The following is a 72,089-nucleotide window of genomic DNA, read 5'->3' as shown; positions in this document are numbered from 1 at the left end:
CAAAGAGAACCAGATTGAGGCTAAAGAAAATGGAAAGTTACCATAATAAAATTGTGGGTTTAATTATTTTAAGACAGAGCACTTAAACAAAATAAAAATTCAAAGTATTAAATTCAAAGGAAATGCAATGAAATTAACAACTTTATATTGACTGGAAATGGAGCCAGAGATTTGGATGGGGCTGTTGAATATTGTTCAGGCCAAAATATTGCCGTATCTTGATTAAATCGTTATGACTTTTCACTTTTTTGGGGTTTTTGTTTTTTGTATTTTGGGGACACTATCAGTGAATAAAAATATGTGTGATATGATACAAGCTCTATCTACTCCTATTCCCTTTTTTCATTTCCCTCATTATCCTGAGCTGTAAAAACCTCTCTTGCCTATTTCCTAAGGAGTGAATCAAATGCCTGTTCAAAAGACCTTCCAGTTATACACTTCAGTTTCTGTAATTTCTACCTCATGAGCCTCTACAGCTCAGCATAGAGAAATGCTTTTGTCAAACAAAGTGGAGTAGAGTCACCCTGCCATAGTCAAAGGAAAAATATAATGACCCTTTTCTTCCTCTTTTTTTCCTTTCTTTCTTTTTCTTTCTTTCTTTCTTTCTTTCTTTCTTTCTTTCTTTCTTTCTTTCTTTCTTTCTTTCTTTCTTCTTTCTTTCTTCTTTTCTTTGAGTGTCTCATAGGATTCAAATAATTACTAATAGTGAATATATTTCTAAGAAAATAAAGTTTGGTTACTCCAGTAAGTAAATACACAAGCAGACAATGGCATAAATGAGAGTTACATAATAAAGCACTTGCTATGTCAAGGCGATCAATAAATAGTAGCCTCCTCCCCCACCCAACTCCATCCACTATTTATAGAGGATTAGAAGTAGAAAAAAAATTGTCATAATTTAAAAATAAAGTCATTTGTGTTTTGCTGCCAATCTCAGTTCTCTCCCCAGGCAACAATTCATTTCTTTTGGGCCTGTTGGGATATGGAGTGTTTTCCAAAAGGGGTGCAGAGAGGTTAGAAAGTAGCTTTCAGGAGTATTCTTTGCTTATTGTGGGTGGAAAGAGAGAGTAGGCAAAGAACTCTGGGAACAAAATGGTCTCTCTCACTACTTCTAACAATTAAAGATTCATAGTAGTTAATGAGCTGTTCTTTTAAAGTGCAAAGTTCTCATGGGGTTAAGCCTCATTTGCACCTGAATGTCATTAAACAAATAATCGATTTTAGCTAAAATTCAAGGCAGAAATTTTGTGATAAGGGAAGGAGATATGAAGAACCTTTTTGAGGAGCAAGGGAAGTGGCAGACTCCTGATAACTAGAGGCTCTGAGGGCAGTGAGTATCTGAAATTAGGGGAAGAGATGGCAGGTGGCAGTGGGATTCCAAAAGAAAAAGCGGTAATAGCCAAGTTCAATGTTGAAATTTTGATTGGAAGTCAGAGAGCAATGGATGTGTGCTACCCATATTCCAGCATGACTTTCAGATGACTACATTCAGACATCTAGACTTGTAATAATAGCTTCTCTTATTTCCATGCAAAACTTGTAATCCCTACAACAATTTTGCAAGACAGATATTATATCATCATTTCTCAACTCAGGAAACTTGCACACAGAGAAGTTATATAGCTTTCTCGAGGTCACACCAAAGCTTGTACATATAAGGGCAGAATTTGACAATAAATTTTCTTGACTTCAAAGTATGCCTTGTTTTCAAGGAAGGCCTCTACACTTGGCAGGTTACAAATCTCATCTTCTTTCTACTGGGCTCAATCTTCTCAGGCTAGAGTTTAATGGACTTTTTAGTTCAGCTCAATGTCTTTCTGGTCAACCTCTGCCTTCTCACAGGAGTGGGTCAAAGCGTGGAAAGAACTCAAACTGTGGATTCAGGCACCAGAGAATCCACAGCTCACCACTTACATGCCATGTGGTTGTTAGTGTATCTCTTCATCTGTAGAATAGTTGATCATATCCAGCTTACAGTACTCTTAGTGTTCATTTGAGTTATCTATTGCTATATAACAATCACCTCATAATCTAGTGGCTTAAAATTTTTATATTTACTTGGCCCATAATTCTGTAAGCTGATCAAAGTCTGATAGGGATAACTCATCTCTGCTTCACTCAGTGTCAGCTAAGGCAGCTTGAAGGCTAGGAGCAGAATCATGTAAAGGCTCAGTTACTCACATGTCTGGCAATTGATTCTGGATGCTGTCTGATACCTTAGCTGGTGCTATCAGCCAGAACATCTACACACAGGCTCTCCCTGTGACTTGGCCTTCCTCATAGCATGGGATTCCAAAGGTCAGCATTCCAAGAGAAAGAAGTTAGATGGAAGCTCTATTTCTTCTCATGCTCTGGCCTGAGAAGCCACACAGCATCACTTTTGCAGCATTTTATTCTCTGCTGTAGTCACTAAGGTCTACTCAAGTTTCAGGGGATGGAATATGCATTCCATTAATGGGTGAATGGCAACATCCTGGAAGAGCATTTGGGACCAGAAATATTGTGGAGGCAGTTTTTGGAAACTAAAATCTGCCACAATCCACTTTTGGCCACACCGATAAGCTCACTTTCTTTGCCATGATCCCTCTCTCAAGTTCATCAGGCTTGGGCTTGAGATCCAGGATCTTGTATCTAAATCAGATGAAGTTCTTTGGGTGTGGTTCCTTGGGTTTAGCCTTGAGTGCCATTCCTCTTAATCTACAGATGTGTGAACTAAAAAGATAATTCGTCTACTCCACACACACTTGACATCCAATAATGATGGGATAGATGGAAGAAAACCATTAAATGTATGCACATCTAAAATAGGAAAAATAGCTGGAACACGGCTGTCACTAGTTCATTCCAAAATATAACCAGAAATGGTTACCAGTTCCTTGACCAGAGCTCAGTCTTATCACCTAAGAGATCTCCAGGGCTCTTTGCTTTGTCTTCGGGCTCTTTCAACCCACTACCTTATCTTTTCTATTCCATAAAATGTAAATCATCTTTGCAGTTGAGTGATTTTCTTAATCTGCCTCCTGCCCACATATTTTTGGGGCTACAAATGCCTCTTAAATTTGTACTGTTTCTATCATTTTTAGTATAAGAAGATAAAATTCCTTTAAACAATTTGTGGGTTTCTTATGAATCACTTTATAACCCACCCCGTTATACAAAAGTAATATGTCCAAATCTAATTGAGATAAGCCTTTTTTTTCTAACTTGGGCTCCCTTTAAAGATATCTACCTTAAGATTCTTAGAAGCCCTATTGTTTTATGGAAGGAGTCTATAAGGCACCCCTTAAGATCCTTAGAGGTACTTCTGTCTATTTGAAGTGGTCTATAAGGCACTATCTTAAAATTTTATGAGGCTTTAACAAATGGTTTTATATTTAGACCATGTTTTCCTGACAGCACCCTGGATTTGATCTCTGCTCAGAAGCCACATCTTAATTTTAGTATCATTTGCCATCTGGAGAGGCTGGGAATGAGAAACAGTTTTCTTTTCCAACCCAGCAAGTCCTGGAGACTTTATATATAACAGTTCTTTCTTTAGCTCCTCTCTCTTCCTTACATTTTACTACAGGCAGTTAGAAACAGACAGGTGGCAAAGCATTCTCAACCCTCTTTCTGCAAATCTTCTTAGTTAGAAAATAGGTATGTTTCTTATTTTCCACCTTACTGCAGGGGACATTGTTGCTAAACTTTCCATCACTATATAAAAAGAGTCCCCTTTTCTCCAGCTTCCAATGCCACTTTCCTCTCTTTCTTTTAAGTCCTTACCAACAGCCTTTCCAGGTCCATGAGGCTTCCTCTACTGGTCTCCTTGACCACTTTAGGATTTTACTAACACTTTTAAAGATGCTTCCCATTTCTGCCTGCCTCCTAGTCCTAAAGCTGCTACTACATATATTAAGTTTAATTTTGGTCGCACTTTACTGCCCGAAATTGAAATGTGTTCCAACTATCTACTGCTTCCTATAAAAGCACCATAAAACTTAGTGGCCTAAAAGACTGATATTTATTTTACTCAAAAATCTGCAATTTGAGGAAGACTCTATGGGTTGTTCATCTCTGCTCAACTCAGCCTTAGTAGGGGCATCTCAAAGACTGAGGACTGAATTAACATTTCACCTCTGCTCCATGATGGGTAGCTTATGGACGACTCTCAGACTGGATTCTAGAATCATCTGAGGGCTTCCTACTTCACATGTCTGGTGGTTGATACTGGCTGTTAGCTGCTTTACAGGGGCTGTTGGCCAGAACACCTACGCATGATCTTTCCATGTGTCCTAAGCTTCCACCATGTGGCTGAATTCCAAGAGTGAACATTTTGAGAAAAATAGTGAGTCAGAAAGAATACATGTTGCCTTTCATGACTTAGCCTCAAATGTCAGGTATGTCACTTCTGCTGCTGTCTTTTCATTGAGATAGTTACATAGGCCCTAAGTTCAAGTGGCAGAAAAATAGATTCCATAGATGGGACAATGACAAGTTTCTGGAAGGGCATGTGAAACCAAAAAATATCCCACTAGTTTTGGAAAATACCGTCTGCCTCAAAAGAGTCAAAATAATTTACATAAAAAAATAGATGTTCAACACATGTCAGTTCCCTGTCTCAAGCAAAATACACATTTCTCTTCTATCTTCACTCAAAATATGGCCTTAACATAGGATATATTCATGATTTTTAAAGATAACTTGGATTGAATGTAAAATCTGTTTAGTGTGCATCTGTGTACACATATCTTTTAATATGGAGAGAACCATTAGAGTCTTAAAATATCAATGACCAGGAAAAAAGTGAATAAAAACATTGCTAAGGTCTGCATCATAGAGTACCCTATTTTAATAAAATATTTTTGGAAAAGGAACCTATCTCCTGTAATGCTGAAGGCCAATTCTACAGATGTTTCCTATGGAGAAATTAGCAGAAGGAGAAAGGAGCATTGATAAAACAAAATTAAACTTTATGTCATTTTATAATCCAATCACTTTGCATTGTATATTCTTAAGAAAACACATACTGTCTCTTCGTTCCATCCTGCCCCTAAATAAGCTCTCACAACTGAGAACAAAATCAATTTGCAGTAATTCAGCATTCCTATTTCATTAGAGTGGCCACGAAAGAAGGTATATTATGATAGTTCCAAAAGTCACTGGAGACTGGGTCAACCTGCTCCTAGAGTTATTTTTTCTCAAATTTCAATAAACAAGCTCTGGTTTCAGGAATCTAGCCTCAAAAGACTTTATATTTATGTGGATCATGATTCAGAAGTGACCAAGCCCATGCAAAAGAAAAACTAACGAATCAAAACTCTTTTCCTCTTCTATACCAATTCTCACCACTGTAATTCCCAATATCTACTCCTTCTTGAGTAACAAAGAGTAGGAAATGAAAGAATACACACAATCAGAAAGAAGAAGAAAAAGTGGAAGTAATAAAGGGGAGCCTAAGTGTCACATTAAGAACCATGTCAGGCACATGCCACACCAACCCCCACCATTACAGTTACAAATGATAACTGCCAGAAATAAGGTAGAAATCTCAAAAGTGTATATAATTACCTGCATTCATTTAGGATAATAATCAATGGTTTTGTTCTAGAGTTTTGTAAAAATTGCAAATTTGTAGAGAACTAACACTACAGATCCAAGTAATATAGGTACCACACAAAATATTATGTTCAAGCTATGTCTATGATGAAATTGAACATTGCAGGTACAATTCGGGACAGGTTTGCACTGCATACAAGTATCCCATCCCGCTAAAGTTAATATCATTCACTATCTCCCATCATCTGTTTACACCAACACCTCAGTGTGAACAAATGATCATGAAGCTCTTGTGATCTTTCCCTCATTCCTTGTCCCCCAGTCACTCTTCATATTACAAACACATTTTAATGAGTTGAACATATCCAAAATCTTACATTACATTACATTGAACTTGACCTAATTTAGTTTTAATAAACCGAGTCTGTAGAGTAGATAAGCTTTTGGATAAATAATTGGAAAAACAAATATAATACATTAAAAACTTTAAAAATAGGGGCTCCTGGCTGGCTCGGTCATTAAGCATCTGCCTTCAGCTCGGGTCAGGATCCCAGGGTCCTGGGATCGAGCCCCGCATCAGGCTCCCTGCTCCGTGGGAAGCCTGCTTCTCCCTCTCCCACTCCCCTGCTTGTGTTCCCTCTCTCGCTGTACCTCTCCCTGTCAAATAAAAAAATAAAAATCTTAAAAAAAATCTTTAAAAATAAAGAGATGTCTGCTTCCATCCATAACAGACTAGTTTGTACTGTAATTGTCCTGCCATAAACAGTTAAAAATCTCAAATAGAGGGAGGAGTTAAGATGGCAGAGTAGTAGAGGGACCTTGGGCTGACCTCATCCTTTAAACACAGCTATATCAACATCAAATCATTTTGAACAATGAGGAAGTCGATCAGAGGATTAAGAAAACAATCTGCACAACTGGAGGGAGAGAATGTGACAGATTTGAGGTTCAGAGCTGTGAACTGGGGAGAGAAAAGCCACAGAGCCGTAAAGGGGGGGCGGGAGCCCTTTTTACAGACAGAAGCCAGAGAGAAAGGGAGAGAGCAGGAGCAAGAGCGGAGTGGTGAGGGGATCCCCTGGGTCCCACTGGGAGAGATCTCTCCCCCTCCTGGAGTCATTTGGAAGAGGGTATTTTGCCTCTCCAAGGACAAAGGACCCACTGGGAGCCACTGAGCAGCTGTTCAGAAGCAGGGGACAGAGGTGCCCACAGAGGGCAGGTGACCTGGTTGCAGCTTCTGGCTGTGAGTCGCAATAGACTCCAGCCACCACGCACCCAACCATGTGACTGCTTTTCTGGGATGGAACAGTGCCACACCATGAGGCTCTCCTCTGGGGGAGGGGAGGGGGCCCGTGCCTTACCCGGCCCTTGAAGATTTGGAGTTTTGAATCCTCGCCACCCGCCAGAGATAAAACACAGGAAACTTATGGTGCTGGCATGCCAACAACCTACGCACAGATATGTTGAGGGCAGGAATCTGACAAAAGCCTGGGACACAGGAGGGGAGATTGTTCACTTTTCTGTGAGGGCCTCCTGAGCAGCAGCAGCTGTGAGTTCTCCTCCCTGAGGATGAGAGGGCAGCGTGAGGCCATATTCCACACTCCCCCCAAGCAACATGGTTAGAATTCAGAGAGCCTCCAGTGGAGACTGGAGTCACTTATACCAAACCCTATGCCCCTCTGCTCTGCAGGAGAATCTTTACTAGGGCCAGTCCAGCCAGCTTCTCCCTCAGAAGACCTACACAGGCCCCCCCAACATGTGCCAGGTCTGCTAATGATACATTGCTCCATAGTGTCAGCTCCAGTTCTGGTGGAAATAGGACGAGGCTTGCTTGCTTACTCGCTTGCTTGCTTGCTTTTTTTAATTTTTATTTTCTTTTCATTTCTTCTTTTTTTTCTTTCTTTCTTTCTTTCCCTTGGTATCAGATTTATATATAGTTTCATAGGTTTTTTGTTCATTTGTTGTCTTGTTTCCTTTTCTCCTCTTTTGGATCATACTTCTTTTTTCCTTCTTTTTCTTTTCTTTTTTTCTTCTTTCTTTCTTAGTCTGGAATCAGGCTTAGATTTTTGTTTGTCTGCTTGTTTGCTTTTTGTTCCTTTTCCTTTTCTCTTTTCTTGGATCAGGCCATGTTTGTTTGTTTTTTTAATCAGGCTTACCAAACAAATCAAAGCACAACTAGTTAAGGTCCAAACACTCCCCACTGCAAGCAAGGAGGAACTCTGCAGGGACTGACCTATGGGAAAAAGCAGACAACGCACAACAGCAGAGGGCACACAGCATACAGCAGAAACACTTCCTGAAGCACCAGGCCCTGGACAGTGTAGGACCCCTTGTTAATATAGCATTACTCTCAGAAACAGGAAACATAACATGTTTTCTTGATATGCAAAAGACAAAAACCTAGAGAAAATGACAAGATAGAGGAATTCTCCCCAAAAGAAAAATCAAGAAGAAATCACAGCCAGGGATTTGCTCAAAACAGATATAAGCAACATATCTGAACAAGAATTTAAAACGACAGATATAAGAATACTAGCTGGGCTTGAAAGAACCATAGAAGACACCAGAGAAACCCCGGCTGCAGAGATAAAAGACCTAAAAACTAATCCGACAAAATAAAAAATGTTATGACTGAGATGCAAAACTGACTGGATGTAATCACGACGAGGATGGAGGAAGCAGAGGATTGAATAGGTGATATAGAAGATAAAATTATGGAAAACAATGAAACTGAAAAGAAGAATGGGGAAAAGCTATTAAATCAGGAATATAGACTTAGGGAACTCAGTGATTCCACAAAGTGCAATAATATCTGTATCATAGGAGTCCCAGAAGAAGAACAGTGGGAAAAGGGGGCAGAAGGTTTATTTGAACAAATTATAACTGAGAAGTTACCTAATCTGGGGAAGGAAACAGGCATTTAAGTCCAAGAGGCACAGAGAACTCCCCTCAAAATCAACAAAACAGGTCAACACCAAGACATATCATAGTGACACTTGCAAAATACAAAGATAAAGAGAGAATTCTGACAGCGGCTAAGGACAAAAGGTCCTTAACCTACAGGGCAGACACATAAGGTTAGAAGCAGACCTGTCCATAAAAACTTGGCAGACCAGAAAGCAGTGACATGATATACTCAACATGCTAAATGAGAAAAATATGCAGCCAAGAATACTTTATCCAACAAGGCTGTCATTCAGAATAGAAGGAAAGATAAAGAGTTTCCAAGACAAGGAAACACTAAAGGAGTTCATGAACACTAAACCCTAGCCCTGCAAGAAATACTAAAGGAGACCCTTTGAGTGGGAAAGAGAGACCAAAAGCAACAAAGACTAGAAAGGAACAGAAACAATCTACAAGACTAGTTCAGTGACTTTCCAGGTAACACACTGGCACTAAGTTCATATCTATCAATAATTACTCTGAATGTAAATGGACTCAATACTCCAATCAAAAGATATAGGGTATCAGAATGGATTAAAAAAAAAAACAAGACTCAATATGCTGCTTACAAGAGACTCATTTTAGACCCAAAGACATCTCTAGGTTGGAAGTGAGGAGGTAGAAAACCATCTATCATGCTAATGGACAACAAAAGAAGGCTGGAGTAACCATATTTATATCAGACAAACTAGATTTTAAACCAAAGACTGTAATAAGAATGGAGAAGAGCACTATATCATAATAAAGGGGTTTGTCCAACAAGAAGATGTAACAATTGTAAATATTTATGCCCCTAACTTGGGAGGACCCAAAAATATAAATCATTTGATAACAAACTTAAAGAAACTCATTGGTAATAATACAATAATAGTAGGGGACCTTAACACCCCACTCACAGCAATGGATAGATCATCTAAGCAGAAGGTCAACAAGGAAACAATGGCTTTGAATGACAAGCAGGTCCAGATGAACTTAACAGATATATTCAAAGCAATTCATCCTAAAACAGCAGAATACACATTCTTTTCAGGTGCACATGGAACGTTCTCCAGGATAGATCACATATTGGGTAACAAATCAGACCTCAACCAGTACAAAAAGATGGAGATCCCACCATGCATATTTTCAGATAACAGTGTTATGAAACTTGAAGTCAAGCACAAGAAAAAATTTGAAAAGACCACAAATACATGGAGGCTAAAGAACATCTTACTAAAAAATGAATGGGTGAACCAGGAAATTAAAGAAGAAATTAAGGGCACCTGGGTGGCTCAGTTGGTTAAGCAACTTCCTTTGGCTCAGGTCATGATCCTGGAGTCCTGGGATGGAGTCCCACTTTGGGCTTCCAGCTCAGCGGGGAGCCTGCTTCTCCCTCTGACCCTATCCCCTCTCATTCTGTTTCTCTCTCTCTCTCTCTCTCAAATAAACAAATAAAAATAAATAAAAAGAAAGAAATTAAAAAACACATAGAAGCAAATGAAAATGAAAACACGATGGTCCATAACTTTTGGGATGCAGCAAAGGTGGTCCTAATAGGGAAGTACATAACAATACAGGGCCTTCCTCAAGAAACAAGAGAAGTGTCAAATATACAACCTAACCTTACACCTAAAGGAGCTGGAAAAAGAACAGTAAATAAAGCTTAAAACCAGCAGAAAAAGAGAAATAATAAAGATTAGAGCAGAAATCAATGATATAGAAATAATAATAATAAAAAAAAAAACAGTAGAACAGAGCAATGAAACTAGGATCTGGTTCTTTGAAAGAATTAACAAAATTGATAAACCCCCAGCCAGACTTATCAAAAGGAAAAGAGAAAGATCCCAAATAAGTAAAATCACGAATGAAAGAGGAGAGAGCAGGACCAACACCACAGAAATACAATTATAAGAGACTATTATGAACAATTATGTGCCAAAAACCTGGGCAATCTGGAAGAAAGAGAGAAGTTCCTAGAAACATATCAACTACCAAAACTGAAACAAGAAGAAATAGAAAACCCGAAAAGACCCATCACCAGCAAAGAAATTGAATCAGTATTCAAAAATCGCCCAACAAACAAAAGTCCAGGGCTGGATGGCTTCCCAGGGGAATTCTACCAAACACTTAAAGAAGAATTAATATCTACTTTTCTGAAACTTCTCCAAAAAATAGAAATGGAAGAAAAACTTCCAAACTCATTCTATGATGACTGCATTACCTTGATCGCCAAACCAGACAAAAATCCCACTAAAAAGGAGGATTACAGACCAATATCCCTGATGAACATGGATGCAAAAATTCTGAACAAGATACTAGCTAATCAAATTTAACAGTACATTGAAAGGATTATTCACTATGATCAAGTGGGATTTTTTTTAAAGATTTTATTTATTTATTTGAGAGAGAGAGAATGAGAGATAAAGAGCACGAGAGGGAAGAGGGTCAGAGGGAGAAGCAGACTCCCTGCTGAGCAGGAAGCCCGATGCGGGACTCGATCCCGGGATTCCAGGATCATGACCTGAGCCGAAGGCAGTCACCCAAACCAACTGAGCCACCCAGGCGCCCGATCGAGTGGGATTTATTCCTGGGCTTCAGGGGTGGTTCAATATCCACAATCAATCAACGTGATACACCACATAAATAAAAGAAAGGATAAGAACTATATGATCCTCTCAATAGATGAAGAAAAAGCATTTGACAAAATACAGCATCCTTTCTTGATAAAAGCCCTCAAGAAAGTAGGGATAGAAGGAAAAAGCCATATACAAAAGACCCACAGCTAATATCATCCTCAATGGGGAAAAATTGAGAGCTTTTCCCCTAAGGTCAAGAACACAACAGGGATGTCCACTCTCACCACTGTTGTTTAACATATTACTGGAAATCCTAGTCTCAACAATCAGAAAACAAAAAGAAATAAAAGGCATCCAAATCTGCAAGGAAGAAGTCAAACTTTCATTATTTGTAGATGACATGATACTCTATGTAGAAAACTTGAAAGGCCACCAAAAATTGCTAGAACTGATACATGAATTCAGCAAAGTCACGGGATATGAAATCAACATACAGAATTCTGTTCCATTTCTATACACCAATAATTAAGCAGCAGAAAGAAAAATCAAGGAATTGATCCCATTTACAACTGCTCCAAAAACCATAAGATACCTAGGAATAAACCTAACCAAAGCGATAAAAGATCTATATGCTTAAAACTATAGAACACTTATAAATGAAAAAGACACAAAGAAATGAAAAATCATTCCATGCTCATGGATTGGAAGAACAAACATTGTTAAAAAGTCTATACTACCCAGAGCAACCTATACATCCAGTGTAATCCTGATCAAAATGACAGAGCATTTTTTGCAGAACTAGAACAAACAATCCTCACTAGCCCTAGGATTAGGCTACTCTAGACCTAACCTTAACAAATGTTAAAACAACAAGACTAGAAAGAATAAAACTATTCTAAATCACACTTCAAATATCCAGGGGAAAAATGACAATAAAATCCAGACACTCAATAATGCAGCTATATGATGTCCAGCATCTAATAAAAAAATACTAGACATGCAAGTAAGGAAAATATGATCCAAAACAAGAGAAAAGGCAATTCATAAAAACAGGCCTAGAGGAAGACAAAGACTTTATAACAGTATTATAGGACTTAAGGACTAAAAGTACACATGAAAATAATGAGAAAAGATAGGATATAAAAAAGATCTAAATGATACTTCTAGAGGTGAAAAATATAATATTTGAAATGAAAATTTCACCAGGAGGGTGTACCAGGAGATTGAAAAATGCAAAGGAAAGGAGTAATGAACTTGAAGTCACAAGCAATCAAAATAAATGAAGTTGAAGCACAGAGAGAAAGAAAACAGCAGGAAAAAAACAAATAGAAACTGTTAACAGGGCAATGCCAAGATACCTAGTATACATGTATTTGAAATTCTCTGTAAAAGAAAAGACAGTTCGTGGGGTAGAAAACTTCTGAAGAAATTGTGGGAATCAGAAATTTCCCAGATTCAATGAAAATTGTACACATGTAGATTCAAGAAATTCACTGAAACAAAAGCGGAATAAAAATAAAGAACTACACCAAGACCCATCATAATCTGATTGCCAAAGACCTGTGAAAAGAGAAAATCTTAGGACAGCAGAAAAAGGCCACAACACAGGAAAACAAGAATTAATGGTGACCTTCTTATCAGAAACAACGCAAACAGGGAGATAACAAAACAATGACTTTAAAGCATTGACAAAAAAGACTCACAAACAAAAAAAGAAACAATTTAGAATTCTATGTCCAATGAAAATATTCTTCGACAAGAAAATGTATTCACAGATTAACAAAAGCTGAGGAAATTTGGTGCTGTATAAGAAATGTTAAAAGAAAATCTTCTGCCTGAAGAACATAATATCAGATTAAAACTCAAATCTGGGGGCACCTGGGTGGCTCAGTTGGTTAAGCAGCTGACTCTTGGTTTCCACTCAGGTCATGACCCCAGGGTGGTGAGATCAAGCCCTGTGTCCAGCTCTGTGTTCAGTGGGGAGTCTGCTTGTCCCTCTGCCTCCCTCTGGGCCCCTTCACCCCCTCAAAATAAATACATAAAATCTTAAAAAACAAAAGTTAAACTTTTAAATGTAACTTATTTAAAATATAACTCAAGTTAATAGAAGAAATTAATTCAATATATAGTGAAATTATAACATATAAAAGTAAATTGCACAACAAAAACTCAAAGGACAAGAGGGAGAAAATGAGAAAGTGTTTTGTAAAATTCTTACATTATACATAACATGATATGACAACATTAAAGGTAGATTATGATAAATTAATGACGCCCTAAGCTATAGAATGTCATTTGTGAGCACAGAGAAGGCAGATAGAAAAGTAATGAGAGCAAAAGTTTCACTGCAGTGGATGGAGGGAGTGAACGGGCAGAAAGGAGATGGGGACAGAAAATGGTTCCCTGTGTCTACAAAAGTTTGTTTCAGGAAAGAAAGAAGAAATAAAGAAATAGCCAGGTCTGTGTCTCTGAATGTCATCTTCCTACCTGACTGTAAATTGGGGGTATTTACTAAGTACTTTGTAGCAAATGGATTCTCAGTAAGAAGTTTATGATATCACCCATGTATTTCTGAGAAAGGAAAAGCTGACTTAGAGAAAAGTACATTTCATGAACTAGTTTCCGTATTATATAAAAGCAAAGATCTTGATTGCGGTATAGAATTGAAATGTGTTTTGCAGTCTTGCTTTCGCTCTGTGCAGAAAACTCAGCTCAATTTCCCTGTTCTGGTTCACTTATATCTCTGTGTCACCTTGTGTTTTACTATTTAAGAAAAAAAAAAAAAAGGCAAACTCAGCAGTTCCTTTTTCTTAAACTGCTTCAGTAACCAGCAGTTGCCACGTTAAAAGCTATAGCTGGAAGATTATAAAAATAGCCTAATGCTTCCTAGCAGGTAACTACTTTTGAACCAATTCTCCTTTCAGGGATGTAGTGAGGTCAAATCAAACGGCCAAGGAAGGACAGGCTATGAGAGAGAAGAAAGCTGGTTGACATTCAAAGGGCAAAAGTGCATTGTGTTTGGAATGTTTCACGTAAATGTTAAACAGTGCCCACATTTAACCACTTGCCTCTTGTTTAGAAGAGTTCAAACGAACAATTTCAAGCACAATTGAGTAACACTCAAAAGAAAATCAAGCGTAATTTCCTAAGTTGCTGAAGCAAGGTTTCTTCTATGAAATCACCATTAGTATTTCTAAACCCAATTTGATTATATTTGAAATGGACTGCACACAGTTCAGTGGCACCCAGAAATTTTTCATGCGGAGACGGAATTACGAGGAAGACCTTTTTAAATGATTTGTGTCTGTGTGTGTGTTAAAAAATTCATATTTGCAATAAAACTAAATTCGTAAGGATGAGATCTTTCATAATCTTTCATTTCTTTTTTATCTTCCTTGTGAATATAGTCTACTTTTAAGACACACGAAAGAGTAGGGAAAAAGCACCATATAAAGACACCTACATCACACCAACTGTGCAGCTCATCTTAAAATTCTTCACCTGTCTGCTATCTCTAAATATCCTCCAATTGAGGAGGAAGGATAATGGAGGAATCTTCAAGTCTCTTTGCTATATCTCCTAAGAAGGTAACATTTTAAGTCCCTTTATTAAATACAGGCACACCTTTGTTTTATTGTGCTTCACTTTATTGCACTTCACAGATATTGTGCTTTTTACAAATTGAAGGTTTGGTGGCAACTCTGTGTTAAGCGAGTCTATCGGTGCCAGTTTCCCGACAGCATTTGCTCATTTTGTGCTTCTGTGATGCATTTTGATAATTCTTGCAATATTTGAGAGTTCTTCATTATTATTATATGTGTTATGGTGATTTGCAGTCATAAGCTAGGACTTGTTGAAAGCTCAGATGATGGTTAGCATTTTTAGCAACAAAGTATTTTTCAATTAAGATATTTACATTGTTTTTTTTAGACATAATACTATTGCACACTCAAGAGACTCCAGTATAGTGTAAACATAACTTTTATATGTACTAGGAGACCAAAAAATTCCTTTGACTCATTTTATTATGGTATCTGCTTTATTGCAGTGGTCTGAAATCGAACCCACAGTATCTTCAAGGTATGCCTGTCCCAACGTCCCATTATCATTGCTGCTTTAAAACCTTCAGTCTCCCTCAAAGGCAGGATCAAGTTGAAATGCTGTAATCTAAACCTTATAAAAACCCTCCGTTCTACTCCTGTAGGTTATTCAGTGCCTTGAGCATTCCTGCCTTTGTTTCAGACATTTTTTTCCTACCAGGGACTTCTCTGTCTGTTTCACTTAACAAAAATCTTTCCCATCCTACAGCATCAACTCCTTACTTTTCTTGAATATTCCAACCTAACTCATACCTCATTTCTGTGTCTTTGCTATCATTTAATGTCTGTACCCACACTCAGCCTTAGTAACTTTCTTCCTTATGACATCTCTTCTGTTACTAGCTTCTAAGGTTAGATAGGCTATTTGTGTGCATGCCTTGTGTTCCTTAGATTATCTTCTGAAATGCAGGAGCATGTTGTTTTCTTAGTAGCACCTACAATAACTGCAATGATACCATGCACTTTGCAGCAACGTTTGATAAAGATTTGTCGACTAACGCTTGCGAGGGAAAGAATTTGAAGCTATTTTAACTATAGGAGTGATTGATGGTAATTACAATTTTGTTACACACAGCATTAACAAAAAAAAACTTCTCTATAGAAAAGTTTTTCTCATTAAATAGATTTTAAAGAAACTAGTCAAAGTTCAAATACTCTCTTTAACCACAACATATGATCAAAGTTATAGAGCATTTCCTTAAAATTGCACCTGCAGAACACCCCATAAAATAGACTGGATTTCGTTATCCCCCAATCTCAAGGAATCTATCCTACGGGAATAAAAGTTGACCATCCACTTTTAAGTTCACTCATTAAGTAAATTATTTCATCATTGTGAATGTTCATCAACTTTTGTACACATTAGTGTTAAAAAATAAAAATACTGAGAGGTTATTACAAAGTTACAACTGAAAAAACCCACTACTACCAGGCCTGCTGAATCGGAAGTATTTGTCTTATTTCAGGCATGGGTTTCACAATCCAGATTGACAGAAGATAAATATTTTGCTTTTCTCTACAACTCCAAGAAGAAGGTAATCATGAAGCCAAATGAGAACCTGACTCAATGATTGTTGGGGAAGAATATTTGAGTGTGAGTCTGGTTCGTATCTATGTAATGCAACGAGGACACATGAATAAAATTGCCCTCGACGTGAAAAAAAAATGAAGAATCCATACCAAAAATAAAACCAATGCAGTATTTTGCCTCTCTACACTAAGGCCCAGAAAACACCCAACTTTGTAGGGTTGAAAGTATAATCCACACAACCTAATTTTCTCATCATGTCATGCTACAACAGCCACTATGAATTTGGATAAACTATTCTTGATTGGGTTTATTACAGACATGGGGGAAAAATGGGTGGGTAATGAGTGCCACAGAGTACTTCTCACAGTGCATAATATAGAATTCTTCGTGTTTTAAAATTACATCTTCAAACTTCAGTGCAAAGATCTCTAATATTAGTGCTCAAGGTATATGGTATAATATAATGCCAGTTAATGTAAAGTACTATAAAGAAAAATAAAACAGGCTAAGTGGACAGTGAATGATAAAGGGTGCTACTCTAGAAAGCATGGCAAAAAAAGGCTCATTTTGTGTGATGGTATTCTGACAGAGACCTACACCATACAACTATCTGCAGGAAGGACAGTCCAGGCAGAGGGAATAGAAAAATCCCCTGGGACAAGCAGCTGGATTGCAAGTTCAAGGAATAGCAAGGAGCAAAAAACTAGAGAGCAGGTGGGGCTGGAGGTGGGGGGGAGACCAGAAATCAAGGCAAAGAAGTTGTCAGGTCCCATATCCTGAAGGTGCTTAGACACCACATGAGTGGTGAGGATTTTATCTGAATAGGAAGGAAGCTATGTTTGGCTTGAGAGCAGGCCTACCCAAAAGTCTTTTAATAAACGTTTAAATAATACAAGGCATGGTTACTCTACAGGAAAAATAGGACAAAGACTATTGCGCTAAGTTGCACATAGAGAAATGGCTATTGAAGAAGCAAGTGCTTCTTCCAGAAAGAAAGGAAGAAAAAGTCCAGTGCCCATTGGAGGCAACATTTGAATTTCCATAACCCCTCCATTTACTACATGCAAATATAAAGACAATTTTATTTATTTGTTTAAAAGATTTTATTTATTTATTTGACAGAGAGAGGGGGACAGCGAGAGAGAGCACAAGCAGGGGGAGTGGGAGAGGGAGAGGCAGGCTTCCCGCAGAGCAGGGAGCCCCATGCGGGGCTCGATCCCAGGACCCCTGGATCATGACCTGGGCCGAAGGCAGACCTGAGCCACCCAGGTGCCCCTCTAAAGACAATTTTAAAGTAATAGAACAAAGAAACCAAAATATGACACATTTTCTTTTTATTTAAAATAGAGCTCTATATGCTTCACAAAAACAAGTGCAAGGAGTGATTGATTTATTAACTTTGCCAATTTACAAAACAATACATATTCAGAAATGCATACATAAAAATATAACATTTAGGCAGATAAGTATTTACATTGGAGGCAGCTGAAAGTTATGCAATGATATTTAAAAAGCTTTAAAATCAATACTCTTATGACTTGCTGTTGGTAGTTAAACATTTTGGTATGAAGGCTATCACTGAGTTCTTACTAAATTCTAAAACACTATTATTTCTAAAGAAAATAAGTATATGTATTACTACAAAATGTGTATTTCCATAGACTAGAAGTTAATGAAGCATCTGAATATCATTCTTTTCTCTTTGGAATTTGGAATTCTCTTCAGCTTCAATAATTAAAATTGTAACTACTGAAATTGCCATCTGCATTTTTTATACAATTTATTGCCCAATTCTCATTTTAAAACCTAATTTATTTCTTCATATTCCTTATATACATTCATTTGGGCCTGTCGGTTGAAGGGTAATATCTTTTTACATACCTATGAGTATCAGCCAGCTTACAATAAGTCTTTACAACAGTGATTCTTTTTACAGTAGTTCAAGAGTTCAAGGCATGTTTTGCAATGTCAAAATGCAATGGTTTTGACATTTGTAATATGTTCTTAGGTATAAGAAAAGTCACACTACCAAAAGAAAAGTATAATTAGTATTAGTACTTTGAAAGTCAATCCAAAATTCCTTTTTTTTTGAGATATGAATCTAATTTTCTGTATTTAGGACATTTTAAAAGCTGAAATACAGACTAAGTTAGAATAATTTTCTCCAGTCTATGTTCAGAAGTGTACAAGATCTTGACACTGGTCACTGTGGAAACAAACTAGAATTTAATATTTTGGGCCAAACATACCTCATATAAATAGGAAAAAAGAGTTGGATTATTGGAAAATATTTAATTACTTACATTAACCTATTGAAGGAAATGGAGATACTGATAAATCTCATTTTATACCTGCATTAGTTAGACAGAATTTAAGCATGTAGTTAGCTCTTTATAGGCAAAGTCAATGAACAGGTTTGCACAAGGAAAGAAAACTCAACAGAGATACTAAATGAGGGCCCATGTGTCTTGCTGCAGATTATCTGGGTTGAAAAATTAAATCGACAGAATAAACACACAATCTCTTTTGCTCTCCTGGAAATGCTAGGATGAAAATCTACAGAATTTTTTCCCTAGGTTCTCTAGTCAATTTGCAGATGTCAACAAGCATTTTGAAAATTTAATTCTCATTTTCTGAGGTTGTATAAGCAGGATGCTTTTCCTGTAGATAAACATCATGTAAGATGCTTTTCTGAAAAATATAAAAATATTGAGTTGAGGAGCCAATGGCAGGTTAGATTTCAGCTCCTATCTGCCCCTCAGGGGAAAGTACTATTGCAGAGTGCCACACACCAAGCTGGATCTGGTAACACTCAGTAGAAGGCCAGTTTCCTAATACATTCAAATTCTTAGTGGTTCTGTTAACATTCAGGCTCATGTAGCCCATGATACAAATCTTGCAGTTAAAACTGTTAGATCTGCAGAGAAAATTTTCTTGTATAGTAACGGGGACCAGTGGTAAGAAAATATAATCCTATCTGAATATATTAAAAACTAGGATGAGACAGTGTGCATGTTCTCCCAAATGTTGTGTTAATCTACAACTGAATTAATAAGTACCCTGGAAGTTCTTAACTGAGGGAGTTTAAAATGGGGATGATTACTTAATTTCGATACAATCTTATGTTACAAACCATGTGCCATAACAGCTTAGTTTTAAAAGACGACCAAAGCAAAACAAAGCAATTGTATGAAACAGCAGAAATAAATTTAGCAATCACATTAGGAGACAAAAATTTTACATTCTCTGTCCAAGTCATCATCTCTGAAGTGGAATTTAGCATTAAGGCAAAAGTAGACATTTCTTATATGTTAGCTAAAAGCGAGAATGTAACTAGACTAGTTGTCTTTTTAAAATGTAAAAGAAAATCTCTGCCATTAACAAATCCTCTCTTCATTGTGCCAAATGAAAAATCACTGGAAAAGGCACAAGACGAAACCTCTCACACGTGGGTATGGCAAATTAAAATCTTGCCAGGAAGTTCACTGTGGAGCAATCTGAACATGGGCTAGAAGACTAGAAGAACGGGATTAGAGTGATTGGAACTGATGATGATATCCGGCAAAGATGTCTTTTTTTTTTTTTAATGTGTGGAAAGAAAATGAATGCAGAAGATAAACTAATGAGAAACTGAAAAGAGAGAAGACAATATGCTACTAACCATGGTCTGAGATTCAGTGACCAATCGTCTCTCGCTTCCATTCCCAGGCATAAAAAGAACAATCCTTACTGAAAGGGGACAAGAAGAGGCATGAAGTGTCTCATCGTTACTTGTGACTTGCGCAAAGAAATTCTACATTCTCACAATTCCTAAATTTTATTCAGCACTTCAGTGGTTGCCTACCTAGCTTGACAACTGTTTTACAACTTTTTCCTGGCTTGTTTTAATTCTCACGGACCTCACCATGAGTGAGCAAATTATTTCAGCAGAAAAAAAAAAGAGAAGTGAGATTTGATCAACACCATCAAATGATGCATTCTATCAGTGTACATTCAATAGGTTTAGATGCATGCTAATTATTTTTTAATTAGCAAATGTTGACTATGGTAGGGCCCTGTGGTGGATGTCACCATTGGGTTTCCCTATCAGTTCTGCTAATAAGGAGCAGTCACCTAATCTTTGATCCTTGGTTTCACCATCTATAAAATATGGGAATTAAATTATAAAACCTCTTACATTCTTTACAATTTCCAAAATTCTGGTTTTTGTTTTTGTCTGTGACACATCTAAAATAACTTAGACCACCAAGGGATTCTCCTTCATTAGAAGGCTAAATATTAGAACGATTTAGCCAAATGATATCTAGTTGCTTTTTAAAATTACGGACTAAATATAATTTTGGAAGACAGGGAATATTTTAAAAGGAGGTGAGAAAGACAATGAAACCTAAAAGCAAAGCTAGAGAGAAAAAAGGGTGTCAAATATTGGAAAAAATGCATTGACACACTTTGAAAAACTGCCTATGGAAATTCTATTTAATATTAACATTATTAACAAAACTTTTGTATTCCAACCAACGTATTTTCTTCTGTATAAAAGAAGCCATCAGAAGCAAAGGGATGACTGTCTTCACTAAATAGTGCATCAAGTCCCATTAGGTATTACCTCATGGAGGGAGCTAATACAGAGAGGTGTCAAACACAGTAGGAGCAGGTTTCACAAAAGAAAAGAATTTAGAATATCTTCGAAAACCATCCTGACATCATTTTAAGATGTGAATTCTTAAATATTTCCAAGTAACCTAAAATGCTGTATTTGTACATTTACTTAAAGGGATGCTTATTGAAGAAATCAACCGCCATCAACTTGACTCACTTGTTACTGTTACTTTCTCAATTTCCTGATGGGAAATAAAATCCCATATCCATACTTTAAATAAACTTATTGAAACAAAAAACGTCTCCAGGGTGCCTGGGTGGCTCAGATGGTTAAGCATCTGCCTTCTGCCCAGGTCATGATCTCAAGGTCCTGGGATCCAGCCCTGCATTTAGCTCCCTGCTCAGCAGGGAGTCTGTTTCTCCTTCTCCCTCTGCCTCTCCCCTCCACTCGTGCTCTCTCTCTCTCATAAATAAAATCTTAAAAAAAAAACTCCATATATATTTTAAATAAATAATCAGAAAGTATTCCCTGCTAAGCAATTTTAAGTTGAACTTCATAAAACAGCAAATGTGGGCTCCCTGCTTTCAGATGATTTGCTCAGTAGGTTCCCTGGTATTGTTGTGTAAACTCTAAGACAGCCCTGAGTTTTCTCTGCCCCAGTAAGTCACATGGTGGCAAAATTCCAGCACAGTAGTAGTTTTGTTTAATAATGCTACTAAAGTAGAAGTATTAAGAATGATAAATTCTTATGGAACTTGTAACCTAATGAATCTATTGTAGATCTTCATTTTAAAATAAAAGCTGATTTTGAAGTCTTCAGACACTGCAACCAGGTTACTATTTTCATACAATCATGAAAATTTAAAATGCAAAGTTAATTGAAAGTATAAAGATGAAAAGCAAGTGCTATGCTTAAAATAGTGCACGACACAGTCATGTTTCACTTAACTTTCAAGTCAGAACATAAATTAAGAATTCTAGATGTGACATGCCAAATATTTTAGACAGAGAAGAAAGCACACAACAGAATTCGTACCAATTACACACTTGAACGTGTAGCTTAAAGGCAACAAGTTCGTGCTGTAATATTGACAACAAATAATGTTTCTCTTATTTTAAAAAGTGATGTTGCATAGAAACCCCATCACCACTTTATACAGTACTGACATTTCATAAATAGCAATTTCCCAAGCTTTGTATTATACCCAAAGTCAAAATATTTGAAAGGAGCAAAGAACACTGACACATTGAGCATAAGAATATTTTTTGCTTACAACACAATTCAAAAGAAATAAATATTACACAATGATACTCCATCAAAAACAAATAATATGAAGTTTAACAGTATAGGTATATACAATAAATTTGTTTTATGCTCTAAACTTTACCCTGTTCTTGTGAGCATTTTCTATTTATAATCATGTTTGGAGTTAAGAAAAATTAGAACTTTTAACTTTTTTATCATTTTTGTTAACCTACCTCTTTTTTTAAGACGTGTGTTTGGTAAGTAAGATGTAAGACTAGTCAGTTAGAAGTTACAGTAAACTAAGACGAAAACAAGAAAAACATCTCAAAATGTACAGATTTCTCTAGAGTAAAAGTTGAACCAATAAAAATATGGAGTTCTATTTGGACACACCCAAGTAAATTACAAAACATAGTGTCGAGGAAAATGGAGATGTTAAAACATTCTTTCAAAACTTAAATAAGTATATTCACCCAACATTAGTGAATAAAACAGGAAATATTATCCTTATTTATTTGAACAGCCATTTAACTATAGTACAACCAGAGTAAATAAATAATTTCATTCTCATATATTCAAAAACAATCCACGAGAAGTCACGATAACAAGCATAAGCAAGATCACCCCTTCACGTAAGCTTTTTAAAATTCTTTCACATATGCATTTTAAAAAACTGCTTATATAATTTAGATTGTCTGCAATAGCCTAATAAAGATACCTTCTAAATGTTTTGCAAATTGAAAGTAACTTCCAGAACCCACTGTCATACGGAATTCAAGATTCCCTACTTTGTCAATTTATTTCCTTCCCCCTAACCGACACCTACATCCCGGTCCCCATTTCCAAATTAATCTTTAAAATCTCTGAGGGCAGAACCTATCCATCTTTTCTCTATTGGCCCTAATATTGTGGCAATGAAGATATGGGGTCCCCTATCTTATTTAATGAATGGATGACTGCATTAGTAAGAGCACCCCAGCTGTCAGATATTTGCCTTCCATATCTCATCCCAGTCAAATGAAGATGGGTTCAGTAACGTATTTCCATAGCGAAATGAACTATAGTCACTACATTGTGATCTGCATGAAAATACATTGATATATCCTTTCAAACACTGTTGCCCAAGTTATGCTTTGTAGAACACTGAAATGTGGGATAGTAAAAAGGTTTCCCCTCCTCTTAATAAAAGGGTTCCTTGGTCAAATAACTTGGGAAATCTAATTCAAAGAAACTCAACATTTCTTTACTGCTAGATTCCTCAAAGCACATGATATGCTAATGTGCACTATCACTTTCTAAGAATCTATCAAAGAATGCTTTCGGTCTTGGAACATCTCACCAGAAGAATGTTCTAAGGAATAGAGCTTAGGAAACAGTGTTTTAGAACAACAAAAGATACCATGTTAAATCCTCTTCACCCAAACAAAATTACAGATTTGAAAGAAAGATTCAGTGTTCCATGTATTATTCAGAATCTATCACTTCTGTCTCCACAGGAAGTAGAATAAAGGCAAAAGTATCATGAGCCTTCTTTTGCATCTACTGGCTCATTTTGAAAGGATAGGGGAAATAGCTATTTACAGTTACTGAAGAGTTCTCTTATTTTTTCTCAAAATATCTTCTACTTCCTCCTCCCTCTAAGTGTGTATGTACAAAAGTAGTGGGGACCTCTGAAATAAATCTTAAAGACCCCTTCCAACAATGGATCTTTATGCCTGATTAATCTCTGGAAGTATTCAGAAAACATTAATATTTCTCTAACAAATAGGCAGACTATGAAATTTCTATGAGGAAAATGTCAAGGGATATTGTCCTCAGAATTCAGGCAGGTCCATTATGATTGTACAAAATGACCCAATTGGTCTTCTGTCTGACTAAACCACGAATACCATCATGAAAGCTGTTGTTTCTGCATAGGAAGAAAAGTGCTATATGGGAATTAACGGGAAAGTAGGAAACTAGCTAAGTTTACACTGTGTGGGTTATCACAAGATTTGGACCTAGAGCCAGCTCCACCACTAGGTATGTGACTTGCGGGATTTCTCAATGTTTCAAGCTGTTGGATGTTTCCTTTGTAAATGAGAGGAAGTAACAACGGTAGTGGCTTTCATACTGCTTCAGGGGTTGCTGTGGTGGTGGTTCTTCTATGAAGAACAAGACAGCAGGAAGAGGGGAGGCCAAGTCAGTGGCTACTCGGACCTCACTTCCATCTTCCAGCTGAGAGGTTCCCCTTTTAAGTGTTTCAGACACTAAAGTTCAGGGCAATATGTATCTTCTTCAAAGATCCTTCTTAATTAAAAAAAAACAAACAAACAAAAAGAAAACAGCAAATTATATAATCTAAAATTCTGTTGAGATATAACGTGCTCTAGTTCACATTTTTTAATGAAGGTGTTTTCATCTCAGAAAAAAAATGCTTTTACATTTCTTTTTCTTCATTCATGTGCTCTTGATTCAAGTAAAATAAAACCTTAATGACTTGTATTAGTTTTATGTAGCTTATTTTACATTTTTGTAATATCTTTCTTATTAAATAAAAAGATGAATTGATGTGGTGCTTTTCAAAATAAAATTAAAGACAACACAGAGATGGGATGAAGTCAGTTCCTGCCTATGCTTGACTTCAGAGTTATTTTTTCCATGCTGCATTTGAGCTCTTAAATACTGTACTGCATTATCTTTGAGGTAGAACGACAACCAAAAAAAGGTAAAAACATTCACATAAAGAGGGAAAATGAGAAAAAAAAAAGCTGTGAGAGATTTCTTTTTAACACAATTATCATCATTAGGCTTTGCAGTCTTCTTTGACACAAAGTTGAGAGATAGTCTTCTTAATACGAAGGGCCGTTAAGCGGGCTGCCCCATTGGCATACCAACACTCCCGCATTATTCTCCCCATGACTCGGAGTGCCTTTAAGAGAGAAAAATATTAAACGCTTTAGCTAGTCACACAAACATAGTCCGAGAGAAGCCTAACCACAAACCCAGGAATTGATGCTAAGTTCTAGTGAAGAAACAGTAAACTTAAAATGGTATCGGATGATCAGGACCAAACCTCTTTAAAAATCCAGTCAACACACACAGACATACACACACACACACACACACACACACACACTAACCTTATGGAGACTAACTTTTAATTGAAAATTCAATCCACTGATTTCTGGGAATATGGTAGAGTAGCTATCTTTTAAAATCTTCTGAGAAGGGACATGAAAGAAAAAAGGGATATGGGATGAGTTGTGAATTGCTTGATCTGGATGGTAAGTACATATGCGCATACTTTTTTTGTTATTCATCAAGCTGTATATTGAGATTTGTGCATTTTAACATTTAAATTATGCCATAATAAAATAATGATCTAGGTGCAAATATCAAAACTTCTGAATTAAAAAAAAAAACAGTATAAATGAACTGCTCAATAAATAAGATAAATACTCAGAGGGGAAAACAATGAGAATGCATGAATCCAGAGAGATATAAGAAATCACTGAAGCAAGTGGCCACTCTGGTGACATCAGCTGATCTCATAGTCTAGAACTTCAGAATTGATGAACCACATGTAAAAGATAGAAAATGCAGCCAAAGTACCCAGAAGGTATCAAGTCAAGATGTTTCCAAAGTCCTGACTATAGGGATGAATCAGTCTTACAAGGAATTTTGTAAAGAAAATTATCTAAATCTTGACTCTTGGTAAGGAAAAAATCAAGCCCAGGCCTTAAAATGTCATAGTAAACCTAAGCTCAAAACAAAAATTCACAAGACAGGAGAAAATAAAGTATCATAAGCAAGAATCAATTGAAACAACAAATGGTAAAATCAAACCCATCAAAACATTAGATGTTAGAATTAATGACCTAGAAGTGTTAATGACCTAGAATGACACATGAAAAGATGCTCAACATCACTACTCATCACTTCTAGGTCCTTCTAAAAAACAATTTAAATAAAATACATTTAAGAAATGCACAACAGGAAATCAGAAAATGACCTTAGAAGGAAGCTTTGAGAAGCAAAAAAGAATGTTGAACAAAGAAAATGATAAACATGTTCTTAAGTTTAAACAAATAATAATGGTATAACATTGCACCAGTATCTAATACATGGGGTTAATACAAAACAAAATAGAATTAAATACTGGACAAAAATGAACAAAAATTGTTTATATCAGCAATGTAAAAAATTGATCACATAAAAAATGACTACTTAGGTCTATTCTAGGAATGTATGATTGGTTTAACAGTGGAAAATTTATAAATGCAATTTATCACATTATGAGACGAGAAAGTAGAGAGGCTGTATCTTCACCTCATAGGTAGGAAGAAAGCTTTTATCAAAACAAATTCAGTTTTTCTGTAACCTGATTAAAGTTTTGACAACAAAACCTACAGCAAGTATCATACTGAAAGGAGAAATATACAAAATTTTATGAAGTAAAACACAGATGTCCACTATCAACTTTCAAGCAACACTATACTAGAAGTCCTGGAAACTAAAGTAAGAAGTAAAGAAAAGGCTTGAGGATTGGTCCCAGAACTCTCATTATTTGGAGATATAATCATCTATGCAGACATCCCAAAAGATTCTACAGTTTTATACTCGAAGACATTTCCCCCCCTACATGCATATATATAGCAGCATTGTTTAAAAATGTTAAAATCACACCGGACAATCAACAATAGAAGAAAAATTGTACTCTAGCCATATAATGGATTACTGCACTGATATGAGAATGAACAGATTATAGCTACATCTATAAATTAAAGTGAAAAGAAATTAAGAAGAATATCTACAGTAAGTTTCAATAATATGTTTCATAATTACAGAAAAGTAAGCAATATATTTTTAGTGTGAGTATACATATACATATAATTATACCTAAATATATATATATTTTCTCCTAAATAAAAGTGAAGTAATAATAAATAATCATCATAGTAATCTCTCAGAGGAGGAAGGGATCTTTGTTCTATTTTTTAAAATTAGTAGCGAATTCACTGATTTTCACTTCATTATTATACTTTAAACTTTACATATATGTTACATATTCTTTCATATACACAAAATTATTAACATTAGGAAGAATTTAATTTCAATTTGCTTGTAAATGGCTCAAATTCTGCTTCTAAAATAACTATGTAGGTAAGATATCTATACAAAATAGAAATATCGAGACCTAATTCCTTCCTTAAATAGAAAAAGAAATGAGTGAAACATGCAGGAGGAGGGAAATTAGGAGAAAAGACTGCTGTATAAAATAACCCTTCTGGCAAAGCCAAACTAAAAAAAGTCACTTTAAAAAGACCTCAAGTATTACAATTAAATATGGTAGACTATAATAGGAATAATGGGGTTGGTGGATATTCTTTATTCATTATTCCTATAATAGGAATAATGGGGTTCGTGGATATTAAAGCAGTAAAATAGTTGTGGAATTAGAGGGTTTGTAGTCTTTCCCTCCTATTCCCTTCCTTCTCCCTGTGGGAACTAGAAAAGGCTCTACTAGTTTTGTGCAAGGCAGAACAAGCACTGCGATAACCACACTGAATGCCTTTGACATGATGCTTAGCATATGCATTATCGGAGATGAGGAGAGAACAGTGGTCTCTGCCATGAGGAAGCTTTTCTGATATGAGAACATAAGCTCAAACTTCAGCAAATTTACTGACTATAAAGATGACTGAATTGTAATACTCTGTCTGGCATGGACATTGACGATCAAACATGTCTGCGCTCCTACAGTTACCAGCCCCCCTTCAGGCAGATGAGACTGCGTGACTGACTCTGCTCTATGAATCATGAGTAGACGCGATGTGAGTCACCTGAAGCCAAAGCATTGAAGAGCCATGTGTGACCCTCCAGCTCCTCTCTATTCCTGACCTAGACACTTGGAAACTATGTGTTGAGATAACAGCATCCTGAAATCAAAGTTACCTGGATCACAGAATCACCACAGAGAGCACAGCTGCCTCGCCTGTAGGGGACTTTACATAGCAAGAAATAGTCTTGTTGCGTAAAGTCACTGGGGGTACCAGGGCTTGTTACTGCCACTTATCTTGGCATTCTGTATACATATGGCTAAAGGGAATAAAATCTTTCTGAAGACTGATACAAGGACATATACTTACATATGTGGCATGAACTGGATGCCTAGATTAAGAGAGAACTATATGGTCTCTGAAAATCTTCCTGATACTTACCTCAAAATTATAATAGATAAAACATATATAAGAACATAGCCTGGGCGCCTGGGTGGCTCAGTCTGTTAAGTGTCTGACTCTTGATTTTGGCTCAGGTCGTGATCTCAGGGTCAAGAGATCGAGCCCCACATTGGGCTCCATGCTGGGCATGGAGCCTGCTTGAGATTCTCTCTGTCACTCTCCCTCTGCCCCTTTACCCAGCCCCTGCTCCCTGCCCCCCACCCCCATCCCCGGCCAAAAAGGAACATACTTACTTCACAGCTCTGCCACTGGTTTGGGATACTTGGTCGAAACTTCTGGTCACAAACAACCTTCCTCATTTCCTCTATTGAGGGATCTGAAGGCACCATGTCATAATAAGGCAACTGGTACTCCTCAACAATTCCTATAAGAAATTTGCATAATAAATTTCCCAGTGTGAATAATAAACAAAGATGCTTATATCAAAAGAATACCAATTAAGTCCTCTAGGCACAAGTGGCACCCTGGGAAACTGGAAAGTCAGGTTTATGAAAATGTATCACTAAAAATGAATTATATAAGTATAAAGCACTCAGCTGAATAATTGCATAATTTTATAAAATGCACATTATGAAACTTTACATAATTCTGATAATTACATAAATCTTATATAAAACATAAATTATTTCTATTTTGTAAAATATACAATTTTATACAATTATATATTATACACAATATATAAATAAATTACTTTTACATAATATAAAATAATTTTATATTATAAAAATTATACGAGTTCTGATTTATATAAAATACCATTGTACAATTCAAAAGTAATGCCTAATTGCAAAATTTATATCATGGCCTCGTTTGGGAATGAAGTATTTTTCTCCATTAAATAACCTTTTCTTTTTTTTTTAATTTTATTATGTTATGTTAGTCACCATACAATACGTCATTAGTTTTTGATGTAGTGATCCACGATTCATTGTTTTCTTATAACACCCAGTGTTCCATGCAGTACATGCCCTCCTTAATACCCATCACCGGGCTAACCCATCCCCTCACCCCCCGCCCCTCTAGAACCCTCAGATTGTTTCTCAGAGTCCATAGTCTCGCATGGTTCATCTCTCCCTCTGATTTCCCCCCTCATTTTTCCCTTCCTCCTCCTAATGTCCTCCATGCTATTCCTTATGTGCCACAAATAAGTGACACCATATGATAATTGACTTTCTCGGCTTGACTTATTTCACTTAGCATAATCTCCTCCAGTCCCATCCATGTTGATGTAAAAGTTGGGTATTCATCCTTTCTGATGGCTGAGTAATATTCCATTGTATATATGGACCACATCTTCTTTATCCAGTCATCTGTTGAAGGGCATCTCAGCTCTTTCCACAGCTTGGCTATTGCAGACATTGCTGCTATGAACATTGGGGTGCATATGGCCCTTCTTTTCACTACATCTGTGTCTTTGGAGTAAATACCCAGTAGTGCAAATGCTGGGTCATAGGGTAGCTCTATTTTTTAATTTTTTGGAGGCACCTCCACACTGTTTTCCGAAGTGGCTGTACCAACTCGCATTCCCACCAACAGTGTAAGAAGGTTCCCCTTTCTCCACAACCTCTCCAACATTTGGTGTTTCTTGCCTTGTCAATTTTTGCCATTCTAACTGGTGTAAGGTGGTATCTTGATGTGGTTTTGATTTGAATTTTCCTGATGGCTAATGATAAAAAGCTTCTGTACAGCAAAGGAAACAGTCAACAAAATAAAGAAGCAACCCACAGAGTGGGAGAAGATATTTGCAAATGACACTACAGATAAAGGGCTGGCATCCAAGATCTATAAAGAACTTCTCAAACTCAACACCCAAAAAACAAATAATCAAGTCAAAAAATGGGCAGAAGACATGAACAGACACTTCTCCGAAGAAGACATACAAATGGCTAACAGACACATTAAATAACCTTTTCAAAACAGAATAGCTTTCTCTTTTGAAAATTGATAGGCAATCTTTTAAAAGTTGAATTTCTTACATTTGGATTTTAGAAGTACTGTACCTGAGAATGTGCCAAAGAAGCAGCAAAGGTACTGAAGATGGACAAGTCAATGTGAAGTTTCATATTTAAAGAGTCTCAAATACAAAGACCTGAGCTTAATTATCAGAATATTACCTGAACTTGAGAATTTCCTCATAAAATTGTTTCAACAATCCTTTCAATTTACAATATTTAAGATATGCCCTGCTATTATGTTAACTAACTTACTATTTCAAAGGTTGAAGAAAATTTAAGGACAATAACCTAAAAGCAGATCTAGAAAAATATTAATATGAAATTTTAAAATTATTATTACTATTTACCACACATTGTCTTAAACCCTTTACATGTTTTAATTGTTCCTCAAAACCTCTGACTAGAAGAGTTACCATATTATCCCTCCTTTACAGAATAAGGAAACTGAGGCACAAAGAGCCACCAATTTCCTCAAGATCAAAGAGCTCGTAAGTGGCAGATCTAGAACACAATCCCAGGCTCGAGAATTCCACTATAATTCTACTGTTGCTATAAATAGTTTCATCTGGGGCGCCTGGGTGGCTCTGTTGGTTGGGTGTCTGCCTTCGGCTCAATCATGGTCCCGGGGTCCTGGGATCGAGCCCCACATCGGGCTCCCTGATTGGCGGGGGGCTTGCTTCTCCCTCTCCCTCTGCCTGCCACTCCCCCTGCTTATACTCTCTCTCTTCCTCTGTTAAAAAAATAAATAAAATCTTTAAAGATAAATAAATAAATAATAAATAGCTTCATCTTCCTGAATGTTTTACTATCTTATCTGTTAATAAAAAGGGGAAAAGTATGTTTTCTCATTCAAAAGATTTTTACCCTTGTAAGTTTAAAAAAATTTTTTACTCATTTTTTAAAAAATGAAATTGGTGTAAGGCACAATGATATCAATACAAAATACAAAAATTGACAGTGGTCTGATAATGATAGCTCTTTTAGTGAATGTTTGCTCTGTACTATGCTCTGTACTAATTAACTTACCAAATGAATCTGTTAACTCCTCAAAGCCCAAGGGGCTAGTTTTATTATTCATTTTACAGATGAGGAAAGTGAGACCAAGTAACTTGCCTGAAGTCAGACATTCAGGAATCTGCTAAACCACGGCTTAGTTTGAAGTCTGTCTCACTGGAAAGTGAAAACTCTAATCCATTTCCTACCAGTAGTTAACTTTTCTCCACGGATGCCACAACTTCATAGGCTGCATTTGTAGGGTTTCATCCTTCAAACTCTTCCTCCTCTCATTTACTAATCTCTAAACAGCTAGGAGCAGTAGAGTCAGGAAGTTAGTCTCTGCTCACCTCTGGCCTCCACTTTCTCACTTCTACATTCATTAACACAGAGAAAAAGCAACAACAGCAACAAAACAAATAAACAGGAAAAGCCTGAAAACTAGAAGACTTCAAGTCCTGTGGCTTTTGGCAAAGCATTTAACATCTTTGGGTTCAATTTCTGGTAGAATATAGGGATACAGCTAACTGCATACAAACTCAAGAAAATTTTCAATTGCTTTGCAAAGTATCCTTAAGAAAATCAGATTTATCAAGAGAACTGTCACCCCCGCCTGAGCAGGAATCATAATACAAAATCATCATTATATGTAGGATGCTCCACTCTTGAAACTGGAAAGATATCACCAAAAGGTATACTCTTAAATATTATAAAAAATGACTCAATACAGTGCTTAGAAAAAAATACATAGAAAAAATATCTTGTATTCAGAGCATCAAGGAAAGACAGATACGAAGAGTATCTCCAACATCTTACCTCCAACTGAACACCTTCGGGCTATTTCCCAATAAACCAGACCAACAGAATAGATGTCAGCTCGTTTGAAGGACTCAAAGATATTCACATTCATTGTATCATCAAGCATTTCAGGAGCCATATACCTTCAAAAACATGCACATTTCAGATCTTCTGTATGACTTTACAGCAACCCAGTAAAATACAATCCTAAAAACTCCTCACACAAAATATAAGTTAATAGCTTACATCAATTTTAAAAGTAGATCTAAGCCACTATAATAAATGAAATTTAAGTAATACAGGTATTGACAGAAATATAAGTTTAAAAGTGTTTGAAATAAAACTAGAAGTCATCCTACTCAGTGTGTCAAAGCACAGGTGCCAGGGGCCAAATACTTGCAAAGGACAAGCTGGAGGGAAATTCAGTAAGTAAAGCATTCAATAGGAGAGACGGAACTCAACCTCTACCAACAAACGTCGCCATGGAAAGTTCCCTGAGGGCAAAGAGCATCTCTTATTCATCATGGTGGGCCCAGGACTCTAACACAGTGCTCAGCAGGATTCCATAAACACCTTCTCTGAATGAACAATTTTATTATACAGTGGCTTCCAGGCATATATACACATTATATATTGGCTACAAGAAAATGACAGCCTTGTTTGAATAAGACTAAACCAAAGAAATCTACAGTCCATGGGACCTGAGGGAGCCTAGCTGTCTTAAGGGGATTTTGACAATTTCCCAGAATATTAAGAGGAGGATGCAATACCTCCCAAACTCTTAAAAGTTTTAGATCCTCTGAAGGAGTCCAGCATCCAAGGCTTCCCTGAGGGATCCCTGATGTGGAGACAGTCTGATAGGCAAGCCAAGGCTTACTTTTTATAGGGAAAAGAAGTTCCGTAGGGCCGCCCAGTTTGAATAAACTGCCCTGAAATGTCCCTGGGGCCTCATTAAATTCTCTTAGGGAACCATGGGAAGGACTCAGATGGATAGGCTTAGAATCTCAAACATGGTTTGGAGGTCAACTGTACCAGAAATCTCCTACTCTGAAGAGCCTTTGACAACTCCAGGAAAATGTTTTGGTTGTTTTATGACTTCAAGATCAAGAACCCAGGAATTATGTCAAAGTAGCATGACCCTGATATTCAAATAAAAGGAAATGGAAGTATGTGGGCCATATGGCCACAGGCTGGCCAGAACAAGAAACCACCAGAAATCCGATTACCTAATGGGTCTGTCGTAATATATATGTAGTGTGTTCTGCTTCTCTCATGCTTGTTTTGATGACATTTTTCCCCTCCTATCCATAGGAAAATGTATTCTCAGAAACTGACCCACTCAAAATAATGTATCACCATCTCATCCACCATCCCTCTCTACTGCATTCCCCACCCAAATGGCTACTATCTATATGACTAAATGGCCAAGTGTCCTTGCTTTATAACCATTGTGTCACTGACTTCTCAATGACCCAGAGAAGACTCCTTGCTTTCTTGGGCCTAATGATTTTTCATTTGGACCCCCACCCCAACCCTCACCCCCAAAAAACCCACACACTCATCCCAGGATTTCATGTTTACGGGGCAGCCATATGTCTGAGTGCACCACCAAAGTTAGTGATCTTACCTTTTGGTTCCCACTTTAGGATTCTGAGGTATGTCAATCGTGTTCAGTACTGAATCATGCTTCACAGCCAGCCCCAAATCTGCTATGGCACAAGTTTCACATTTTTTCACTAAGATATTCTTTGATTTTATATCTCGATGAGCAATAGCAGGTTTACCTATGGAGCATAAGAGAAGAATACTCATTTTTTTTGTTGTTGTTACTGAAAACTGACTCTCTCTAAAAGGAATTACTTTGAAGACCTGGCTCAAAAGTCACCTCTGAAGACAGGTCTTCTCTGACCACACATTCCACATCCCCTGTCAGTCTCCACAGAGTATGGCATTTTACCTTCTTCATAACCTTTATTACTATCTAAATTATATTGTTCATTTACCTGTGTGTTTAATTATCTGTCTCTCCCAACTGGACTGTAAGCTGCCTCAGGGCAATGCCTGGGTGTTACTCATCACCCACTGGCATGACTTTGATGCTTAGAACACTAGGTAGCACTTAGTCGCCACTAATAAATTTCCTTGGCATGAACAGGGAAAGAATTAGCATTGCTACAACTACATAAGAACATAGCCAATAAACTCTTACAAAACAAGTTTCAAACTTTTACTACCCTAGACCAGCAGTTCTCAAATGTGACCCCAAAAATCCTTGGGAGTCTTTGAGACTCTTTTCCAAATACCTATCTGTGGGATATTACATTTTCTTCACATACTTCAACCAAAACATAAAGGAACAACTGAATGAAGAACATGCTTGAAAATCCAGACATTAAGTCAGACATTCAAGAGATTTCAAAAATGTAAAACAAAACCATATTTTCACTAGATTGTTTTCTGTATTATAAAAAAGATGCAAATTTTTGAAACTTATTTAATAATTAGTTATTATTAAGTAAATTAATAAATACTTTTTTAATTTTTCAATGTTAGTTTCTAATAGAGTAAATATTAATAGATAGAACCCAGATACAGAAAAACCTGTGGGGTCCTCAATAATTTTTAAGAGTTTAAGCTATCATAAATCCAAATGTGAGGACCACTGCCCTGACTGGACTAATGACTTTCTAGAGCAAATTCTTTATTAATTCAATAAATAGAAAAGACAGTGGGTATTATTTGATCTTTGAGTCCATTATATGTAAATATTTTTTAAGATCACATTACCATCTCCAATTATTCTAGCTATCAAAGGGAAATATTTAAATTATTTATATTCTCCGAATATAGAGCATTTGCCACCAAAGCAAGATCTCCCAGGGATGTGTGCTAAATGGCAAAGTTGGAGCCACCAGGTGTAAAAATATTATTATGGCTAATATACAAAATGATGAGTACGTAGATGAGAGTTGGCTGTATCATGATAATATCCTCAGCTTTTTAAAGTAACTTAGTATTTCTTTACATTTGATAGTCGTTTGTAATAAACTAAAATACAACTAAACACTAAAACACAGCTTGGTGTCTCTATTCTCATATTTAAGCAGAAAAAACTTAGAAAGAAAACACGTACCTTGTGTACCAACAATCTCCATATGTAGGTGGGCCAGACCACTAGCTATCGAAAGGGCCAATTTGATCATGCCAGCCACGGTCACTATATTTCTATTCAAATAGTCATATAAGGAACCCAGTTCATGATATTCAGAGACAAGCCAAAGTTGAGTCCAAGTTCCATTATCTAAATGGGAAAAAGTCACTTTATTGCCATAAATATATGTTGAGAATGAAACCAAAAGCTTTTAGCAAATGTCAGTATTTAAAGTAAATCTGTATTGTTCACAAAGCAAAGCTAATTCCTTTAGTGAGGATGCTGACAGTCCAAATTAGCAAAGTAAAATATCTCACTGAATCCCTGAAGATACTGATATACTAGAACCTTTTGTATGTATCCACTAGAGCTACAGGAAGCTATGAGAGCAATTCTGATTAAGTGAACAATGCCTTTCTTATTCTCTTTATATACTGATGGTACCATATTACAGAAGAAACTACTGACAGATGAATTTAGGCTCAGTGTTGTGCTGTAAATTACTCTGAGCTTTTAAGAACGATTGTTCCAGTCCACACCAGAAATGCAACAAATTTACACAAAGTGTTATTACTGTAATAAAAGCTCTAAAATTCTAAGAATGTTCACATTGTTCACCTTTCAAAATAAGAAGTTGATGATTTTCCCCAAAAGTTTACCTTAAGAGCCAAATACAGTTACTAGACATTTTCAAGTAATTTACTTCACTCAGCCAAACGCTAATCCAGCTTATAAAATATTTTTAGCAGAACAGAAATTAGCTTAAAACTTCTCCAGGTATTAGAGTCCCTGGAGTTAGCTTCAGCTTTTGCACAAGTGTCTACAACAGCCCGGGGCAGTCCTGACCAGTTCTGATGCTCAGAGAAAGGAAGCCATAATGAACATTTGCTAGGGACTTTTTCTATTAAATGCTTTATGTACAAGAGCTACTCTTAATCCAAATATTTAATTTCCAAATCCGGGTAGTGATAAAATTTCCTATGAATACAAAAATCAACATAACGTGATAAAGTTCAGTAATAAACTGACCATGTACAAAACTAATCCTTATTCTACCTCTCTCCCTGCTCAGTGCCAGTGACTATCTTGCCCTCTCATATCAACGTCTCTGTCAGACCGTTGACTAACCAGTGGAACTATAAATACCACAAAAGATTTAGAAATGAGGATGAAAGCAATGTTGGAGGTCATTGGAAGTCATGCACAAAGCCACTGATAAGTAAGCCAGTGACAAAGGTAGACCAGTTAAACTGAAGAAGAGACAATCCAGGATGATCTCCCTTGGGCCTATTGTTTTATAATCAAATAAACATAATGATTAAATTAGTCCCATATAACTAAAGTCATTACTGCTTTGACAACAATGTTAATCAATCTAATCAGTAGATACACTTCAGCTCAATCTTAGGAAGGAAAAGAAAAAGGTCTTAGCTTACTAAGAAATGTCTCATTTTCAATAGTCTGGATATATTTGCAAAGTATATAGAGGTAAGAATTTGGAAAGAACCTTTCTTGTTTAAAGCTCATGTTGGCTTTACTCAGTTTATACCTGGCAAATCAGAAAACACATACTGTCTGCAAACATAATTAAGGCCAAAATGTACAGTAATTCTAAGCCTCTCTTTTGTCATCTAATTAGTAATATCAAGCTTATAATAGATAAAAATAATCATAGATTTTAATTTCCATAGGTAATGGTGGGTCCTGATATCCACAGATAACTTGTTTTTTAGATAGAGGTTACAATCTCTACCTCACCGAAGTTTTTCATGAGTATTACTGATTTGAGTTCAAAAAAAAATTGACTGGGTCATGTTTTGCTCATCTTTGTGCCCTGTTGCCCTTTGTTATGGGAACTAATGCACAGTTAAATAAAAGCTATGCAAAAAGAAGAAGGAAAGCATAGGCAATCCACAAATTATATCCAGTCCCTGATTACTTGGGGATTTATACCGTATTTTATGAATATTGATTTCAATACATAAATTGATGCTCTATCTTCCTCCACAAATCTCAAAAAGTCATATACTGTTTGAGGTTGTTGATGTTAAACCTCAATATAATTCATACTCAAAGTACATTGATAGAAAATTTCACTAAAATTGATTTGCTTGCTGCCATTCTGACAATGTTCATAGAGAATCTGAGTCCTGGAGTTGAAGACTATTTATACAGAGGAGAAGTACAGTCCTGGCAAAGGTGAATATTCAACTAGCATTCACTGTTACATCTGTACCGGTTATTAAAATACTGAAATATTTCTGTCCCCATTGGCCAACAGTTGCTACTCAAAATTCCAATGTCATCCCTTTGCCCTAGACACCCAAAGCAACCTCCCCCACCTCCCACCACCCTCTGACAAGATGCCTCCCAATCTCTTCAGGAACCAGCAAGTAAGGGATAAAAGCTAGACTGGCAGGGCTCTCCAGGACTCTGTTCCAACTGAAGCTTCTGTTCTGATTGGTTGATTCCTATGCCATACCAGTCACCAAATACTTTAAATATCAACCTGGCTATGGTGTCATGATTTCATATCACTCGTTTGCCCTGCCTTTACTGTACAGTTCTGTACATTTATCTGTGGAGAAGAGGAAAAGCATTTTCTATCCTCAATAAAGAAATTAGACTTTTATGTATTTTATTAAAACAAAGAAATTATTGATGGTGATCTGATGATGGACATAACATGTTTACTTGCTGAACCCAATTAGAAAATACCTTTGTTGTCAGCAGCAATGAAACCAAGTATGTTTTCATGTCTCAGCATGACCGTCTGATAAATTTCTGCCTCCCGAAACCAAGATCTTTCATCTCTGGAGGAGAAGATTTTTACAGCCACATCTTCCCCACACCATCTTCCATGCCAGACCTCACCAAATCTACCTTTTCCCACTATCTCCTGAAGTACGATCGTCCTTGCAATTGTTCTTTGAACCAACAGAGGTAGACCTAACCAAAGAAAAGACGGAATTGATGATTACAAACAAGGAAGTGTCAGAAAAAAAACTGTCATGATGACCATTATTTTCACATAAAAACTGCAAACATTGAAGTGCTTTCATAGTTTTACCGATTTTGAAGAAATAAGCACCATTGTACCAAACATGTCAAACCATGCTCAAAAAACACCACTCAGAATTCTTAATATGAATTTCTCTTCTCACATTCCCAAATAAAAATTTCTTGAACATAACCTGCTGCTACAGATATCTGATTTTCCAGAATTGCTGCAAATCTCCCTGATTTGCCCATGAAAACCAGTCAGGTTACTAAACACACAAAGGTTAAAAAAAAAAAAAAGGTGCCATCAGTCTCAAATAAAATGCATTGTTTCTAGTACAACTGGGGAAACAGAAGGATTCCTTGTGAATTTTTTCAAAAAGCAAATTAAAATTGCAAAGTGAAGAATCAGATTCAATAATTAAGTGAGGTAATCATGTTACACTAAAAATTAAAGCAAAGCATCATCATAGAAAATATCAAATGGAAATTCTTTATGAAATAAAAAAAATCAAAGAAAATATATTCTGAGTGTATGTAAAAAGTTTAGATTCTTTGAACCAATAACCCCACTTCTAGAATTCTATCCTAAAGATTTAATGCAAAACGCAGAAACATTTATGCCAAAATATTTAAGACATTATTACTTACAGGAAATAGAAGGGAAAGTATCAGATAATAGAAAAATTGTTAAACATAGTGCAGCGATTAAGAGAACAGATAAGAAAGACCTCAGTTCAAATTCCAGCTGTGCCACCTGGTAACCATGGGCAAGTAATGGAACTTCTCTGGGCTTCAGCTTATCTAAAAAATAGGGGCTATTAACAGTACCTATCTCATAGGGGTAATACAAGAATGAATAAGCATGTTAAGCACCTGGCACAGTATCTGGTATATTTCATGCTCAATAATGGTTAGCCCTTAATATTCTATCTTAGAACAGATTACTTAGAGCAAATGATAATGATGCTGCTTATGAGGAGGTAGTTCTTAATGACATGGGAAAGTACTTTCGCTATAATGTTAAATGAAAATAGCACAGTAAATTCTACCCACCTAAATAAGTGTACCTAGCTATCCAAAATATGCACAGGAAAAAGACAGAAAAGGAAATTTGCCAAATGCTATGACGGTTCTTCCTAATTAGAGGAAAATAGGTAAAGAGGTTACAGTCTAAGTTCACTCTGGAAAGTCGTGTTTAGTTCTTATCCTTGTACTCAGATGGCCCGGAAACTCTCACTGCTACAGCCCCGTAAGCTCTGCAGGCTTCAGCCTCTGCTCCTGAAATGAGCCATGGTTTATTCAGATGTGCTCATCTTCATGAGAACCACCCACTGTGGCTAAATAAGCACAGACTATAAGGTTGCTATTATGGATCTCAACAATTAGTCATAGAGCCCCACAGCCAGAAAGTTCTGAGATGGTCTAGTTCAACTTTATCATTTTAGAGATGAGAAAATCGGGGCCCTGCAGTAATCGAAGACTTGCCCAGAAATAGGCTGTAGTGGGAGGCCAACCTACAACTAAAATGTTGGTGTTCAGTCCAAACTCATGCTCTCACCATTCAGTGGATATGTCTGCAGTCCTCTCCTGTTGGGAAGACTTCCAGCAGCAAACTCTAAGGGCTGTTTCTTGTAGGCTATTGCCAAGTTTACTACTTGACCACACAATAAAAGTTGTCCTAACAATCATCAGGCCAAAATGCAATCTCAATCTCTCTCTTCCCTTCCCCCCTCTTGCACACACACACACCCACCAAAACATCACCATCAACAACTGCTACCAACAACAACTGATTAGAGAACTCCGATTAGCCTCTGTTTTCAAACTGCTAATTGATCAAGCTCATGACCAATGCCACAGACCATGGACAGAGTAAGACAACATCATCAAAGGTACTCAGCATAGCAATTCAAGCTGAGACACTAAAACTCCGGGAAAGGTCCTTTGGTATCTTTCAAGGCAACCACTCCAAATAATCTAGCTCTTGTTTATACACTTAAGAGATTTCATTTGAAGATACATAGACTTTGCTTCTCCCTGTAGGCTTATTTTACTTTTTTCTTTCTTTCTTTTTCTTTCTTTCTTTTTCTTTCTTTCTTTCTTTCTTTCTTTCTTTCTTTCTTTCTTTCTTTCTTTCTTTCTTTCTTTCTTTTTTCTTTCTTTCTTTCTTTCTCTTTCTTTTTCTTTCTTTCTTTCTTTCTTTCTTTTCTTTCTTTCTTTCTTTCTTTTTTCTTTCTTTCTTTCTTTCTCTTTCTTTTTCTTTCTTTCTTTCTTTCTTTCTTTTCTTTCTTTCTTTCTTCTTTCTCTCTCTCTCTCTCTCTCTTTTCTTTCTTTCTTCTTTTTTTTTTTAAACCAGGGGTTGTAGAAGCTGATGTCTGATGGGAAGGCATCTTTCAGTAATGTCACCACCCATCAGAAGTGTTATACTGGGACAGGAAAGTAGCAATTCACCCAGTCTCTCAGAAGCCACCTGAGACACAATCCATTCTCAGAAATAGTCCAGCAGCACATCAGTCCACTTTCCTTTCTTGCAGGTATTCTATCTCTTTGAAATGACCCGGTCAGGGATAAGCTTCACAAGTTTTGGTTTCTCAACATCTAACAAAACTGCCTTTGCCTAAAGTTTGCTGGCCCAATTAAGAGAAGGAAAGAGGAACCACCTGATTTCCTCCCAATGAATGAGCTTTCATGATGGAAACTTTGCAGCAGCTAGATCCATTCTCTCTGATTACCAAAGACAATGCTGCCATCAGGTACTTCCAGCCAGTGCTCACTGCCAAATGGATGTAGCTGGCTTTGAGAAAAAAGTGCCTAAAACTCTTTCAAATTGGTCATTAAAAAAAATCATCTGTGCTTGGGTACATGGACAGCTTTCTTTTTAAGAAAGATCTTAGAATAAAGGTAAGAGTCCAACAGTCAATAAACCCCGATTTAGGTTTAAAGAGGCACAAAAACACCAAAAAATCTTAATTTTATTTTTTTTATTTCATGTCCTGGCTGATGACTACTTTCTTAAACTAAATATCCAGTCTCCAGTTATAAAATCTCTATTACTTTTATTTGAAAGGGAAATTCTTAGTCACCTTAAATATATTCAAGGAGTAGCTCTAAAATACACATTTCTACTTAACATCTTCAGATGAACTGAAATGTTTGGGGGGAGTATTAAATAGATGGTTATTTAACCACTTGAACTTTATCAAGAAATTATATAAGGTTTCAAGGAACTGGGCACAAATCAGAGCTCTCTGTGCTCATATTTTGTGCCTAGAATGTCACCCGGGCTCAAGAAATCAATACACAGTGGGCCCCAGGATGTAATAGTCAAAGAAGAATGAGTACTGAATCTGAACAGCTTTACTTTGAAAGGAAGAACGTCAGCTTTCTATGCAATAATTTAATTTGGATTTTAGTTCTATAAACTTTACAGTTTGGAGACGTTTTTCCAGGTATGCCTCCTTTGAAAACATGTCACCTAATTTGTGCCGTGATGGCATAAACATTGAGACCTTGGCCCAAGACAGAGCAGGTGACCTTGCCCCCAGAAGCAACACATTCTCTGGGCTCTGTGGATGACCTAATTGGGTCTCTCTTTTCTGGACCCTTTGGTGAGTCTAAAGCTGCTTCACGTTAAATACAAATGCTCATATAAATGCTGCTGCCTCTCTGTCATTTGCCCTGTTAATTGTGCCTGTCTGGATGCTCCTAGAGGCCACGGGCTGCGGAGTTTCTCAAAGTCTGTTCAGGGTAATAATCCTTAATGATCCAAAGCCAGAGGGGACCCGGGGGCTCCTGAAGTGACCCACCTAGGCTTACCTTAGTTCACATTTCTGCAGTACCACATGCCGACAGGATTTCTGGACATATACGTGAGGTCATTTTAGAAAAAGTTTGTTATTACGGAGAAATCTGCTTTGTCTCCAGAAACCCAAAATGCCCTCATATGACTTGTACGATGAGAAAGGCTCATTCAGGCCATAAAACAGCCTGGTCTTTTGAATTGCTTCACCAGGGGTTCTGGAGTTCCATTAAAGAGGAACAGACTTATCATACTACCTTAGCAAAAGCCCACACAGGAGTGCTGCGCTGCTCCCTATCATCTCTGTTTCTGTGCTTTGGAATACAAATGTCGGGATCCGAAGGGGTACGTACCCCGATGTTTATAGCAGCAGTGTCCACAATAGCCAATCTGTCCATCGACAGATGAACGGATAAAGAAGATGTGGTCTATATATACAATGGAATAGTATGCAGCCATCAAAAGGAATGAGATCTTGCCATTTGCAACAATGTGGATGGAACTGGAGGTATTATGCTGAGCGAAATAAGTCAATCAGAGAAAGACATGTATCATATGACCTCACTGATATGAGGAATTCTTAATCTCAGGAAACAAACTGAGGGTTGCTGGAGTGGTGTGGGGTGGGAGGGAGGGGGTGGCTGGGTGATAGACATTGGGGAGGGTATGTGCTATGGTGAGCACGTGAATTGTGCAAGACTGTTGAATCACAGACCTGTACCTCTGAAACAAATAATACATTATATGTAAAAAAAAAAAAAGAAGAAGAAGAAGAAGGTAGTAGGAAGGTAAAAATGAAGGGGGGGAATCGGAGGGGGAGACAAACCATGAGAGACTATGGACTCTGAGAAACAAACTGAGTGTTCTAGAGGGGAGGCGGGTGAGAGATAGTTTAGCCTGGTGACGGGTATTAAAGAGGGCACGTACTGCATGGAGCACTGGGTGTTACAGGCAAACAATGAATCATGGAACGCTACATCAAAAACTAATGATGTGGGGCGCCTGGGTGACTCAGTCATTAAGCGTCTGCCTTCGGCTCAGGTCATGATCCCGGGGTCCTGGGATCAAGCCCCGCATCAGGCTCCCTGCTCGATGGGAAGCCTGCTTCTCCCTCTCCCACTCCCCCTGCTTGTGTTCCCTCTCTCACTGTATCTCTCTCTGTCAAATAAATAAATAAAATCTTAAAAAAAAAAAAAAACTAATGATGTAATGTATGGTGATTAACAAAACATAATAAAATAAAATTTTTTAAAAAGAATACGTTCTTGGTTTTAATTGCAGGTCAGCTCCCTGTTGACTTCACACACACACATCTCAGGGGGTACTTCAGATTCTGAAGACTTCCATTACCACAAGCAAAGACACTCTAAGAATACCACTTTGCATAACTAACATTTCTCCCCCAGAACTCAGCTCCTTAAATACAGTAACTTTTGTGCCCGTGAAACATTACTAAGAGAGCAACAATGATTATTACTAACCATAATGGGGGGGGAAGGGAGAGAAAAGAAACTCTTTCTCGCTTCAGAAATAAATTCTAAAGGAATGTAAAAATGAGAATCTGAATACCTAAAGGCAGAAAAGGCAACTGAGAAGACTTAATTCATTCAACCATGATAGTTGGTTCTCCTCATCAAATCCAAAAACAAGTTTCTATACCAGAACTTACCACATACCACATCAAGCATTCTAAATGATGCAATTCATAATATTTGGGCCCTTTTTGTTAGATTTTATTTTTATTTATTTTTAAATAAGAGTTTTCTTACTGCGAAATGGACAACAGGCACATACCAGAGCCAGATCCAGAGGCAGTCACATCGTAAATCAGATCTTTTAGAGTTTTTCCAGCATTTACCAGATTGCACTCAGAGAGGGGTTCCTCCACATTCTGTCTCTTTTTCTTCCTGTTTGTGCATGGTCGACCTTGGCATGCCCAGATTGTCAGCACCGCTGCCATGGACAGGAGGCAAACTGGCACAGTAATGACAACGGTCAGCTCCATGGGTCCGAGTTTGGGGGCATTTGGAGATGCTTCAGTTAAAAAAGAAAGAACATGACCATAAATCAACCCATTTGAGACACTCTGGAAATTGGAAATGTGATCACCAAAATCTCACATCTTTGATGAGGAGCCACACACTATGCACTTACGTGAGTAGGTAAAGATTCTCTGGGGGATAAGAGAAGATGGGGAAAGGGAGTCGAGATCAGGATGCACCCGGAATAATTATGCCAGGTAACCATGGGAGCCAGAATGAGGATCATGGAAAGCACCAGTGCGTGGGATCCTTTTTACATCCTCCAAGGCATTTGACATTTTTCTCCTATCTTCTCCCCATTTTTCAGCAGTCCATCCTTAGAGCACATTCATTCATTCACGACACAAATAATTACTGAGCTCCTGCAATATGTTGCCACTATTCCAGGTGCTGAGATACACCAGTGGTGGTGAGAGCCAAATCCTTGCTCTCATAGTGCTTATGTTCTCACACGCCCACTAAACACATGGATATGCGATACCCAAGCAAGAGGCCCTAAGCACGATGATGAAGCAGAGGCGAAAGCGCGTGATGCCGGGATGCCCCTTTAGAAAGACTGCTCCCGAAGGCTGCTCTGGGAGGAGGTAGGGAACAACACCAGGAGGATCCCAAAGAGGTGCGCTCTGGGCAACGCGAAAGCAAGTGTATGGCCCCGAGATGAGGCCCACTTGGGCTGCTCAGGAACAACCCTTGCCTAGAGCGCAGTAAGCGAGGAGAAAGGCAGAGGACAGTAGGAGGCAACCAAGGGAAAGAGCATGTGGGGTCTAGTAGGCTGAGCGAAGGACTGTGTCTTCTATTCCAAGTAGACGCTGTCTCAGGACTTGGAGCAGGCGAACTAACGATGTGATCTCACTTTCATTCCACCGGGCCGCAGAGGGGCCCAGGAGTAAAAGCGAAGAGACCCATGCAGTCATCTAGGCAGGAGGGGACGGGATGGTCTTGGCTGAACCTTATCTGAACGAGTAGCACTTTCTTCTCAGTCCCCGTTCATTCTCTATACCCCTTTACTGTCTTGTTTTGTTTTATTTTTATTTTATTTTATTTACTGTTTTGTTTTAATTCCTGGGTTGTATCACTGCCTGGCACGTGGTATATTCATGTTTTTATTTATCTATTATCTGATTCCCTCCAAAGAACGTAGGTTTCGTGAAAGAAAGATTTTTGCCTGCTTTGTTCTCAACTATATCCCTAGTATTTACAACTGGAGATGATTAATAGATAGCTCTTGAATGGCAGAACCACTAAAAGTTCTACTAGTTTTGCTCTTAATAAGTAAGGGATAAGATGTTTAGTTTTAGAAAAATAAGCATGATAATTGAAACCAAGTAACATAAGGATATAATTTGTGACTCTAATAAGAAAATGCAGATAGCCAATTTTTCCAGAGCTCTTCTTGCACTTAAGAAATCTTTTTAATTTAGGGAAAATAGTAAACCATGAAAAATCTATTATGACAGATATTTTCTGTGTTTTGCAAAGAAATTATTTTGACACTTGAAATGAGCACATAGTTCATTTTCTCTTCATTCACTAAAGACAACCTTAGGATCACCTTAATTTTATCTCCACGTCCTATCATTAGGGATGGTGATTTCTGTTTTTAATAAACCTTAGGAGGTATTTGATAAGAAGAGAATTCTGGAGTCTTATCTTCTCAGACACCAAGGAGAAGTAGAAGAATGCAGGCTTTGGAGAAAGAGAAGCCAAAGTGAGCAGACACTTTCTCCATTTGTGGCTATAATGCCTTAAGCAAACTCACCCTGCCGGAGCTGACAAGGCATACCGAGAGAGAGGGCTGCAGACACACATGGAAAGCAACAGCACAACCCCTGCACCTTAGAATCTAAACAAATGACAGGGATAATGGACTTTGTGAATTAAGCCGTTCCTCAGACTTCCTTCTTTGCAATGACAATCCTGTAGAGCCTATTATATTAAATGCATTTACATTTTACTTACAATATGTCAACCGGAATATGTAAATATACATGCAAAACAGATATTTAATTCTCAAGGAAAAGGAATGGAATTCCTCAAAAATGTGTTCATATGAGTATCATTATAATCCTAAAAATAGGTTTTTTTAGGATTAATAACTAAGAGTTAAAACCGTTAAGTGAACTCTGGAAACAAACATAATCCATGCTCTTCTACTTTGCCAGGGAATTCTGCCAGATCACCAACTTTCCTTCTCCAGAGTGTTTCAGTATTCCTCTGACGTCATCCGAAGTTGTATGAGAACTTGGCCTTGAATGTTCTCATGACAAGATGCTAAGAGTTCTTTGACTTGACTTTGCTTTAGAAATCATTAACTGTGGTACTTGCAACTTCTACCGTTTGCTGTTATAGAAGGGTTTTATTATCCACTACACAGTGATCTTTCAAATCTACATTTCAAGTTGTACTTATATCTTTAGGTCCTCACGATGGTATTCTAGGAATTCTATGAAAGCCACAGAAAGCACTTAATTTCTTGCAACCTACATAAACATCTGCTTAAATATGTTTTTAAAATCAAAATAAAATTTAAAAAATAAAATTCCACTATTAGATTCATTTATATGGCTGTATCTTATTTCAATATATGTTATCAGGAACTATCCATATAAACATTACAGTTAAAAAGCTTGTTGATTGTCTTCATTTTAGTAAAGCACTATTAAGCGGAGCTCAAATCATCACTATGGCAACCAATAAAGAGGCAAAAGGTCAGCAACCCTGAAAATAGAATACTCTCTATAAAAGTGTACTGCTCTAGTGAAGGTTACTGCTCTCAGAGATGTTTATTACAGATGGGCAATGTTTCTACTTTTGTGAACAAATTTACTGATAGGAGTTAGTAATAAAAAAAGATTACTCAGCTAGAAAAAGGCTAGCAACAACATCCAGAAAGAGCTCCTTAAACACTGAGCAATTTTTAAAGCAAACATTTGTAAAACTATCTTCTAAACCAAATGTTGATTGTAATCTCTACAGGAGATAAATGAAGAAAAACTGTAGTCTACACCCAATGAGTCATGGCAAAAGAGATAGTAGTGCAGTTAAGAATACATTTTAATAAGTTACCTTTGATGAGCACTTTATTTTTTCTAGCAGGTTTTACATTCTCGATCATAGGAGAACTCTTATTATTCCATAATTTCCAATCTGAGATTGCCTGTGCCAAATGAAATGCATGCTCCATATTATAAGCAGTTCCATGGGGGGATATGTTAATCCCAAAAGTGAGGTCTGGGGAACGCTGCATTGTCCATTCATGTTATTTCATTCCCGAGCAAATTAAATGGAATAGAATGGGGGGGGGGGGGGACAGGAAGCACCAGCCCAGATGGGTGAGAGCCTAGGTCACAAATATCTCCCCTGTATAAGCTCTATGATACATTGAATCAAGACAACCTAGGGAAAGGAAGTATTAACAAGGCAGGGAGAAGGGCACATTGACCCGAATGGGGCAAAAGATGGACAGCTGGAGAGAGTCAGGTGAAAGGCAGACGAATGTAAGAAAGTAAGATAAGACAAAACAACAACCGAAAAGGAAGAAAGGAAGGGAGGGAGAGAGGGAGGGAGGAAGGAGGAAAAATTTTTTTAAAACATTTTTTGTGTGTGTGAACTTTGCAACTTCCCCTAGAGATCTGAATGGAACTATTGATGGTGAAAGTTAATGGCCATTGCCACTGCTCAAATAAATTTCAGAACTAGTTTCGATGCCTCAACTCCTCCAGGACAGTGCCTGCTTGCCACTCCCCACTTCCAGCTTTAGGGAAGCAGTCCTCAAGATGAAAAAGATAATATGGGCATGATCCGCATGTTTCCTCTCCTGCTGACCTCTTCTCTTTCCTTATTAAAAGTCATTTTTGTAATTGCTGATGCTTATGGGATTTATATGACCTTTAAATTAAATTATCTCTTTAGTATATGCTATTAGGAGATGACTGAGAACTTAGTGGAGCTATGGACTAGGCCAATTGCTTCAAATGGCCCATATTGACCATTGACACGGAAATCTTGGAAATGTCTACATTCCACGTAAAGACACATTTCTTCATTATATTTGAATGACCTTCAACTGACTAGAAACTACGACATTACAAGGGAGTGAGGAATAGAAACTCTTTGAGAAGGGACATGTGGGTGGTTCAGTCGGTTAGACAACCAAGTCTTGATTTCAGCTCAGCTCATGATTGTGTTGTGAGATTGTGAGATCAAGCCCCATGTTGGGCTCTGTGCTGGGCATGGAGCCTACTTAAGATTCTCTCTCTCCCCTTTCCTCTGCCCCTCTTCCCCCTCTCTCTCTAAAAAAAAAAAAAAGAAAAAGAAACTCTTTGAGAAGAGAGTGCCTGAAGACATATGTACTGGCTGAACAGCTGTTGAAAAACAAATTTAGACAAAGAAAACAGAGGTCTCCATCCAAAATGAATTTTTGTAAAACTTTATAGTTTAGTGCTTCCTTCCCAGAAGCTGCTATAGCAAATAGCCCAGAGAAGTTGAAGAGGATCCAAAACACCCCTAAAGAAACCACAGACTAATTTAATATTAAAACCACTCTTAGTCCTTTTATTAAAAGTTATGCCCCAAGTGAAAAGATATTGTCTTGCAAGATTCTATTCATGAATGTATAAATATCAAGTCTTCAACTGCCTCCCCACCCTGCCCGCCGACAAGGGGAAGCATTTATTTTTCCAGTCTGGAGCATGTTCTCAGGTAGTAAGCCAACCAAAACAGATAATGCTGCTTGAGATGCTTTCTGATGGGTCTGCTTCTGTCCTGGCACATGGAAGAAATGCCACCAGGATCAACTGAATGCTGTGGTCCATCCACCTACCCTACAAACCCTCTATGACATAGGCCTGTGCATCAATGAAAGGGTCTTTGTTTAGTTTAGTTCACAGGTTTCTGGGGGAAATTGTGGAAGTAATATCTGCAGTTGAAACAAAGGAATACATTGCCTCTAAGACATTCAAAGCTACCTTGTTAATTAGCTCAACAGGAATAATGTCATTTGCCAAAACCGGAATGACATGCTAAGCACTGAGAAGTCTCCCAAATCTTCATGATGAACCTCCTTTAACCTGCCATTTCAAATCATCCTTGAATGTGGATACTATCATTTCAAACATGTGCTTGATGGTAATGAAAATACATTTTGTAATTGGTTTCTTACTCCTCTACTAAAAGACTGGATCCAAATGGATTGCTTTGTATGATGCTGCACCGAGAACAACCCTCTAGGACAGATGCCAGAAAGTGGGGCACAGTTCACATCCTTATGGAATTTAAATTCTACTAAGGAGTACACGATCCATCTAGGGAGAAATTCCAAAGCAATTTTGAAAGTAAAAATATGAAGACAACTTTACATAAGAGCAAGGCAAGTGGGAGATAAGAGAAAGATCATGATGAAGAATTCCATTCATGATCAATCAGTCTAATATAAAACCATACGGAACTGTCCTTACACGTGGGAAGTGGACGGGTCTCAGTTGCTACGTCAAAGATACCGGTTTTATTTGTCTGACGCTCCTACGTAATTCCACACTCACAAATTCCTACTTCTTCACAGTGACCCTTATAAATGTCATCAGGAATAACCCAGTGAGAAGTGAATTCGGTTAGATCCCTCCAACATACTCTACTATAGGGAACAGCAAACGGTCACCCTTCTCCACGGAGCAAGAATAATCACATGATTATTTCTGATCAACATGAACCTCAAGCAAGCACTGAACGAGGGCAGAATGTCATCTAATCTAGAGATTCAACGGAGCAATGAAGGTGACAGAAATAACATGAGAAGAATATTCTGCCTTTTAACTGAATCAGAGGAACTACTGATGGGGCCATTCCACTGTTCAGTGTTCAGTCTGCGTATGGCTGTTTCCATCCACCGTCTTCTCCTGGAATGATTTCATGACTTTATAGCACGCAGGTCGCACAACACAGCAAAGTATTTCCTGGCAGTTCTCCTTGTGTTGCTGGGCTTCGGGGAGTATGCGAGGAACACTGGGTATCTTCAAATCTTCTCTTGTCTACTTTTGTCTGAATTTAAGAATAATAATGCTTTTATATGTTAAGGAATTAGGAATGTGAGATTGAAGAATATCATCTTTGGCCTAGGGTCTGTAGAATGTTGACTTCAGCCGAGATGAGATTAATAAAATGTAGGAAGGAGAATTTAAATCAGCCCCATAGTTGTTCTTAACTTCAGTGCATGCACTGAGATCAGTTTATTATCTGTCATCAAAACATATTCTCAAATGCTACACATTTGTAAAAAAATTAGATAGTTAACTACTCAAGGAATATTTCAAGATTTTTTTTTTCCTTAAGCCAAACTTTTACATGGAAAACATGAAAGATCCTTGGAAGTAGCACCTGTATCTCCTAGCACTGTTTTCCCAGCTCACAGCAAAGACTTGTTCGGGGGAGACATTTAAAAACATTGACCAAAAGGGAGAATTTAGGCTTCTCTGTCCTGAAGTTCATGCTACTATAAATTCTCCCACAGCAAACACACTCACACAAAGCAGCTTGTTCACTTGGAAAAAAGACTGATGTGAAATAATCCTATTTTGACCCAGCCCAGTGTCCCATACGTGATAAATACCCAAAAAGTATTTCCGCAAACAGGTAATAGTATTTACATAACTGAGAGAGTAGGGGCTCACATCGTGTGAAATCCTCAATTTAGAACTGATTATAAATTTTACTTCCAATTTCCCATTACATCCCTATGAATAAAATTTCATAATTGAAATCAGTGTACTTATTTCCCGAGATAGGAAATGCTTCCTATATTAGACTTTAAAAGCACATGTTTGACTTCTTTGTATGCTTATATTTCATAGCACTTTCCCAAATATAAAAATCATAGCACCTTGCAGTTTACAGAGGGGAAAAAAAAAACAAAAAAAAAACCCTGTCTGGCACACCTGTCAGGTGCGCACTGCATCCTCACAGGATAAGCTATAAATGGATTTGTTCATGTGATGGCAGAACAATTCCACAAGGGGTCCCGTGAGTATTTCTCAGCAGGTAGATGTCACCTTAACACTGACTAGAGCAATGAATTGATTTAAAATAGAAAACCATAAGAAAGTTCGAAAACAACAATGAATTTTTTAAAAGATTGTAGATCACAAGACGTTTAAAGTCCCAAAAGAATAATACGATCAGAATCTGCAATTTTTATAATTATAGCATCCTTTGAAATCATTAATTTTTGATAAATCTAATTGTAATGTTTTGGCAGTTTATCTTCCTTCAGATGTAATCCTTCAGTTTGGTTTAAATGAAAGTCTAATTTAGACATGTACCTAATCAATATGCATTGTTTACCTACCCTGACTGATATAAATAATCAATTTCCTTTATTCCTCTTTACACAACTGAGAACAGAACAGGAAGGTGGAAATTGTGCTGAGGTTAATAAAGCACCCAATATTTTCATATTGTGCGTGACTTTTCTTTACTGAAACCAATTATTTGGAAAGCAAAAAATATAACATTATTAAAATAGGGTATGAAATCTGAAAGAAAATTATTAGTACATTTACCCTTTCAAGCACTGTATGTTTTGGTAGCAAAATGGGAACAAAGATACTTGGAACTTGGATGTTTTTGTTGAATAGCCGATTTCCATATGAAAGGTGGTAATTAGTGCAAGCATGAACTAAATAGCGATTCCTATCAAAATTAACCCAGTAGGGATGCCTAGGTGGCTCAGTCAGGTGAGCGTCTGCCTTCGACTCAGGTCACGATCTCGGGGTCCTGGGATCGAGCCCCGCATCGGGCTCCCTGCTCAGCGGGCAGCCTGCTTCTCCCTCTGCCTGCCTCTCTCTCTCTCTCTGACAAATAAATAAAATCTTTAAAAAAGACCAGTTTCTCCTGCCCCAATTTCTTGACCTTATTCCGTAAGACTTTTCATGGAAAGTTTTAGAGTGTTCTTGATGGTATCTGACATCAGAGCTATTTCTCTGAGCATGTCTCTGATATCACCTAGAGTCACAAGAAATCATTTGTTACAAACTGAAATGCAATCCAGCCATGAGAGAATCAAGCCACAAAATGTGATTCCTTCACCAAGAAAAAGACATACGTTTAATAATCAGAGAGAAAAGTAAGATATAAAATTGTATTAAACAGAATAACTCAACTATGCTGAAGTAGAAATATACTAAACTATTGATAGCAGGAACTCTAGGCCAGTGGGTATAAGCTTGTTACATACTGCGTTGCCCAGGTGGCGCAGTCAGTTAAGCAGCCCACTCCTGCTTTCGGCTCAGGTCACGATCTCAGGGCCTGGGATCCAGCCCCACATCCAGCCCCAGGTGGAGCCCTGAGTTGGGCTCCATGCTCAGCGGGGAGTCTGCTAGTCCCTCTCCCTGGGCTCCTCCTTCTGCCCCTCCCCCTGCTTGTACTCTCTCTCTCTCTCTCTCTCTCTCTCTCTCTCTCTCTCTCTCAAATAAATAAATAAATAAATAAAATATATATTTTTAAAATCCTGCTACAGGGGCGCCTGGGTAGCCCAGTCAGTTGGGTGACTGCCTTCGGCTCAGGTCATGATCCTACGGTCCTGGGATCGAGCCCCACATCAGGCTCCTTGCTCAGTGGGGAGCCTGCTTCTCCCCTGCCTAGTGTTCCCCCTGCTTGTGCTTGCTCTCTTTCTCTCTCTGTCAAATAAATAAATAAAATCTTAAAAAAAAGGAATGAAAATTTGCTACATACTGATCAAATGAATCAACAGGGAATGCCCATGTCCACTAAGGAAGAATGAGTTACTTCTCAGTTTCCACTAACAAATAAATGAGGAAGAACTCAAGGATGCCATACCTGATTTTTCAAGACAAACCAGATATTTAGAAGTTTTATATTAAGACTCTTAATTTTTAACGATGTAAAGAAATTCACATTTCTTTCCTTTTCCAGAAACCGTAGGTCAAACAAAACCTGTTTGTGGACTGGATATAACCCATAAGCAGACAGAACTCTGGGTGACTTGTTTTGTTGTTTTTTTGTTCATTAGAATTGGGTTTAGCTACAAATAATAGAGGAAACTGGACAGAAGTTTCCTTTTCTCAATCATGGAAAAGAAACTTGAAGACGGGTAGTCCAATGTTAGCAGGGTGACTCCATGAAGTTTTCAGTCAGGCTCCTGTCAGCTCCCGCATCGCCACCCCCAGGGTGCATCCTCATGGTCCAAGGCAGCCACTAAACTCCAACTTTTACATCCAGGCAGCAGGATGGAGGGTGGCATAAGAATGTGCCAGTTCTATTTTAACGGGTCTTCTCAGAAGTTTTCCAAAACACTGCCATTCATCTCATTTGCCAGAACCTAGTCATATGGCCACACTTATCTGTAAGAGTAGCTGAAAATATTGTCTGTTAGGTGGACAGCTATATTATCAGTGAAAAGTCTAGGTCCTGCTACTAAGTGGGTATTGGAGGAAACAATATGTCTTTCTTGAAACACTTATTTACAGGCATAGTAAACTTTGATCTATTAGATTTTTTCGTTAGAAAAAGAACGTATATGCAAAGAAACAAGTCAGACAGTACTGTACAACAACTGATAAGGAAAGAGTTACATCATGTCCTCAGCTGTTCAGCACTCCAATACCAACTCAGATGTTCATAGAGTGTATAACCTCAACTCAAACATTACTTTGAAACTTGATGTGTTGTTCTTTTGTTGTGAAATACAGTGAATATACAGAAATGTACATACATTATATAGGTTGAGTATAAAAAGAATTTTAAACTCCATGCCTCAGCAGCCCCTCATCCCCCTTCCCCCTTTTTCCCCACTCTGAGATATCACCACATGATCACAACCTTATTCCTTCACCAAGGGTAATGCTTACCCTGATTTGAGGAATAATGATTTCCTTAACCTTGTACTGTGGTTCCCAGAATCCCTTTTCATATATGGTTCCAGGTTCAAGTTGGCATATTTGCATACATGTTCATAAGACAGCTCATACTGTCTTCGTTGGGTTTTTGATATCAAGAGTATGCATAAAATGAGTGAAGAAGTGTTTCTTCTTTGTCTACACTTTGGAAGAGTTTGTGTGAGATTTATCTGTTCCTGGAAGTCTATCAAAATTTTCTGATAGAACCTCATGGGCTTTGAAATTTTCTTTCTAGAAATATTGCTTACTACCTTTTTCAAACTACTGATTCAGATTCTCTATTGTCATAAGACTATTCAGATTTGGTAAATTACAATTTTCTAAAAATTAGGTTGTTTGTAAACCATCTTGTTTCAACCTTATATAAGTCTCACTAATTATTTATCTACTTGTTCTATCAATTACCAAGACTGTGGCAAATTAAAATCTCCCTCAGAGTTTGTGGACTTCTGTATTTCTCCTTATAGATCTCAAAATATTTTATTTTTGAGTCCCATTCTTAAATACATAGAAATTTAAATTTATTAAGAATCCCTGGTAGGGCACCTGGGTGGCTCAGGTGGTTAAGCAACTGCCTTCGGTTCAGGTCATGATCCCGGAGTCCCTGGATCGAGTCCGCATCAGGCTCCCTGCTCAGCGGGGGGGTCTGCTTCTCCCTCTGACCCTCTCTTCTCTCATGCTCTCTCTCTCACTCTCTCTCTTTCTCTCAAATAAATAAATAAAATCTTAAAAAAAAGAATCCCTGGTAAATTGAAACTTTAATCATTATAAAATGACCCTTCTTAACTTGAGGACATTTTTTTGCCTTAAAGTTAATTTTGTCTGCTCTTAACATAAACTAACTTTTTTTTTGTTTTAAAATATGTATGGTATATCTTTTCCATCAAAATAACCTCAACATTTCTATAAACTTTCATTTTTAAGACATTTTCAAAACAACATTTAATTGGATTTGTTTTCTCCAATCTGGTAATCTGTGTTTAGTCTATTTACATTAAATTATTTTTGTTTAGTTATTACTGACATTTGGATGCTTTCTTTTTGTCACATCTATTGTGTGCTTCTTTCTCCTTCTCTCTCTCTCTCTCTCTTTTACTTCTTTTGGATAGTTTTTATTGCTCTATTTTTCCTATTGTGGATTAGAAGGAACATAGTCACACTCTACTAGAAGTAATTTAGAAATGACAATAGGGACACTTCAAAGCATAAGGAGTAACAATATCTTTACCCTCCACTTAGACAAAACACGGCCCCTAGAAAATATTAATTCCATTTACCCCACTCTTGACATGTATGATATGCTGTTTTTATATTGAATGACCATTTTATCTTTTTTTAAACCCCACAAGACATTGCTGCTGTTGTAGATTAATATTCTTTAGAATTACTCACATATTTATCACTTTTTTTTGCTTTTCATTCCTCCTTGCATGCCAGAACTTTGGTATAGTTTCTTTCTGCCTGAAGTACATCTTTAGAATTTCCTTTATCAAAGACTTTGATAATGTGAAACTCACCTATTTGTGTTTTTTATTTTGAAAATGTCTTTTACTTAACCTCATTCTTTAAAAGGTATTTTTGCTGGGTAAAATTCTGGGTTACCAGTTAATTCCTTTTAGAATATTGAAGATGTAGTTCCACGTTTTTTCTTTTTCCTTTTTGCTATTGAAAAGATAATGTCAGTTCTTCTGTAATTCCTTTGAATTTCATTTACCTTTTTGTCTGTCAACTTTTAGGATTTTGCTTTGTCTTTGGTGTTCTGCAGTTTTATGATGTTATATCAAGGTTTGTCTCTCTTTTTATTTCTCCTCTTGATATTGATTGAATTTCTTGAATTTATAGATTGGTGCTCATCAATTCTAGAAAATTCTGAGCTGTTACTTCTGCAGAGACTGCTTTTGCCCAAATCTTTCTCTCCTCTCCTATGGACCACTATATAAAACACACGTTAAACCTTTTTATGTGTTCCTCTATTTGTTATCCTCTCTTCCATATTTTCCATTATGTATTCTCTTACTCCATACAAAATAACTTCTTAACTATATTTCAGATGCCTAATTCTCTCCTTATACTAATTGTTGTTAAATCTATCCACTAAGTTTTCAATTTTTGTTACTGTATTTTTAATTTTAAACAGTTTTATTCTGTTATTGTTCAAATCTGGTAGGTCACTTTTTTATAATCGTCTCTTCTCTAAAAATATTTCCAAATCTGCCTTATTTTTTAAACAGAATATTGGTCTATAATTATTTTCTGATAATTTTGATATATGAAACCTTTGTGGTCTTTCTGCTGTGTGCTCTTTTCTGCTGGCTCATGCATGCTGCCTTGCATCCTTGTGTGCTTGGGGAGCTTATTCTTCATTATATACTGCTTACATTCTTGAACAAGTCTCTGTTTTATCTGCTTGAGACCTAACATTAAGTCCCTTCCTCTAGAGAGCTGGTACTTTCTTCTGCAGACTTGGGGGCACTAAAAGTCTGGGACTATCTTAAAGAAAGTTTGTCCTCTGGAGAGTCCCTGTACCACTCAGGCAATGGGAACACAGGCCTAAAATCCATGTGATGTCCAGGCTATGTGCATATCTTCTCAGGAATAGGTTTTTTGTTGGTCTTTCATTTTTCCTGCTCTGCTTAGCGAGAAGCCCAAACCTCCTCTCTGGGGTTAGAAGGAGATGGACTTATCTATAAACTTGCAATAAGCAAAGAGACCTTTGATATCTCTGCTCAACATGGTGGCTTCTATTAGATGATCCAATTTGAGCAAATCATATTTCTTAACCTTTGTCATCCTTCAACCTTGAGATCCCTGTTAATAAAACCCAACATTTTCCGTATTAGAAAAAGCAGACACACATGAGGAAAAAAGTGTCAGATAAAATTATCAGAAAGTTATATAATAATGTCTTAATAATAAGGGTGTTTACCGATTCACATAACAAGAAATCTGGGAATAGGCTGGTGACATTGTTGAGTCTCTTTGTTAATAAATCATAGAACCAATCTACTCCCAGATTTCTGATCACGTTGAGTTAGTGAACTCCCTTATTAAGACATTATTATCTAAGTTTCTGATACTTTTAGTTGAAAATATCCTGACCTATACATCACTCTTTTAACTTATGCAAATCTAATGGGTGGAAAAGAAAAATGGTTGTTTTAATTTGCATTCCTCCAGCTATTAGTGATGTTGAACATCTTTTCAATACTCTGACCACAAATAATATTCTCTTCCAGGTGCCTGGGTGGCTCAGTCGGCTAAGCATCTGCCTTCAGCTCAGTTCGTGATCTCAGGGTCCTGGGATTGAGTCGCGCATTGGGCTTCCTGCTCAGCAGGGAGTCTGCTTCTCCCTCTCTCTCTGCCCCTCCCCCCACTTGTGCTCACTCTCTCTCTTTCAAAAATGAATAAATTAAAAAAAAGAATATTCTCTTCTGTAAAATTTCTGTTTGTGTCTCTTGCCCACTTTTTCATTTAGCGCCCTCTCTCTTCTTTCCACTCTCTTGCCATGCACACATACATACATGCACGCACACACACAAGAGGTTCTTTACCTTCTCATAGTTAACTTTTTCTCTAGTCACACATGCTGCAAATATTTCTATCCTATATTTAACTTATCTTTGGTTTTATTTATGTTATCTTTCATTACTCATTTTTATTTTAGTTTGCATGCAATTATATCTCTTTTCCTTTTATAACAGTTGGATTTCCTGTCTTATTTAAAAACAGCTTCCATACTATAAAGTCATAGAAATCTTTTTTCTATCTAAATTTTCCTCTGACATTTAAATTGTTTTATATTTCACAATTAGATATTTAATCAAGCTGTAATCTATTTTTGTATATGGTATGACACTGTGGTACAGCCCTGTTTTCTTCCAGATGGATAGATAATTATGCCAGCATTATTTCAAAAATAAACTATCCTGGAATTTCCATTCCTGCCAAGTTACACTTTAGATGTCCACAGAAGCCCTTCTTGGTACAGCACACACAAAAATGCTGAATAAAATATAAATGAAAAACTTTTTTTTACTATTACATGATTAAGCTGGTGGGAAAAGAAATGAATTGCTCAGAGCCACAAATAAAGTGAAAATCCAGAGAGGTGCTTGAGCACTGGGGCTGCTATTTACCCTGGAGGCATCTGCCAGCTGCTGGTGGTTACACACTTAGCTTACCAGACTGCAGCACAAGATCAGGAGATAAAATATGGTTCCTAAGACAATGAAATGCGAGATCAGAGACCCTCAAATAAATCAGGCAACTATGAATGGAATTATATTGAAAATAAAACAAAGTGTTCTGTAGAGAGAGACAGGGTATATACTCGTCTATTTGTCTGTCTAAACCTTGACTTTGATATAGCAAAAAAATATATATCTTCAAGACTTTCTCACCCCAAGTGTGTACCACAGGCAGGCTTAGAGCCTGAATTCATATTATATGTTGACCAAAATAAACCTAATCAAAACACTGAATGGGTTTCAGTTGGTTAGCATCCCCAGATACCTAGCAGAAGCTAATGTAAATCTTCTCTGGAGGAACATATTTTAAATACAGGCTCCAAAATTGTCCTCCAGGTATGGTTCCAAAAAACATGAGCTCACATTCTAAAGTGGGGTTTCTTAAACTGTGAACAACCTATTAATGGGGTCTGACCAGCATTCCTACCTAAGGAAAATTCATAGGGTACCTCACACATTTTAAGGGTAATAATATTTTGTAAAATTCTTATTTCAGTTGTGTGTGCATGCAGGTTGAGGGAAACTTATAAAATGTACTTCTTTCTGTGTGTCTCAGTGGAAACCTGTATAAAAGCCACTAGTCTAAGGTTTAGGAATTACAGCCAAACACTTAAAAGGATTTTTAGGAGGGAAAGAGCGAAAGAGGGAAAGGCCTACAGTTCTCCAGTTGCTGAGTTACAACTGCCCAAGCAGAGAGAGAAAGGGAGAGAAAAAGTCCCGAGCTGTATTCAAGGTAGGAATTTTGTCACGAAGAGACAAAGCAAGAGCCCAATCATTACACACAGGACTTAACGGACAAAAGAGGGTCAGCTAAAAGATCCCAAGCCTTGGTTACTCCACCTCCATCAAATCAATACCCAGAAATGGCCCCACAGTCTGGGGTCATGGGTGAAAGAGCCAAAGAGGCAGGGGTCCACTTGGCTTTCAGAGGAACCAAAAAGGGAAGTCCAGATTTTCTCCAATCTCTTCTAGGTGACCTCCCTCCCTTTTCTTCTCTTTCTTGTCCACCAATGTGATGCAGAGCATTAACACTGTAGAAATGCCACAGTTTACTCTGCAGAGTGCTTTTATATATTTCATATATATGTAACCACAACTGAAATTAGTAAATCTCCACTAGGCAGAGCAGGGGATGGATAGCAATCACACTCGCTGATGACACAAAAACAGTGGAGCTCTTGGCACCGACTGTGTCAGTGCTCAGCCTGGAAGTTCCTTCCCAAACAGCTGCTGTTCCAAATACAGCTAATAACCATTTAGTGCTGCCTCACAGACAGAACAACCCGACACAAGATGACTATACACACAATCCTGTTCAATTTCATGTCCGTTGACCATACAATGTCACTAAAAGACAAAAATTCTTAGTTTAAGTAAAGAAATTTTAATTCAATAAATGTCCCATAGCATTTTTTGTAGACATATTAATTATTGACTAGACAACACATATCTTCCCTGTTCCATCATGTCAATAGACTGAAGAAGAAAAAGCATGCTATAATCTCAATACATTCATGAAAATACTTGAAAAATTTAATATTCATATAGGATAAAAAACCTTCCCCCAACTAGGAATAAAAGCAAATCTCATTAATTGATAATAGGAGTCTACAAAAACCTATAGTTAAAATCATACTTAATGGTAAAAGAGGGCGTGCATTCACTCCTAGGACCAGGAAAAAGGCAAGGATCTGCACTCTCACCACTCCTATTCATCATCATATTAGCTGTTCCAGCCAGTGCAAAAAGCAAGAAAAAGAAATAAAATCCATACAGATTAGAATAGAAGATGTAAAATTGCCTGGATTCACAGATAAGATGATTGTGTATGTAGGAAACAACAAAGAATTTTTAAAAGAGCTACTAGAACTAATATAATTCATTTTGGCAAGCTTGTGGGAAATAAGGTCAATATACAAAATTAATTTTATTTTCATATACTGACAATTAATGTTGACCTATTAAAAATACCATTCGCAATAGCATCCAAAAACAGGTAATATTTAGAGATACATTCCAGGAAATACATATGAAACCTGTTCTCTTACAACTACGAAACATTGCTAAGAGTAACTGATGAAAAATAAGTAAATGGGAAAACGTGCTATAATCCTGGTTAATATTGTTAAAATGACCATTTTCTTCGAATAATTTATATATTCAACTCAATCTAATAAAAATCTCAGCATGTGTTTTTGCAAAAACTGTCAAACTAATTCTAAAATTTAAATGGAAATGCAAAGGCCTCAGAATAACCAAAGCAATTTTTAAAAAGAACAAAGTTGGAGAGGTCACATGACCTGATTTTAATACTTGCTATAAAGCTACAATAATAAAGAAAGTTGGATAGTGACATAAATATAGACATACAGAACACTTGAGCAGAATAACGAGGCCAGAAATATACCCACGTATATTTTTGGTCACTTTATGTTCAATCAAAGTGGCAAGGTAACTGAAAGGAAAGATTTCTCGACAAATGATGTTGGAACAACTTCAGATCCATATACAAAATAAAATTTCACCTAAACCTCACATAGTAACAAAAATTAAGTTTAAATTGAATATAGGCCTAAATGTTAATGCTGAAATGTTAAAATTTCTGGAAGAAAATATGAAAGAGAATATTTATGGCCTTTAGATAGACAAAGACGTCCTCTTTTAAGCCATGAAACATATATAAACAATAAAAATATATACTTCATCAAATTTTAATCTACTCTGCAAAAGACACATTCAAGAAAACAAAACAGCAATCCCCAGAATGGGAGAAAATTGTCAGAATACACATATCTGATAAGGGACTTGTATTCAGAATATATAAAGAAGTTTTAAATTCAATTTTTTTTAATGTGAAAAGATTTGACACTTTATAAAGGAAGATACACAACTATCCAATATGCACCTAAGAATAACTGAACATCATTAATCATCAGGGAAATGCAAACTAAAACCACAATGAAATACCACTATACAATCACTTGAATTAAAAAAATTTAAAAATTTAAAAATTTTATTTAAAAATAAAATAATTAATTTAAAAATTAAAATTAAATTTAAAAATTTATTAAAATTAAAAAGTTTTTATTTAAAAATAAAATAAATAAATAAATAAATTTTATTCAATTAAAAAACTGATTATACCAGGTGACTATAAAAATAGGAAACAACTGGAACTATCATACATTTCTGTTGGGGATGTAAAACAGTACAACTTGGAAACTACTTGGGAGATTATATTTGTAAAATAAATAAATACTTATTATATAACCCTATAATTCCACTGTTAGACATTTTCTCACAAAAAAAATACATATATATCCAAAAACTTGTACATAGATGTTCATAGCACCTTTGTTAACAGCCCCCACATGGAAACGACCTGAGTACTCCTCAGTGGGTGAATGGGTAAAACAGCAACAGCTGTAATATATCCATATAATGGGATATCACCTGGCAGTAAGAAAGGAACAAGCTACAAATACACCCACAACAGGAATAAATCTCGAAAACACGCTAAGTGGAAGAAGCCAAAGGCAAAATAATATCTTCCATAAGGCCTCCATTTTGTGAAACTCTGGGAAAAGTGTATCTAGTCCATAGTGATAGAAAATAGATCAGTCCAGCCCTGGTCAAAGTGGGGATTGACTGTGAATATCCTGAAGCGATGTAAAAGTGGTGGTGTGTGTGCATCAAAACTTATCAAACCAAATGTGTGCATTTTATTATATCTAAATTATACCTCAATAAAATTGACTTAAAAAAATACTAGTTCTTACGTGGACTTGAGGGTAGAACATAAGCTTCTCAGTAGTGAGACAGAGTGTATAGTTAGGCTGGAAAGGACCCACATTCTAGCTGCACTAAGTATCTTTAATTTGCCCAACTGCATATGAACCATTTTGTCCTCTAAGACCTTTCTTGTTGCGGTCAAAGTACTCTCTTGTGTCCATACTGACTGGCAGCATGTGGTCTTGTGGGTAATTCATTACTGGGAAGCCCCTTCAAAGATGCCACAGCCACAGGCTAATGCAGACCTAGTTCCCCCTCCTTAATTTTTGGATCTTGGTCATGGGAAGACCAGCATCAGATATAGGGAGCCTTCATTTCAGGGTGTCTCGGGCCCACAGATAACCATGGGAGAAAATATAAGGGAATTAAAGTATCCAGAATAAATACCAGATCACCACCAAACCAAGGAAGCCTGTGGAATCTGAGACAGGGAGAGTAAGCGTGGTCTAAAAATCAAGACTGCAAGTAACCTTGGGGGATGAAATATGCCAGGTATGACTTCTGAGGTTGCAATCGGTAGTGTAATGTTTTGGAACAGTGTTTTCCAAAGATTGGGACAAGTCCCAGTGGCAGCACATGAAATGATTCTAAGGGTTCTTGAGATGATTTGCAGTGGTCAGCAAACATGATTTAAATAACATTGAATTACAGGATAATTTTTTCTCTAGTTCTCTTAGTTTTTCTGTTTATCAAAAAGCCTTATTTTGTGCTAGTATGTCTCGAACATCCCATTCTTCTCTCTTTTAAACAAAAAGAAAATACAAAATACTTAACTGGAATGCAGTAGCTATGTTTGTTTAAGTACATAGTCGTCTTCTACTTAATGGTAAGTAAACTGGTTTTTCATTTGTGGTAGTGATGCCAAGTTTAGAAAAGGGGGACAGTGAATTTGTGAGAAAAAATAGTAGGTTAAAAATACTACAGTAGAAAAAAAAATACTACAGTAGAATATTCATACGGTGATAGAGGAACACCTGAGACTGGATAACGGTACCTTAAAATGTTACTTTGTAAGGAAGAACTATGTATCCATGTGTAGATATTGACATATCAATCAGCACTATATTATTACTGAATTAATACACATTAAAGAAAATTCGCCACAGAATACTTTCATGTCATAAATTAGCTTGCGATTTTAATTACTTGCCCCTTAACATCCCCCAAAGTTTCAGACTCCAAATTACTGATAAAAAACGAGATTAAGATTTTCAATGTCTTGTAAATTAGCATAAAATGCCATGAAATTGGGGGGAGGAGGCGGGAATTTTTCTGCACAATAATGAAGAGTTACATTCCATTCTACCTCCATCTTTCTGCTCATGAGGGCTTGCACTTGAGTGCGGGCAGGCAAAGAAGACATGAAGAAGGTGCCCATGAAAAAAAGATTTTGTCTCCATAAAAGTAGGCAATCTACTACTTTTAGTTTTGCTCCTTATTCTTTTTTTTCTTGGTATACATTTTAATTTCTTTGCTTCACAAGAATCCATACAAATTGACATTTAACTTTAGGTCCATTAATCACTTCAAAAAATAAAATTCACTTGGACAAATGTCTTCAAAATTATTATGCTGTTGTCAATGTTTTGACAGTCTTGTGCAATTAAAACAAAACAAAAAAAATCAACCTCATCTAGGCTCTAGAGAATATCACCAGTCAAAAAAAGGAGAGAACTGTAAAACAGATTTTCTTATTTAAAGTAACAACCAACACCTTGATCTCTACCATGCTTATAATTTCCCACTAGTAAAATTAAATTTGAATGAACAAAGAGGAATGCCTTACCTGTTGGAAGGTGCAGTGTTATGTTGTTGCAAAAGTCTGTGAAGCAGCATTCCGTTTTGGTAACATTGTTGGAACTATGACAGAAGACTTGAGCATTCAGTTCTGGGAGAGAGACACAGGACTTGATCACCTGTTCTTTTCCATTGGCCAACATCACTGAAGCCCAGCATGCTCCTTCAGTTTGGCAGGTAAAGTTTGAAGAGTCACACAAAAGACATACACACTTCAATCCTGGAAAGTGTAAGGTAAAAAGCTTTAAGATATAGAAAATATCATGCAAATTTATTTCATCATACTTGAATATAAGAATTCAATCTTAATGAAAATTGAGGAAGGGTTTAAATGAACAGCGCTGGATAAACATAAGCTACTGCTCTTAGTACCCCTCAGTCATGCGTTTTATTAAACCAGCGGCCCAACCTTCGTTTACCATTGCTTGTATTTTTGTGAATTTATTCAGTTCCTACCATATTTTAAAACAATTTTCACGGGCGCCTGGGTGGCTCAGTTGGTTAAGCGACTGCCTTCAGCTCAGGTCATGATCCTGGAGTCCCGGGATGGAGTCCCACATCGGGCTCCCTGCTCAGCAGGGAGTCTGCTTCTCCCTCTGACCCTCTTCCCTCTCGTGCCCTCTCTCTCTCATTCTCTTGCTCTCAAATAAATAAATAAAATCTTTAAAAATAAAAATAAAAATAAAACAATTTTCTCAGCCATGGTCGAAGTCCCTCCTTCTTAAACTCAATTGGCCTATTACTAAATCAACATCTCCCGTGAAACGCTGGGATACAGTAACACAGCGACCAAGGGGCGCTGTCCAGCATCTCTTGTAAAGTGTGGTTAGAGATCTGAGTAACCGAACCACCCAGTGTGCTCTGTTCATTTACCCTTTCTCCCTTCAACTTTTAAGTGAATGTGCTAAACACAAACCTAACCATAGAAATTTATAGCTCTAAAAAAAAAAAAAAAAGCAGTGTGACTCTTTACCTTTCTATTCAAAGATATGTTCGTATTATTGCTATTGTCTTAGTACCTTTAAGGCATTAATGAGCCATCACACTTCCCCCTCTTCACTAAGAAATACATCGTAGAATAAGAGTCATTTGGGGGACACCTGAGTGATTCAATTGATTAAGCGACTGCTTTCAGCTCAGGTCATGATCCTGGAGTCCCTGGATCGGGTCCCGCATCAGGCTCCCTGATCAGCAGAGAGTCTGCTTCTCCCTCTGACTCTCACCCTTCTTATGCTCTCTCTCTCATTCTCTCTCTCTCAAATAAATAAATAAAATCTTTAAAAAAAGAGTCTTTTGAACACAGACCATGACCTTCAGGCACTTTTCTTTAATGAATACATCTATTCCATGAAGCAAAACACATCAACAGTAAAATTTAATAAATCTACAGCAATAAAACTTTCAAAAATTAGACTTTGCTAATCTGTCCACTGCACAAATTTCCTCAACCTTCCGCACTTACCCCCCCCACACACACACCCCACACACACATGAACTCACATGTTCCAAGTGGCGCACTATTCATCTGTTCTGATGTAAAGTATCTGTCAGCATGAAGTTCAGTGGTTGTGACAATTTATTCAAATTTTATTTAATTACATTGTTTTTAAATAGCACACTAAATAAGACTTTTGTATTGTTATTCTAATGAGCTTTCTGTTAAATCATAACTGCTCCCCACAATTATCTGAATGTACCAAGTTTTATAATAAAATAATTTTTTCTGAGATCAGTCTTTAAACTGCTTATTAATGAAATTGGAGCTCATGTTATAACTGTACAATATTTGATACATAAATGACAAGTTTTATACTCAACTTCAAATACCAATATAAGAGCAGATATGGATAATATTCCTACATAACTAGGTGTGTAAGAAAGAACAAATTACATATCGACCAACAAAAACTATCTTTTCTTTAGTAATTTCTCTTGATTGGTACAATACCTCCCCTCTCTATAAACATGTTTATTACTATGGGCTAAAAGAAATACAGTCATAAAATAAAATACTCTTTTGTTAACAACATTGGACCAAGCAAAATAGCTCACTCCTCTATTTATTCCAATGGTGATTAATATAAACAAATCTACAGTTGACCGTTGCTTGAACAACATGAGTTTAAACCACACCAATCCACTTATAAATGGATTTCTTTTCAATACATGCAGTACAATACTCTAAATGTACTTTCTCTTCCTTAGGATTTTAATAACGTTTTATTTTCTGTAGTTTATTGTAAGATACAGTATATAATACATGTAATATACAAAATGTGTTAATTGCTTATGTTATTGGTAAGGCTTCCAGTCAACCATAGGTTATTAATAAAGTTTTGGCAGAGTCAAACATTAAGCAGATTTTCAACTGTGTGAGGGGTTGGTGCCCCTTACACACATGTTGTTCAACAGTCAAACTGTACTCATTTGTTGGTATTTATGTGCTACAGTAAAACCTTATCATCTACATTGATTAGGATTCAGTAGAGCTAGATATATAAAATCCAGGTGATTTGAAAAAGGTTTTAAGTCACTTTCCTTGCATAAAAGAGAGTTCATATAATGAGAATCCATCCACTCAGGTGCCTTCTGACAGTGAAATCTTTCTCTAGTACAGTTCAACTCCAATCTGACAAAGGCCTTCAAATCCTGGTTATACTAGCTTTGAATCTTGGCCATTACTTGTCCCCTCTATGCTTCCATTTCCTTATATAAAAGATGACGAGAAGAAGAATATACCTCCTCATACTGTTGTTGTGAAGAATAAATTAATCTACGTAAAGCTCTTAGAACAATGTCTGGTACACAGGAAGTACTATGTAAACATTAGTAACTATGACTTTTCCTACTAGAGGAGGTAAAGCTGGTTGTCTTATGCTAACAACTGAAATACATTCATAATCCATAAAGGAATGGCTGAATAAACTAGGGTGTACAGACCATTTAAAAGGCTGAACAAAGAAATGCATCCCTTTCTACTTGTGGAATGAGTTGAATGCTCTCCTTCTTTTAATAGCCCAGGTTAGAACCTAGATAGACCCACAGCTGGGTGGTGTCTGGCCATGGTCCAAATAAAGAACTCAGAAAAAGAAGGTCTCAGTCCTACCTCTGTCACTAACTTGCTCATTGAGTTTAGAGAAGACATTTAACCTTACAGGGCCTCGGTGCCTTCTTCTGAAAATGGGAAATGAACCGGGGTCAGGGCAATGGATCCCCAAATCCTGAAACCTCATAGAGTGCCAACATTTTATGACTCTATGATTTTATAATTCATGGAAATTTACAATTACAAAATACGGAAAACTCTTTGACACTGAAGAAACTTAATCCACTGTGGTTATTCTTTACCTCATATTTTAAGGGGCTGAAGTTGGGAAGAATGTCTTCTGAACCACAGTCTCAAACCAGTTGTTACTAGACTCCTCATCAAAGTCTCTGTGAATTTTCTATTTCCAAGAGAAGCCTAGTGTGGAAATCAAGGCAACTAACTATGGAATATGGGTCCACTGAAGGAAGACAAGTATAAAGCACCCAACAATTAAACATATGTTAGTTTCATGTGTCTTTATCATTATGTAAAATTCCCAGTGCAAGTGTGGGGGTTAGCTGTCACCATCTCCATTTTATAGATAATGAAATAGTGCTCAAAAAGATCAAGACCCTGAATTAATGTAGCAGTTATTAGACTACTCAAGCAATGTTGTTTTTACCCTACCAAAGCTGATACATATTTTTTTATTTTTTTAAAAGACAAGTCCATAAAACATTTTCCCATCTTTCTAGCAATTGAATAAAATATAATTCTAATACAGCAGAAAGAAGTTAATAATTGACAATTGAGATTTTTTTAAAAGATTTTATTTATTTATTTGAGAGAGAGAGAATGAGAGAGAGCACGAGAGGGAAGAGGGTCAGAGGGAGAAGCAGACTCCCTGCTGAGCAGGGACCCCCCCCCCCAATGTGGGACTCGATCCCGGGACTCCAGGATCATGACCTGAGCCGAAGGCAGTCGCTTAACCAACTGAGCCACCCAGGCGCCCGACAATTGAGATTTTGATATGTGTTATCCTAATTACCTTTTAAAACACGGTTGATATTTTTAAAAACCTACTTATTTTCTGGGAAGACAGGTGGTTAAATAAAAGTCAATTATCATGTGTGTGCATCTACATAAATAACCTTACCTTTCAGGTTGTCTGAGTTTTATATTAAGTGTGAACCTCTAAGAATCTAACCTGATACTTTTTCTTGGAAATACTACTAGCTCCTTACAAAAATGATTACATAATAGCTCTTACCAAGGAATAATGTGGATACTCATTGCATGTTTAACAAGCTATAAAAATTTCCTCCAGTTTTAAGTAAAATGTACCTATCAGAAGATTAATTCAGACCGAGGTGACATAGTTAAGACACAGTAAATGCCACCTTACTTTAAATGATGCACAATGGAAAACACTGACAAAACTAAGAATTTGTTGATGATAGCTTCAAACATCTGCTAAATGTTCTCATTTATTCCAGGTCAACTGGCAGTACTATAGCACTGATACAGAACAAACAGCAAACTAAAGGGAACCTAAGATGTATAGCTAACATACAACATATTCAGTCTTGAATTTTTCGTTTCCCACCAAACCACTGTATGGTCACATTTGGTATATAATTAAATTATATTTATATCAACCACCCTCAACATAGAACCCTTGTGCTGCCAATTAAAACATAAGTTGCCCTTAGTGATTAGACTTATGCTTTCATATTTTGTTTTTTAAAAGACTGATGTTAATTGAGTCAATTATACTAGAATATTCCATGACAGGATAAATCTGGCTGTTAGCAGACAGTAGTCCAGCCTTATGTTTCTTTATTTTGTACTTTCCCATTATAATGTACTTGAGTCATATGGAAAGGGATAGCAAATGAAGTTGAAGAAGGAGGTAATTACCCAGAATAAGGAGGTCGATTAGAGTTTTCCCCACAAGAAAGATTGCCCTTTTCTTGTGTCTCCTCCCACCCCTTTAATTAGCCCCTTTTCCCCATTTTGCCAATTAGTCTGTAAAAGCCAAGACATCTGTTACTCACAAGACATCTGTTACCCACATGAAACCAAAGGATGTGCACATTCCTAATCAACCAGAAAATAAATTTTCATCCATATTTACATGTGATGGCAAGCACACCGTCGTGTCCAGAAATGTAAAAACCAACCGACTACAGAAAAATAACAAAAACATCGATTTGTATTAATGTGCTAACAAGAGTTAAAAGCCAAATATTTGCTTGGGAAATATTAGTTGTTTTGAATTAGATACGATTTTCAGTAAGTCAGTTGCCTGCATTTTGGGTCTATACGCTAAAATATCTATTGACCAGTGCCTTACACAAATTTCTGACACATACCCTTTCTTCTTCTCCAGGCATCAGTTGATTCAATTTCCCTAATTTTAGAGCAGGCTACAGAACACATTTTTTTTTTTTAATTCAGAAAACCGCCTCAAATTTGACCTGCTGAATATATAATCTTTTCATCATTTGCAGGCTTCTGAGTTAACAAAAGAACAATTCAAGCTCATCCATGTGCTGAATACGAAAAGAACACCAAGACAACTAGCACTAGTGTGTGTAAAAGAAAGCCAGACAGGGTCAAAGGAAATCAGGCAAAGACCTAGCTTCCCTTCTATTCCTTTTCAACATTTGATTTTCTTGCCATGGGGTCATTTCAAATCATTTCTCTTTCTTCATGGTGAGGAAAAATATGATAAAGAAAGCAGCATTAATAAAATATGGACAACACAAAGGTAAACTTTTTGGCCAAAGGAGTTTTCAATAGAGATGCAACTTTTAGAAATTCTATTTACCAGGCTGTATCCAAGGACATTCAGAAAGGAACCACTCTCATGGGAGGGATTCCATCCAGGACAACTGTTTTCACTTCCAGCTGCAGGGCTCAAATTAGGAAGGGTCCAGCACATTTTGAATGACAGGACTAGCCATTTTGAATGCCCTCAGTCCACAGGCAACACTAGATGAAACCAGATGTTTCAGCCCACCTCCACCACAAACCACCCAACACTACAATGTCTCCACATCTTAGATTCCTTGCCTGAAATATGATAAGGTCAGGAAGCAGACTGAAAGATTTCTAAAGACCCCAGTTTTATAGTCTTTTCATGCTCTGAGCTCATGTCACAATTCTCAGTACAACTAGCTACAGGGTTATCTTATGTATGATAAATAAAAAGAGAGAGCACCCAAAGGGGATAGGTTTATAACCTCCAAATTCCCACACTGATATTTCAGTGGATGAATGGTTCCTACTACTTTATAATCCAACAAAATTTCTCCAGTTGATACTGAAGATGATTGATTTTGTTGTGTATCATATGAGAATCTAATGTTTTTTTCCAATATCAGCACAATATTTTTAGGAAGAGAGGGGAAGTTCACCGCCTCTCCTAATTAGGCCAGACACCCAGTCTTGCCTAATCCCTCAATCACAGATATATACACCATCACAGAAATGGTACGCAAGACCAAAAGCTATTCAAGAGTACCACAGCATAGCAATCTGATTCTACTAAATAGAAGTGAAAATATTTCCCAATAATGTTTAAATGGCTGACAAAAAGAGTAGAGTTTAAAATTGGCCAGGATTATGTTATTTATTTACTTATAGCCTCAAAATGGAGACTAGATACAGAAAGGACATGTCCTATGGCATAATCTCAAAAAGCTGTTGGTGCAATTTAAAAACTTCTTAACAGAGAAAAATGATCAGTTTAACATTTTTGCTTATCAGCATAGTTATTAACTAAAAAGTTCACTTGTCAAAGAAGGGCTTTTCCAAAACTAATATTAGTAACATTATCCCCTAAACTCGTACAGTATGGTAAAAAAATAAGTCAACCATAAAGGGACATAATCTAAAAAGGGGGGGATGACAATATTATTTGTGTGGATTCTCTTGAAACATCCCTGTGAAAGCATAAAAATGCAGAAGAATTCTGAGCGGGGGAGAGGACAACCTTTTCCTTCCTGCCTCCAAGGCAGTAGTAAGCAGCAGACTGGCAGGGGTGGCAGTGGTGTGAGGACTACTTTTGGGAACAGTGTGACATCTCTTAGAGTACATCCTTGGTTCCTTAGGGAGGACATTTCCTGCAGTCCTCTGGCCAGCTTTAGACTTGGTAGCCATGGACGGAAGAAAAGGACCTCATTTGGGGTCTCCGATGTCAAAGCATCATGTCAAAAAGAACAGGTTCCTAATCACAAGACACATTTCCTCTGCCACCCTCCCATGTAATTCTCCTTTAATTTGAGAAGTTACGTTCTTGGGCTGCCAGCCTAAATGGCTCCTCATCAAACTGTTCTCTCAGTCTTGGGATTTTTTTTTATTATTATTATTGTCTTCTAGTTAAGAAAAGAGTGACGTTCAATGGATTCTAAGTACATCTAGGGAAAAAAACAAAGTCCACGGTCATTATTTGGGACCTCATAGGCTAGTCAGTCTGGGTTGGGTTCTTCCCACTTCTTGAACCTCATTTCTTATCACACAACCCTTCAGACATACTGGTCTCCTTTTCATTGCTCTAGATAACAAGTTCTTTCCCACCTCATGTTTCCTCCCCCGCCCCCCGGCTGTTCCCTTTGCCTGTAGTGCGCTTCCTCTCCTAATTCTTGGGGCTCAGCTCAAATATCACCACCTCAGGGAAATTTTCAGACTCCTCTTGAAGAGTGATCTATCTGTTCCCCATCCTTTCTGGTATATTAGCTGAATTATTGTACCAGCCCCACTAGAATGAAAAGTCCATGAAGGCAGGGACCTTCCTTGCCTCATCTATCATCACATCCCCAACACCGACAATAGGGTATGGCAGATGATAAAAAACCAAGAAACATGTATTAAATTAAAAAGTCTAAAAAACTATACAGAAGAATGCAAAATGGTCAAACACATAAAAAAGACTCACAACCCTGTAACTATTCTCATTGTGGTACATTATCTTCCAGTCTTTTTTTTTTTTTTAAATAGGTTTCCATAGTAGAATCTTACCTATAAACATAATTTTACATGCTTCCTTTTTATTCTGTCAGCATTATATCATGAGCTTTTATAATCTCCTCTTTATTGTCGCTTGATGGCATTTATAGACCCTCCATTGGTGTAACTGAATGACATCCAGCATTTTCTTGCTTTTAGGCATTTCACTTGTTTCCAATTTTTTTAGTAGAATTTGAAAATGTTATTGAATAAATGAATAAATACATGGGTAAATTATTAGTCAAAAGTACAATGAGAATCCTTTATAGAGTTCATGTTTCCTGGTTCACTCAGTAAAATTCCTTTTTTTTTTTTTTTAAGCTCATCTTG

At 37.0% G+C, this 72,089-nt stretch overlaps 1 protein-coding gene across 1 annotated transcript; it reads right to left on the bottom strand.

Annotated features, from left to right (window-relative positions):
- Positions 1-24,771: 24,771 nt before the first annotated feature.
- ACVR1C (activin A receptor type 1C) lies at positions 24,772-63,902 on the bottom strand. The gene is made up of 8 exons (XM_028113093.2): positions 63,708-63,902; positions 43,727-43,966; positions 37,849-38,079; positions 35,113-35,280; positions 33,607-33,763; positions 31,998-32,122; positions 28,467-28,597; positions 24,772-24,920 (listed from the first exon to the last, which is right to left on the bottom strand). The coding sequence occupies exons 1-8, from the start codon at positions 63,859-63,861 to the stop codon at positions 24,795-24,797; spliced, it is 1,332 nt and encodes a 443-aa protein (XP_027968894.1). The 5' UTR covers positions 63,862-63,902; the 3' UTR covers positions 24,772-24,794.
- Positions 63,903-72,089: the final 8,187 nt, after the last annotated feature.

Source organism: Eumetopias jubatus, unplaced genomic scaffold (assembly GCF_037043125.1).
Source record: "Eumetopias jubatus isolate StellerSeaLion01/CBP00866 unplaced genomic scaffold, mEumJub1_p1.0 scaffold_3, whole genome shotgun sequence".
NCBI classification, from domain to species: Eukaryota; Metazoa; Chordata; class Mammalia; order Carnivora; family Otariidae; genus Eumetopias; species Eumetopias jubatus.
The sequence above is the reverse complement of the archived record's forward strand: the minus strand, read 5'-3'. Positions and strand labels throughout refer to the sequence as shown.

Bases quoted from the DNA above. Each gene is read 5' to 3' on its own strand.
- ACVR1C (XM_028113093.2), bottom strand. From the start codon at position 63,861: ATGTTGGCCAATGGAAAAGAACAGGTGATCAAGTCCTGTGTCTCTCTC. The intron at 33,764-35,112 runs GTACGTGTTTTC...TATGCTCCATAG, and splicing joins GGAGATTGTTGGTACACAAG to GTAAACCTGCTATTGCTCAT. The intron at 32,123-33,606 runs GTAAGATCACTA...ATGTTTTTGAAG, and splicing joins CCTAAAGTGGGAACCAAAAG to GTATATGGCTCCTGAAATGC.